The following is a 72,089-nucleotide window of genomic DNA, read 5'->3' as shown; positions in this document are numbered from 1 at the left end:
CTGGGGGTGCAGGCTCTCTGGTGGGGCTGGGGATGAGGGGTTTGGGGTGCAAGAGGATGCTCCAGGCTGGGACTGAGGGGTTCGGAGGGCTGGAAGGGGATCAGGGCTGGGGCAGGAGGATGGGGCACGGGGGAGGGGAGTAAGAGCTCCAGCTGGGGGTGCCCATCTGTTTTGTGGTCAATAAGGCAATCATCTGGTCACAAGTGTCCACATCTTTTGTTTTGTTATAAAAATGAATGATGTCTGGTTTTGCTTCAGCCCCAGATGTATTACCACTTTCCTCTTTTTGGGTACATAACTCACAAGGGTCATATTTTCCTGGAAACCAAACAAACCGGAGGGGACTGGTTTTTGCTGTTGGGGAAGGAACTGAGCAGGAATTTCAGGCTTGTTCAAGCTCACTGTGCCAACCAAAGTAAGGTTTTTTTTGTTTGTTTTTTTTTGGGCAGCAAGTCCCTTGCAAGACCAGCACTGGTGAAAAAAATTATCCATTGTGATATTTCTCCCTGTTTCTTCTAAAACTTATGCCAATTTGTTAATCACATTGCTTGCCAAATTTTTTGCTGCTGTTGCATTCCCTTCTCTGCCAGTCTATATGTCAGTATTTAAAACATAAGACATTGTAGAGTCACGGCATAGCCAGAATTTGATGCAGTGCCTGGGTGAGTTTGAAGGCATATGCTGCCTGAAAGGGCAGCGACCACGGAAAGCCACCAGCTGTTCATCAGTGGTGACACTCTCATAAGTAAACCAAACACCTGGGTAGAGTACTAACAAACAAACCCCGTGTCTCTGAAATAGGAGCAAGATTAATGGTCTCATTTTGACTTCTGTGTGCTTCTCTGTTGTCGAAACGCAGGACGCTTGTTGAAGTTTGAAATTGATGGAGTGAAATGGTGGCTTTGAATTCTGACTTTCCATGGTCACAGCTAGATCTATAAACACGTTCTAAAATAAGCAGTCCCAAATAGGCATGAAGTTCTGTGTCTAGTATTGGCCGCCAAGTACTCCCAAGCAACTCAGCCCCATACTTGTTAGAATTCTGGAGAGTGAGATTAGACCTGAAATTAAATAAAGGTTTCTAACCATCTGAGGAGTGAAATTCTGCAACAGCCGTGCAAGGGGAACAGTGGGAGCAAAAAACCTAACTGGCTCCAACCTGAGCTAGATAACTTTATGGAGGGGATGGTATGCTGAGACTGCCTACAGTGACATATTGCCAATCTGCGACTGTAAATGTCCCAAATGTCTGGAGATGGGGCACTAGATGGGGAGGGTTCTGAGTTACTACAGAGAACTGTTTCTGGTTGGAGGTTTTGCTGGTATCTGTTCTGTCTTTCCCCATTTTTCAGCTTTGCTCTTGGACAGGTAAAAGTGTGCAGGCACATCCTGACTTTTCTGCACAGCAATATCACTGGAGTAATTTTCCTCAGTGATTTCATCTTCCCCTGCTTCCGCGCCACCACCCTGTGCCACAACACCAGGCTCCCAGTCAGAGTCATCGCTGCTAACCTGCACCATGTCAGAACCATCGGGTTCCTCTGTGTCAATTCCCAGGAACTTTTCTTGTCATTTTGTCTCACTCAGAAGCAAAATACACAGCCAATGGAGCTTTCAAACACAGCCACTGCCATTGATGGTAACAGGGCAAGAGGCGTTAAACTGAAACTGCTTCTGTCAAAAGCAAGTCTTTTCCCCAGCAACAGCATCTGTCAAGTGTGGGCTTGCCAGAAAATGTATCTGACAACTGTGGCTTCCCCAGAAACTCTTCCTAGCAAGTGTAGGTTCCCAGAAATTTAATTTGACAGTGTTATTTTCAAACAAACTCAATGTGCTAGACAATTGTGTTGATACATGAGGAAAATGTCATCTGGGATCTCACAGACACTTTTGGTGACTGTATTTTTGTGAAAGACAAAAACCACTGAAATTATGATGATAAAAACAATGCTGAAAGGTTCACATAATCATGTTATAACTGCTTCCTCAAAATATAAACAAGCAGATGCTGGAATACCTGGATAATTATTTTGGGGTCTAACTGACCCCAATACATTTTGAGTGGCTTTTCTGCTCCACTAAAACCACAACAGGAATGCAGACAAAATCATGCTAACAGGTTGTCCTCCTCATAGTTTGAGAACACTTAAAGAAAAAAGAGGCAGTGTTTTGCCTCTCACATTTTATTAAAATGTTTGTACATATTTGGGATCCAAGAGACTCCCAAAGACCTTGGAAGTGTACTTTCAATTTCCCCATTGACAAACATTGAGGTTTCTAACAGACCCCATTATCTTTTTAGTGCCTTTTTTTGCTATGCAAAACCCACAAAACGTAGGATGATAAACCCAATGCAGAAAGATCGATCACATCCTAGTATGAAAATACTTAGTGTATGAAGAAGCACTGGTTTGGCATGCAAATTTTTATTTATATTTTAGTGAGCGTCGGGGTCAGACCCCAAAACATTCTGGTGTATCCTAACGTTTGAGTGCCTGCATTTGCAAACCAAAAACCATTCTTCTAACCTTGTTTTTCACAGGTAATATTATAGGTTTCTTACAAAAGAAAATAGGCAAAGAGCAAATTTTATTATGCGCAAGCCCCTCCCTTCATTATGAACCAGGAGTGGGATTTGACCCCTAACCCTTTAACACTGCAGCACAGTTCTGTACCACTTGGCCTAAAATAACCTCATTTCTGGCTAAGACTATTAGTTTCTAGAGGAGGATATGCAACACACTGAAATAGGGGGTTACCTTTGACCAGTCCTCCACAGAATTCTTGGGTTACATCCTTTCCGCAGAGGGCATCTAGAGGGACCCCCGGAACGTGGAGGCTATCTGCAGCTGGGCAATGCCCACATGCCCTGGGAGTTCCAGAACTTCCTGGGCTTTGTGAATTTTTACCGATGGTTCACTGTAGGTTTCTCAGCACAAATAGCCCCCATGACCAGTCTCTTCCACAAGGCTGCCAAATTTGTTTAGACACCGAAAGTTCACCATGCTTTCGAACAGCGCAAGGCTGCTTTCACCACCGCTCCCATTCTAGCACGCCCAGCTCCAGCCCAGGTGTTCATAGTGGAAGCCGATGCTTCCAATTTAGCCATTGGAGCCATACTTTCTCAGAGGCATGATCCAAACAAATGTTGCACTCCTGTGTCTACTACTCCTGAAAACTCGCCCTTGCTGAACAGAATTACGAGATATTAGATAAGGAATTACTCTCAATTAAATCAGCCCTCTCAGAGTGGCACCATCACCTCGAGGGAGCTCGACACCCAGTGCAAGTCTTTTCTGACCATAAGAACTTGAATATCTGTGTAAGGCGTGAGCCTTGAACCAAAGGCAGCTCAGGAGGGCATTGTTCTTCTCTCGGTTCAATTTCATCATCAGTTATCATCCAGGAACCAGGAATGGGAAAGCTGATGCCTTATCCCAAAAGGGGGAATACTACCAAGAAGGCAAGGAGCCAAACCAAGAATCACCTAAAACCTTGCAACTTCCTTAGTGACACAATACACCAAGACCTACTTGATCTAATCTGATCTGCTTTGTGGGGTGATCAGTTACCCTAAGAGGTGATAGAACAGCCTGAGAAAATGAAAGTCAGAACTAAAATGCAATGCTCCAGATAGGATGTGATGATCTACCTCGGTGAGTGCATGCACATTCTAGTGGGGAGTCCCTGGCTAGAAGTGCTCCATCTCTGCCATGACACTCCATTGGCAGGCCACTTTGGCTGCCTTAAGACTTTCTGCATGGCTTCCTGTTTCTTCTGGTGGCCCCATATGCTAGCCGAAGTCCAGGACTATGTTGACTCTTGTGACCTGTGTGCATGCACCAAGGCCCTCAGTAATGTAGTATCCCTGGAGACCCCACATAGACCCTTGGCCTTGGTCACCCTGGAATTTATAGTGGAACTCCCTGACTCTGATGGCACATAATGGGCTTGACTGTTGTAGACTAATTGACCAAAATGGTGCACTTCATGCCCTGTAACAGCTTGTCTTCTGCTGAAATAATGGCTTGACTCCCACTGGGTGCATGTGATCCATCTTCATTGGCTTTTAGACTGTATCACCTCAGGCCAAGGCCTACAATTTCTCTCACACTTCTAGCATGAAGCACTCCGGCTTTTATCTCATTCATGTATCACCCCCAGACAGATAGGCAGACAGATAGGGTGAACCAGGTATTAGAGCAACACCTAAAGTGCTTTGTCATCTACCATCAAGATAACTGGTTCTCCTTCCTTCCTTATGCTGAGTTCTCATACAACAATGCCGACCACAGCTGTATGGGGTAGAGTCCCTTCTTTGCAAATTATGTATTCCACCCTTGCTTCCACCTGGCCTTGCCAGCAGACTCCCCGAACCAAACAGCCACCAACTGGATCCAAAAATTCACCATATCCAAGAGGAGCTTAAGGATGAAGATGCGAAAAGAGACAACAAGTGGTGCACAGACTGTTTATGCCAGGAAGGTCCAGCTCTCATGGTGGGTCAAAAGATCTGGCTTGCAGCAAAACCACTCCCTAAGAACTAGGGTGACCAGATGTCCCGATTTTATAGGGACAGTCCTGATTTTTGGGTCTTTTTCTTATGTAGGCTCCTATTACCCCAGTCATAAATATAAAGGGAAGGGTAAACCCCTTTAAAATCCCTCCTGGCCAGAGGAAAAATCCTCTCACCTGTAAAGGGTTAAGAAGCTAAAGGTAATCTTGCTGGCACCTGACCAAAATGACCAATGAGGAGACAAGATACTTTCAAAAGCTGGGAGGAGGGAGAGAAACAAAGGGTCTGTGTCTGTCAGTATGCTGCTTTTGCCAGGGATAGACCAGAAATGGAGTCTTAGAACTTTTAGTAAGTAATCTAGCTAGGTATGTGTTAGATTATGATTTCTTTAAATGGCTGAGAAAAGAATTGTGCTGAATAGAATGACTATTTCTGTCTGTGTGTCTTTTTTGTAACTTAAGGTTTTGCCTAGAGGGATTCTCTATGTTTTGAATCTAATTACCCTGTAAGGTACCTACCATCCTGATTTCATAGAATCATAGAATATCAGGGTTGGAAGGGACCTCAGGAGGTCATCTAGTCCAACCCCCTGCTCAAAGCAGGACCAATCCCCAATTAAATCATCCCAGCCAGGGCTTTGTCAAGCCTGACCTTAAAAACTTCTAAGGAAGGAGATTCTACCAGCTCCCTAGGTAACGCATTCCAATGTTTCACCACCCTCCTAGTGAAAAAGTTTTTCCTAATATCCAACCTAAACCTCCCCCACTGCAACTTGAGACCATTACTCCTTGTCCTATCATCTTCTACGACTGAGAATAGTCTAGAACCATCCTCTCTGGAACCACCTCTCAGGTAGTTGAAAGCAGCTATCAAATCCCCCCTCATTCTTCTCTTCTGCAGACTAAACAATCCCAGTTCCCTCAGCCTTTTCTCATAAGTCATGTGTTCCAGACCCCTAATCATTTTTGTTGCCCTTCACTGGACTCTCTACAAGAAGGATGAGGATAAATTGGAGTGTGGGGCCCAAAACTGGACACAGTACTCCAGATGAGGCCTCACCAATGTCGAATAGAGGGGAACGATCACGTCCCTCGATCTGCTCACTATACCCCTACTTATATATCCCAAAATGCTATTGGCCTTCTTGGCAACAAGGGCACACTGCTGACTCATATCCAGCTTCTCGTCCACTGTCACCCCTAGGCCCTTTTCCGCAGAACTGCTGTCTAGCCATTCGGTCCCTAGTCTGTAGCGGTGCATTGGTTTTCTTCCGTCCTAAGTGCAGGACCCTGCACTTATCCTTATTGAACCTCATCAGATTTCTTTTGGCCCAAACCTCCAATTTGTCTAGGTCCCTCTGTATCCTAATCCTGCCCTCCAGCGTATCTACCACTCCTCCTAGTTTAGTATCATCCGCAAATTTGCTGAGAGTGCAATCCACACCATCCTCCAGATCATTTATGAAGATATTGAACAAAACCGGCCCCAGGACTGACCCCTGGGGCACTCCACTTGACACCGGCTGCCAACTAGACATGGAGCCATTGATCACTACCCGTTGAGCCCGACAATCTAGCCACCTTTCTACCCACCTTATAGTCCATTCATCCAGCCCATACTTCTTTAACTTGCTCACAAGAATACTGTGGGAGACCGTGTCAAAAGCTTTGCTAAAGTCAAGAAACAATACATCCACTGCTTTCCCTTCATTCACAGAACCAGTAATCTCATCATCATCATTTTACAGTGGTGATTCCTTTACTTCTATTTCTATTAAAAGTCTTCTTGTAAGAAAACTGAATGTTTTCCATTGTTCTCAGATCCAAGGGTTTAGGTCTGTGGTCACCTATGCAAATTGGTGAGGATTTTTACCAAACCTTTCTCAGGAAGTGGGGTGCAAGGGTTGGGAGGATTTTGGGGGGAAAGACGTGTCCAAACTACGTTTCCCAGTAAACCCAGTTAGAGTTTGGTGGTGGCAGTGGATATTCCAAGGACAAAGGATAAAATTAATTTGTACCTTGGGGAAGTTTTAACCTAAGCTGGTAAAAGTAAGCTTAGGAGGTTTTCATGCAGGTCCCCACATCTGTACTCTTGAGTTCAGAGTGGGGGAGGAACCTTGACAACCCCCAAACCCCTTCCCAATTTTTCACATTTGCTGTCAGGTTACCCTACTAAGAACAGACCATCCCACAAGCTAGAGCACCAGTTCCTCGGACCCTTCTGGATTTGTTAACAAATCAACCCTGTCATCTTCCAATTGCAGCTCTCTCAATCCCCTAAGGTACATCCTATGTCCCATGTACCTCTCCTTATACCTTACACAGAGGGCCCTTTCCTGATCGGTCCCAACAGCTGCCCCAGCCAGTCCAGATAATAGGGCATGAGGAATATATAGGCCATGCTATCTTCAGTGCTAAGCTGTACTCCTAATCAATTGGGAGAACTATGGCCCTGAAGAATTTCCCTGGGAACCTGCTGCCTGTGCCCACACCCTGGCAAAAGGTTTTCATCAAGATCTCCCACATAAACGAGGCCCAGTGCCCACTCAGAGGAAGTGCCCTAGAGGGAGGGGGGGCAGTAACGTAAGGATACAGGGACAAGAACCTGAGTTTGCAGATCTTGGGACAGCTGATGTTCCCACAGTGCCACACAGCACCACACCCAGGGAACACTGTGGAGAGTAGGTGTCACAGGAAGTACCACTCAAGGGACCCAAAATGACAGTACCTTTTGGTTCTCTGGTTAGCCAAGTGCCCTTTTTAACCCTGGAGGGTGCACCAGGAAGTTTGTATTGGCAACTATACAGACTTTGGGCCTGCTGTGACTCCAGACTTCACCTGGTCTCTGACCTTGACCTAACTTTGACTCTGACTCTTGCTTACTGAACATGGCTCTAGCAATTCCTCCAACCCCTGCTCACTGATTACTGTCCCTGATGTGTGCATCCTAGCCCCACTGTGTCTGCTAGACCAGACCGCCTATGCAATGGTCCCTTATAGTGAGGGGGCAAATATGCTGATGCCAGTTTTCTCAGCTGATGTATGTGCTGAGTAGCCCCCAATACCCAGAGAATTCACTGCCCAACCATGAGTTGCTCATATTGTTCAGATCTAACAGGAACAAAGGATCTTGCTGACCTACAGACATGACAAACCAATGCCCAGACTTAGAAACAATGCCTAGCCTGGAATGTCTAACTGTTGTGGGAGGACAGAGCATCATGTTTGTGGACCAGGGGAAGGGTGGGCAATGTCATGTTTTGGGGAGGGGTAGAGTGTGTATTATATCCCAGGAAGGGGCGCTCACTGCAATGAATTGGAGGGGGGCAGACAGGGTACAAGTAGGGGCAGGAAGTACAATGTGATTTCCCCAATAAAGGGGTGGCAGGTGAGTGTGGTATGAAAGAGGGTCTGGGGAATGGAAACTGAGAATTCTGTATGGTGCTGCCTTCTCCTAAGTGAGCAGTGCTGTGTGACAGCTGTGACTTCAGTAAAGCACCGCAGGATTTTAAGACAGTGTGGTCTCTCGTCATTCATTCTGAAACCTCTGGTGTTGTAAAGATCACTCTATCAAGCTTATGCTCAAATAAATTTGTTAAAGTCTCTAAGGTTCCACAAGTCCTCCTTTTCTTTTTGCGAATACAGACTAAAACGGCTGCTACTCTGAAATCTATCAAACTTGAAGCCCTTTTTTGAAAGGCTCTTACTTTACCTTGTACAGCAGAGCTTTTTATAAGCAAATTGCTAAATTTATCAATTTTGGAATGAAAATTGTAGAATACAAAAGCAAAGTAAGAAATACAAATACCTTTTAGTCCAGATTTCTTTATTTTACATCAGATAGAGACAGAGATAAGTTATGTTTAACTTGTTATCATGGACAATCCTTAATGGAATGTTAAGTTTAACCATGGCCAGTGGACAATGATGGATTGATTAAATCACCAGGGTGCAATTCCATAGCCAAGGAATACAAGCAACTTTGACCTAAAAAAGTTTTCCTTGGAGTGTCTCATCTAACCATTGTGCTATCCCCAAAGCTGTTTAACTTACAAGATCTCACAGGGTCACAGCATAAGGTGGCATGGCTGCAGGCAAAGCCAACAGCAGAAGAACCACACACACACTGAACTCTTTCAACCTGCCACTGATACGGGCACTAATTGTACATCAGACTCAGAACCACATTCAGCAGGAAGTTTGCAGCTTCTTACAAACAAGAACAAAATGTAAAAATGAAAACAGAGCCTGTTGCATTGAAACTGACCCTACTGCAGGGCGCGGTTGTGAGCCCTGCAGATAGCCAGCCTTCTGATGGCTGGCGGTTCCTCGGTGTCCCAAAAACTTGGAGGCCGGCATTGCAGGCATTCCCAGCCCTTGGCTCCAGAGGCTCCAGTCCCCATAAATACTTGCACATTCTGAGTAACAGAGACTGTCAGTGACTAAAATGTGCACATAAATCAAGCACAATAACTTTAAACAACAATAAAGTAACCAGGCAACAGTTCCTAGCTCAGTCCTCAGGGGCAGTGCAACTAGGGTTGCCAACTTTCTACTTGTACAAAACCGAACACCCTTGCCCCCCCACCTCCAAGGCCCTGCCCCCGGCTCACTCCATCACTCCCTCTGTCACTCACTCTCCCCACCCTCACTCACTCGCTCATTTTCACTGGGCTGGCTCAGGGGGCTGGGGTGCAGGAGGGGGTGAGGGCTCCAGCTGGGGGTGCAAGCTTCAGGGTGGCACCATAAATGAGGAGTTCAGAGAGCAGGAGGGGGCTCCAGGCTGAGGCAGTGGGTTAGGATGCGAGAGGGGGTGTGGGCTCTGGAGTGAGGACAGGGATATAGGGTTTGGGGTGCAGGAGGGGGAACCAGGCTTGGGGGTGGAGCTGAGGGATTTGGAGTATGGGAGTGGGCTGTCCCCCCTCTAGCTCCTCCATGGAGACACAGCCCTGTCCACAGGTGCCGCCCCTGCAGCTCCCATTGGCTGCGGTTCCAGGTGGCACTTAGGGTGGGGGCAGTGTGTGGAGCCCCCCTGGCTGCCCCAGGCATAGGAGCCAGGGGTGGGACATGCCGGCTGCTTCCCGGGAGCCGCACGGCGTGGTGCAGAGACTAACAGGGAGCCTGCTATCCTCGCGGTGTGGTGCTGCCAACCAGTCAACAGCCCGATCAGTGGTGGTGACCAGAGCTACCAAGATCCCTTTTCGACTGGGTGTTCTGGTCGAAAACCAGACACTTGGTCACCCTAAGTGCAGCACAGGGTTATAAAGACCAAAGTCTCCCCTATGTCCCCTCTGCAACATCCTGCTGCTGCATATGTGTAGTTGCCCCCACACCTCCTGCTTGCAGCCCACTGTGCTGTGCTGCAGTCCACGCAGGGACGGGAGGATTCCCCAGTCCCATCCATCGTTATCCAGGGTGGATGCAGCTTGAGCCCAGGACCCCTAGACATGGGTCCTGAGAGTCTGCCAACACTATCCCACAATCCATGGTACGCTGTCCTTTGTGTCCCAAGACTAGCTAATCGACTCCCAGGAAATGGAAGCAGCCGCCCAGGTGCAAGTACAGTGGTTCAATGTTTAACTTCCATTCTATTCTGACTGCTGAGCTGCAAGCAGAGTGAACCTTATCCTGTGTTTGTAATGGCCACTGATATGAAGAAGCCCTTTGCAAGGCATGTTGCTAGCTGGTCTTGGGCGCACAGCCATATTTCGGTTAATCTCTGGTGCGAGGCAAGCAAACTGTTTGTCTTTAGCATGAGTTCCAGGAATGACCATGCATACCAGGAAATAGTGAGGATGTTGGTAGTGTTGGTGATTCACCAGACTGGTGGCCAGTGCAAGAAGTAGCATAAGCAGTTCAAAAACAACTACTGGAAAACCAGGGATGAGAACTGCACCCCTGGGAACTCTCCGTCATCTTCAAACAAGGAGTTTGACCTAGGCAAGCCATTTGTCCAGGTTTAAAACGGACACTTCTGCTTTTCTAAGGCTTGTCCCCCATCCCATACTGAGACAAAAACAGGCATGGTTGTATCTGTAAGCAGAGTCAGGATGGGCTCCACCCTGACATCTAGTGGTGAGGTGTGGCAAGTTGTGGAAAAGAACTTCAGGGGCTGATCTCATTTGCATAGGCACACCCACCCCGCATAGAATGAGGCCATAACTGCCCAAATGGTCACTTTGGCTGTTGTGGGATCCCCAGTGTCTCTGTTATTGGGGTGGGAAGAATAAATTGTTATTACCCTGATTATGGGAACTGTGCTTGGAACTGTACTTGGCCTTTTGTTATGATGGAGGGACTCACCATCAACTGAGTAGCACTCGCTAGGCAAGGGACATGGGTTCCAAAACTCTGTGAATTGAGAGAGACTTGAGGTAGGTATTAGTACCTGGTAGTGTGGGTCCCTTTGTGAGGGCCTGAAGCACCAGTTGCACCTCTGTCTCTCTCCACTGTGGAATGTCAGAGCTAATTTTGGGTCTATTAAGCATCTTGCTACAGGTACTGTGCTGCATTCACTTTGGCCTTGTGGTGCACCAGCACTAAGGCTCCCACTACTATGAGCTGAAATCACTGAGAGCTGTGTCAAGTAGTGGGGAGCCGGAAGATCTAGAGTGCAGCAGTGCTGTTCGTGGATAGGCTGGCGGAGTGTTCGTGAGACGCTGAGCGGAGCCAGTCGTGGTAGAGCGGAGCTGTTTGTGAGACAGCGGTGTGTTCATGAGACGGCGAGCTGAGCAGAGCTGTTCGTGAGACGACGAGCTGTGCAGAGCAGAGCCGGTCGTGGTGGAGCAGAGCCCTGTAGGGCAGTCAGCTTCAGGACACGTAAGGTGCCCCTTACCTCTTTTCCCCACACACAGGCACATTTTAGCCAGACTGGGGAGTAACACTCTGCAGATGAACTTTTGAACTCTGGGGCGGGACTTTTTGGACTTTGGGAGATTTGTGGATTGCTGGACTCAAGAGACGTTTGGGTTCTGGGACTCAAGATCCCAAGGGAAAGGATGTGGCCCAATTTTTTGGGGTGGGTCTTTGCTCATGGTTTGGTTAATGAACACTAGTTGTGGTGTTTCCCCAATTTAATGCTGATGTTGTTTACCTCATGTTATTAAAGATTCTCTACTACACCAAGACTCTGTGCTTGCGAGAGGGGAAGTATTGCCTCTTTGAGGTGCCCAGGGGGTGTGTAAGATTTTCCCAGGTCACTGGGTGGGGGCTCGAGCCAGTTTTGCATTTGCTTTGGTGAGAGGGAACCCCTGTGTACTGAACCCGGCCCTTGCTGCTATCAACTTGGCCTGGCAGAAGGGTTACATATCCAGTGTCAGATGGGGGATGCCATGTTGAAGAGTGTGCCACTCTGCTCTCACTGGCATGATCTCAGTGAGTGTAAGGTCATGCTGGGTGGGGCGGAGTGGCACGCTCTTCAAAATAGCATCCCCTGTGCAGTGTAGTTGTTGTAAGATCATGCTAGCGGGGGCAGGCCCACCCTTTAATGGAATGCTAAACTGTCTTGTACTGTTCAGCCACTAGGTGGCGATGCATGTAAAACTCCTTGGTTAAAGCATCAGAGGGGTAAGCATGTTAATCTGGATCTGTGAAAGCGGCAAAGAGTCCTGGGGCACCTTATAGACTAACAGATGTATTGGAGCATAAGCTTTCGTGGGAGAATACCCACTTTGTCGGATGCATGTAGTGGAAATTCCCAGAAGCAGGTATAAATATGCAAGCAAGAATCAGGCTAGGGATAACGAGGTTAGTTCAATCAGGGAGGATGAGGCCCTCTTCTAGTAGATGACGTGTGAACACCAAGGGCGGAGAAACTGCTCTTGTCCTAGGGGAGCCATTCACAGTCTGTGTTTAATCCTGAGCTGATGGTGTCCAATTTGCAAATGAACTGAAACTCAGCAGCAGTTTCTCTTTGAAGTCTGGTCCTGACATTTGTTTGCTGCAGGATGGCTACCTTTACATCTGCTATTGTGTGTCCAGTGAGGTTGAAGTGTTCTCCTACAGGTTTTTGTATATTGCCATTCCTAATATCTGATTTGTGTCCATTTATCCTTTTACTTAGGGACTGTCCAGTTTGGCTGATGTACATAGCAGAGGGGCATTGCTGGCACATGATGGCGTATATTACATTGGTGGACGTGCAGGTGAATGAACCGGTGATGGTGTGGCTGATCTGGTTAGGTCCTGTGATGGTGTCGTTGGTGTAGATATGTGGGCAGAGTTGGCATCGAGGTTTGTTGCATGGATTGGGTCCTAAGTTAGAGTTACTATGGTGCGGTGTGTCATTGCTGGTGACAATATGCTTCAGGTTGGCGGGTTGTCCGTTAGCGAGGACTGGCCTGCCTCCCAAGGCCTGTGAAAGTGAGGGATTGTTGTCCAGGATGGGTTGTAGATCACTGATGATGCGTTGGAGAGGTTTTAGCTGAGGACTGTAAGTGATGGCCAGTGGAGTTCTGTTGGTTTCTTTCCTGGGCTTGTCTTGCAGGATACACGTCTGGCTCTGTTGATCTGTTTCCTTATTTCCTCATGTGGGTATTGTAGTTTTGAGAATGCTTGGTGAAGATCTTGTAGGTGTTGGTCTCTGTCTGAGGGGTTGGAGCAAATGTGGTTGTACCTCAGCACTTGGCTGTAGACAATGGATCATGTGGTGTGTCTGGGATGGAAGCTGGAGGCATAAAGGTAGGCATAGCAGTCGGTGGGTTTTTGGTATAGGGTGGTGTTAATGTGACCGTCACTTATTTGCACCGTGGTGTCTAGGAAGTGGACCTCCCATGTAGATTGGTCCAGGCTGAGGTTGATGGTGGGGTGGAAACTGTTGAAATCATGGTGGATCTTCCAGGGTTTCCTTCCCATGGGTCCAGATGATGAAGATGTCATCAATGTAACGTAGGTAGAGAAGGGGCGTGAGTGGACGAGAGCTGAGGAAGCGTTGTTCCAGATCAGCCATAAAAATGTTGGCATATTGTGGGGCCATGCGGGTGCCCACAGCGGTGCCACTGGTCTGGAGGTGTCTATTGTCACCAAATATGAAATAATTGTGAGTGAGGATAAAGTTACAGAGCTCAGCAACCAGTTGTGCTGTGGCATCATCAGGGATACTGTTCCTGATAGCTTGTATTCCATCTGTGTGTGGGATGTTTGTGTAGAGAGCCTCTACATCCAGGGTGGCTAGGATGGTGTTTTCTGGAAGATCACCAATGCATTGTAGTTTTCTCAGGAAATCAGTGGTGTCACGGAGATAGCTGGGAGTGCTGGTGGCATAGGGCCTGAGTAGAGAGTCCACATATCCGGACAGTCCTTCAGTGAGAGTGCCAATGCCCGAGAGGATGGGGCATCCAGGGTTTCCAGGTTTGTGGATCTTGGGTAGTAGATAGAATAACCCCGGTCGGGGCTCTAAGGGTATGTTGATTTGTTCCTGTGTTAGTGTAGGGAGTATTCTGAGTAGATGGTGCAGTTTCTTAGTGTATTCCTCAGTGGGATCTGAGGAAAGTGGCCTGTAGAATTTGGTATTGGAGAGTTGTCTGGCAGCCTCCTTTTGGTAGTCAGACATGTTCATGATGACAACAGTACCTCCTTTATCAGCCTCTTTGATTACAATGTCAGGGTTGTTTCTGAGGCTGTGGATGGCAATGCGTTCTGCACGACTTAGGTTATGAGGCAAGCAATGTTGTTTTTCCACAATTTCTGCCTGTGCATGTCGACGGAAGCATTCTATGTATAGGTCCAGACTGTCATTTCGACCCTCAGGAGGAGTCCATGTGGAGTTCTTCTTGTGCTGTTGGTGGGAGGGTATCTGTGTATCAGTGTGCTGTTCAGTGTTATCTTGAAAGTATTCTTTGAGTCGGAGATGGCGAAAGTAGGCTTCCAGATCACCGCAGAACTGTATCATGTTTGTGGGGGTGGTGGGGCAGAAAGAGAGTACCCGAGATAGGAGAGACTCTTCTGCTGGGCTGAGTGTGTAGCTGGATAGATTGACAATATTGCTGGGTGAGTTAGGGGTACCAGTGTTGTGGCCCCATGTGGCAGGTAGGATTTTAGACAGCTTACAGTCCTTTTTCCTTTGTAGAGAGGTGAAGTGTGTAATGTAGATCTCCTGTCTTATTTTAGTAAAGTCCGTTTGTATGGAAGGTTGGTTATTTATGAGAGTCTCCGGGTTGGAGAACTCTTTTTTGATGTTTTCCTGTTTGCTGTATCGGATGCTGATCAGGTGGTTCCTCAGTTTCTTTGATAGTGTATGGCATAATCTCTCACTGTGGTCTGTGTAGTATGTAGATAGCAATGGATTTTTCACCTCAGTCCATTTGGTATGATGTCCATCCGTTTGCATTTGGAAAGGAAGATGATATCTATCCGTACTTGTGCAAGTTTCTTCATGAGGTTGATGGATCTCCACTCCACACAGCTAAATGCAGTGCCTTGCATGGTGTCAAGCATCAGAGGGGTAGCCGTGTTAGTCTGGATCTGTAAAAGCGTCAAAGAGTTAGTTAAAGTAACTTTAGCCATACCTGGCAGAGCATTAAAGGACCTTACAGTGAACATATCTGGTGTGTATATTGCTTGGAAGGAGGCTTCGTAGCCAGTCCATAACTGGTACAGGAGCATGACATGTGTCATTCACAGAGGTACTGGAAAGGCTGGTATTCCAATAATGCGTGAGTGACCACTCTAGTTTGACCAAGAGCTGGCTACTGTGCTGAGGATTGAGCCACCAGTGCTTCATGACAGCCTGGGAAGCCATGACGGTGACCTTCTGACCCCCAGAATCCAGGATATCATGGGAGAGGAGCCAGCAAGAGCCAGATCAGGCTGCCGAAATGACTCTTGTGCTCACACTGGTTCCTGAGGACCAGAGCAGTTGCAGCACATCTAGGGCCCCTACTCAGTGTTTGATGACTCCCAAAGGAGCAGCCTGCAATGGAACCAGCAACAGAAACACAAGAGGCAGAAGTGGCCTCTCAGCCTGGTATGTTTCAGACTCCACGTCTGTTGTTCTTATGGCATGAATGGGATGGATTTCTGGTTTATGACCCAATGCAAAATGTATTAGAAGCCGCAGCTTGTATCTGCTAATTAGAATATCTGCTAATGGTGAACTGCACACCGGCGCCTGGTTGTCACCCCAACATAATGACCACATGGAATTCGGAATGGAGACTGGGAAGTGCAAACAACAGTGAAGCAAGCATTTATCATTAACTTTTTACTGGACACTTGCACATTCTTACAAAGACAAAACAACAGACAGGAGTATTAAAAGTAAGAACCTTATATTGCCTTCCCTTTTAGTATGTGAGACCATACAAACAGCGCATGCCACAACATAATGAGCTGCCTGTAAACAGTACACTGCCCAGGCGTGGGGGAAGGTTAAATGTAGTTTACGGATGATGGAATCAATGCCCAAAGTATGGCTGAGGTAGTATGCAGTTCAGAAATGTTCTGGGGGCAGGAAAATACCTGTGTAATCCTATATAACCATGTGTATTTGCATGTAGTCCCTGGGTAGATGCATTCAGAGCAACCTGCATCAAGAGGTGTAGGAAGGCAGTAATCCATGTGGACACTAATGTAGCATCCTATTCATAGAATCATAGAAGATTAGGGTTGGAAGAAACCTCAGGAGGTCATCTAGTCCAAACCCCGGCTCAGAGCAGGACCAACACCAACTAAATCATCCCAGCCAGGGCTTTGTCAAGCAGGGCCTTAAAAACCTCTAAGGAAGGAGATTGCACCACCTCCCTAGGTAACCCATTCCAGTGCATCACCACTCTCCTAGTGAAATAGTGTTTCCTAATATCCAACCTAGACCACCCCCACTGCAACCTGAGACCATTGCTCCTTGTTCTGTCATCTGCCACCACTGAGAACAGCTGAGCTCTATCCTCTTTGGTACCTCCCTTCAGGTAGTTGAAGGCTGCTATCACTCTTCTCACTCTTCTCTTCTGCAGACTAAACAAGCCCAGTTCCCTCAGCCTCTCCTCATAAATCATGTGCCCCAGGGCCCTGACCATTTTCGTTGCCCTCCACTGGACTCTCTCCAATTTGTCCACATGCCTTCTGTAGTGGGGGGCCCAAAACTAGACTCAGGAGTTCAGGTGTGGCGTTACTAGTGCTGAATAGAGGGGAATAATCACTTCCCTTGATCTGCTGGTAATGCTCCTACTAATGACAGGTTTCAGAGTAACAGCCGTGTTAGTCTGTATTCGCAAAAAGAAAAGGAGTACTTGTGGCACCTTAGAGACTAACCAATTTATTTGAGCATAAGCTCCGATGAAGTGAGCTGTAGCTCACGAAAGCTTATGCTCAAATAAATTGGTTAGTCTCTAAGGTGCCACAAGTACTCCTTTTCTTTTTGCTCCTACTAATGCAACTCAAAATGCTTTTAGCCTTCTTGGCAACAAGGACACACTATTGATTCATATCCAGTTTCTCATCCACTGTAATCCCCAGGTCCTTTTCTGCAGAACCTCTGCTTAGTCAGTCGGTCCCCAGACTGTAGCGGTATGACGCAGCAGAGAATGAGTGGGGTGGATTGACCTAGGAATGTTGCAGGGGAGTTTACTGGGACTGTCTGCATCAGTGATGAGATAGCAGGGGGTGACTTCACTGTCTGGGACCATACCTGAGCCTGTAACCTGAGCTGGGAGGGGGGTTGGGTCCAAGTGATATCTTCTGCCTGGGAAACTGGACAAAGGCTGGAGGAGGAGCTGGAGGGAGGCTGGGTGAGTCGGCTGGAGGGGGTTTCATTTTTGGAGTGGGCTAGGGAAGAGGAGGGAGCCCCTAGAGCTGAGGACTAATCTCCCTGCCCCCCAGAAGGACCTGACTAAGGGGTCTTGTTTATGCCTACAAGCTCTGGTCTGGATTGTGTTCCTGTCATCTCTAATAAACCTTCTGTTCTACTGGCTGGCTGAGAGTCACTGTGAATCACAGGAAGTGGGGGTGCAGGGCCCTGACTCCCCCAATCTCTGTGACAACTGGTGGCAGTGGTGAGATCTACTGCACCCCGTGGATGGAGCTTCCTGCAGTAAGTGACTGGGGAGCAGTAAAATGAAGGGGGATTGACGGGGACCAGGCGTGCTGAAGATTCAGAGAGGAGTCGTTTCAGGGGGTGGAGGAGCTACGCTTAACCCCTGGGAGTGTGTGACAAGCGAGAAGGACTGTTGCAATAACAGGGTCCCCTTGGGCACTGCGGTGAGCAGTCTCAGGGGTGGAGGAGTCTGCGGCTTGACCCTGGGAGAGAGGTAGAAAGAGGTAGAAAGAGGTAGAAAGCTGGCACAGTAGGGGTTCCTCCTGGAAATCGTGGGGAGCTGTGTTAAGGAAAAGTTAGCACATGTGACTCCATTTTGGTTTGGGGCCCACCATTGTTTAAATGTCAGCACATCATACACCAGGAGGAGTGATCCTTAGATACTGAATCCCTGTGAAAATCCTCCTCCTTGTCTCCAGAGTGCCTTGATTCCTAGTATCTGGTTTTTGTCAGTCTCTAACTCCCTGTCTTTTGGCCTTGATGTGAGGCCTCCCATCCTGATAATAAAAGTTACTGATGCATGGCTTTAGGACCATGCTGTGTAATTAACATACTGGTATAGCACGAGGAATGCACCAAGCAGGGACAGGTGGTAGATAAGACAAGGGTTTGTTTATTGGCTAAGGTTTCCGATGCACGAGGGCAACATGCTTTGCTAAAAGGTATATAACCTTTGTATAATCTGTATTCAGGGTCTCCTCCTGGCTAGCAGGGGGGCACCACGCTCGAGCGTAATAAACTTAGTGTCTTTTGGGAACTCTGCAGTTGTGGACTTTGTTTCTGTGCCTCAGCCTAGATTCGAACTGTGCGTGTCCTACCAGGTGTAATTCATAGCATTTGTGTGCGTGTCCTACAAGGTATAATTCGCAGCAGTTGTGTGCGTGTCCTCTCAGGTGTAATTCGTAACAGTTTGGCGACCACGAAGGGACTCTAGGCTCGCCCCTACAAGCGAGACTACACTCCTCCTCTCGGACAGCTCCAGCCGGCACAGGGTGAGTTCACCTTTGAGAACTCTGAGGAGGAGGGGCTGTGAGCCATCGCTTAGGTGATAAGATGGCACATTTTGTGTCCTTTTGGTAGCCCATTATGGGTTCTGGGCAGAGTGTAAGTAAGGGGACCTCTTTGGCTGAAATTCTCGAGAATTGGGGGAATATTTCTGGCACCCATGGGTTAGGTAGGAAGAAAGCTGTTATTTTATATAAGGTTGAGTGGTCAGCACTAACAACTCAAACATCTATTGAATGGACACTGGACGGGTCCTTTGCTGGGGATGCATTAACAGCGCTTAGGAGGAGGCTGGAGGACAAAGCTCCAGCCCAGATGGATTATTGGTATGTATGGGACAACTGGGCTTATGCCTGTGCGAAAGGACGTCCTCTTTCCTCCTCCTTTTCCTATCTATCTCAGGGGTCTTCAGCCCCGCTCTGTGCTATGCCTGTTTCTTCTCCTCCCTGGCCTGCTTCTGCCCCTCCCCTGGCTTACCCTCGGCTTTCTGACTTATGCCTATCATCTCCTTGCTTGCCACCCCCCTGCCCGTACGGGCCCACCATTGACCCACCGGTTACTCTGCAAGCTCCCCTCATTCAGCAACCCCTTGTTACTCATAGTATGGATGGGAGTGAACGGCTACCCTTCTCTTATGTTCACTGCCCCTTTGGCCCAGGCGATTTAGTAACATGGCAACAGCAGATGCCTCGCCTGCGTGACGATCCAGAGAAGGTTCTGCAAACCATTCGGTCTGTATTTACTGCATTTAATCCTACATGGGCAGATGTCCAGGTAATCCTGGACACACTTTTTACCCCTGACGAGAAATATTCCATTCTGGATGCTAATAGGCGCTGGGCAGGGGAGGATAGTACCCGGGCTTCTTGGCCCCTGACTGATCCCAATTGGAATCCTAATGTGCCTATTCAAATGGGCCTTTTAAAGGCAGGTAGAAACGGCCTTTTAGAAGCTGTACGTAAAGCTGGTAGTAAAATGGCTAACTGGTCTAAAATCCGCGAATGTCGGCAAGAGCTTACTGAGCACCCCCCGCCTTTTTGGCCCGGTTGTCCAAGCAAGTTCGTGTATATGGGGGCGGTATAAACCCTGAGGCAGAGGAAAACCGTCCTATGATGGTCTCCTTTTATGTTGATCAGGCAGCATCAGATATAAAAAAATATTTTTCTAAGCATGTGCCCGATTGGCCAGGAAAACCCCTCCAGGAGGTTGTCCGCCTGGCCACCTTTGTGTTTAACGGCAGGGACGAGGAGAAAGCACGGGAAAAACGTAAACAGAAGAAGGAGAAGGTAAGTATGTTAGCTGCTGCCTTGCAGGCTCCTTCAGGAAACCAGCATTGGCAAGGGCGCGGAGAGATGAGGGGAAGGGGGCATGGACGGGGGACAGGAGGAGGGGGAGGTTGGGGTAAAATGAGGGACAGAAATTGTAATTATTGTAAGCAACCAGGGCACTGGAGGAGGGAGTGTCCCCTGCTTCCCCGAGGGGCTCCTTGGAAGAGCCAGGTAGAGGCTAATCCTTCTTTTCCCCCTAATGCCCCCAGAACCTTGTTAACCCCCAGTGACTAGAGGCGGAGGTTTTGGGGACTTTGGGAGAGTTGGAATGGGACTTGGGGTTACAGTCACAAATGTATTTGAAAGTTGGGGAGCACCTTGTGCCTTTTCTAGTAGATACTGGGGCCACCCTCTCCACTTTAACTTTTGTTCCGGGCTCTCTGTCCGATACCAAGGTTTGGGTGCAGGGTATAGAAGGCAATCCCTGCCCGGCTCCTTTATCCTACCCTGTCCCTATCAAGCTTGGTTCTTTAAAGCTATCACATAGGTTTGTTGTAATGCCGGAGTGCCCCGCAAACCTCCTCGGGCGGGATGTGCTGGGCAAATTGGGGGCACACATATATTGCACCCCCGAGGGGCTCCGCATGTCCGTTCCGGACTCGGCGGTTGCTTCTCTTATGGCATCAGTTACCCCTATTCCTGGTGTGCCCTCTGAATTGTCCAGTGTTCCCCACACTTGGTGAAGCACAAATCCTACTGATGTGGGTCTTCTTAAATCAGCAATTCCAGTGAGTCTGAAAACAAGGGGTGGACCGCCTCCGTCCGTAAAACAATACCCCTTGCCGAGGGAGGCGGAAGAAGGCATCTCACTTCTTATTGACAGCTATTTGACTCAGGGGGTTTTAGTCCCCTGCAGTTCGCCCTGTAATACTCCCATTCTTCCAGTAAGGAAGCCTAAACCGGGACCAGACGGGCGTCCAGTCTATCGATTTGTTCAGGATCTACGGGCTATAAATGGTTATGTTATAGCCCCCCATCCAGTTGTCCCTGATCCGAGCACTATTCTAACACTGATTCCTCAGTCAGCCACTTGCTTTACTGTCATAGATTTGTGTGCAGCATTTTTCAGTATCCCTTTGCACCCTGATTCTCAATATTTATTCGCATTTACCTGGAAGGGTCAGCAGCTAACATGGACGCGTCTTCCCCAGGGGTTCTCAGGATCCCCCACTATTTTTTCCCGGATTCTCACAGAGGATTTAAAAGACATTGTCTTGCCTAGTTCGTCTGTTCTGGTTCAGTATGTGGATGATGTTAGAGGGCTTATTCCTTCACCCACTTACTTCCCTGGTCCTTCTCACATGAACAGAGAGCAACAATATCCGAAGTCCAAAGGTGCAAACAATTCGATGTTTATTGGGGTGAACTTCCAGCAGGCCTGATTCCAGTTTCCTTCCTTAGTATCCTCCTTCCCAGCTCTGACACCACAGAGCCTTACACCTGTGTCCCTGTTCCCATTCCTACCCTTAGCAAAACATGATTCCAACTTTCTTACCCCCATTCCCTGTTCCCATCTCCCCCTTTCCCACATGCCCATGCCCACCCCCACCCCCACCCTTCCTCATTGACTACAGACTATATAGTAAAACTTGAGTTCTGCTTAGCTATACCTTAACCAATCATTTTCCTGAAATTTAACTAACCAATCCTAACATATTGTAACATGATTATGTAACCAATTATATCCCACCACCTTAATTAGTTTACACCCAGCAAAATTAATTATACAGCAGACAGGAACAATCACAGAACCAGACAGAGATTATACAGACAAACAATAGCAAAGTGGGAACTACAATGACAAGACAACACAGAAGTGAGGATTTCACATCCCAGCTATTGATAAGTGAGTTCTTGCCAGACAGGATGCTATCAAACTAAGTTTCCTTTTACATTTTCTAGGCACTTCCCTTTCTCTGGAGGTGATAGGAACTATCAGGACAGGATTGTATTCCTAACAGCCGAATAGCACCTTATTTCAGTGTGACTAGTTTGGAATGTGAGGATGTGACCGTTCACTTCCCAGCTTATGGCTGCCTCTGCTGCTTAGCCAAAGGCCTTAGCCTAAGAACAGAGCCACAAACTGTCACAGTAAGAGAAGGCCCTTACACCGGCAGACAGTGATTTCTTTCTTTTATACCTCTAGAACTAGCCAAGCGATAAGAATACACCTAAATTCTTAGAGTATAGGCCTTTACAGACAGGCCTGAATATCTATATCCTAACAGATGATTTGTTAATTGCTGCCTCAGATCATAACGCATGTTTAATTGACTCTGTTGTTTTGCTTACTGCATTAGCTAATAAGGGTCATTGTGCATCTCCATCCAAGTTGCAGCTGTGCCTAGATCAGGTAATTTATTTGGGCTTTGTAATTAGGCCTGGGGAGTGCTTACTCTCCCCTGATAGGGTGTGGGCAATCCAGGATTACCCGCATCCGACTACCAAAAAGCAGTTACGGGCTTTTCTGGGGGCTGCGGGGTCTGCCAACCCTGGGTCGTGGCTTTCGGGAAATTGGTGAAACCGTTAGTTCAAGCTACTACAACACTGACCCTCGATCCTGTCTCCTGGACCCCGGAAATGGAAGACGCTTTTAAATCCATCAAAAAGGCTCTGATCTCTGCGCCCGCCTTGGGATTCCCGGATTACGGTAAACCATTTTCTCTTTTCACTCACGAACGGCAGGGGGTGGCTAGCGGTGTCCTTTGGCAATACCTGGGGGATCGCCCACGCCCCGTAGCCTATTACTCAGTACAACTGGACCCCGTTATTCAGGGCTCTGTCTCCTGTGTACAGTCTGTTGCTGCTGCTGCTGCTGTCATGGTTGAACGGTCACGACCTATTGTTCTGGGGCACCCTCTGACTGTCTGGGTCCCTCATGAGGTTGAAATTCTCTTAAAACAGCATTCTACACAGGCATTGTCTCCACAGCGGGCTCATAAATATGAGCTAATCCTGTTGGCCGCTGACAACGTTACTTTACGCCACTGTAACATCCTCAATCCAGCCACAATGCTACACCTCCCAGAGGACGGTACCCCTCACCATGTATGCATGGATGTCGTCGCGCAGAATGGTAAGCCCCGCCCGGATTTAGCGGACTCCCCTTTAGTTGAGCCCGATTTACTTCTTTTCACAGATGGGTCCTCGTACTATTTAGATGGCCACCGGGTCTCGGGCTATTCGGTTACCTCTCAGGCAGACGTTATTGAGGCTGGCCCCCTACCACCTTCCTTCAGCGCCCAGGGCGAGGAGTTACATGTGCTTACCAGGGCTTGTTTATTGTCTTCAGGGAAAACTGTTACCATCTATACGGACTCTAAGTGTGCTTTTGGGGTTTGTCATGCTACAGGCCAGCTCTGGAAGCAACAAGTATTTTTAAGCTCCTCAGGCACAAAAATCGCTAATGGCCCTCTAATCTCTGCCCTTTTGGAAGCTATTCAGGCCCCTCATCAGGTGGCGGTGGTTCATTGTTATGCGCACAGGCAGTCTAACAGTTTTGTATCTCAGGGCAATGCGTTAGCTGATTCAGCCGCAAAGGCTGCAGCTCTACAGCCCCTTCTGGTTTCGGCTTCCCTCCCCCGGATGTGTCCTTCCCACCTGCTGACTGGACGCTGCTGTATGCTGACGTATCCTTGGAGGAGCTGCACAACTGGAAATGCTGGGAGGGATCTGAGGGCTCCGATAAGTGGACCAACTTTCCGGAGGGCCTGAAGCAATACCAACCAGAAAGGCAGATGCAAGATCTGTGGTCAAGTTCTTAATGAAAGACATTGTACCCAGGTTTGGTGTCCCTGAAGTCATTGATTCAGATCGGGACTCACACTTTACTGTAAAAATTTTGGAGGAACTCTACCGGTGCTTGGGGATTATCTGACAATTACACACCCCGTACCACCCCCAGTCTGCAGGTAAAGGTTCCTGGATTCACCATAGCTACGTCAAGTTGGTGACGGGACCCCCACCTGACCCTGGCGAGCCAGCAGATGAGCCACTTCATGAATGAACACTACAACCAACCCATGGACTGAGCTTTCCAGCTACTGGGACCTTCACAGCTCACCAGGACTTTTTGTGTTCGTGTTTATTGGACTTACATTGGGGGTAGTGTTTTTTGTATGGTACAGGGGAGGATGTCGACATTGGTATGGTTTGACTGGGGGGTCCTCTTCCTATTCCCAAGTCCAGTACAAGGATGGGAGGGCAATAGCTTCTTGAATTTAATCCGTGCTATCAAACAGGGTGTAAATCGAACGCAGTGTTGGATTTGTATTCATACCCCCACATATTTAGGTCAGGGGGTCCCGTTGGTAGGGGTACCTATCCCCCTTAATCGAACACTCCAAGCTAAGCTATGAGCAAACATTACATTTAACTGGAATGTTACAATCCAAATATGGTCTATTGATATGGTGGCCCAGGGTAATTATGCTTTATGTGTGTCACGACGTAAGGGCATAGAAAATACAGTTTTTGTAGGGAATTTTGTGGGGTGCAAGGACACCACCCAAATCAGCTCTGGTGCGGGAGGCCCCTCTACCTACTCCAGAACCCTGTGGCCAGTCCCCGAGGGGTCTGGCTGGTATTGGTTATGCAATCACACAGTCTATAAGGTTCTCCCAGCAGGATGGTGTGGTATATGTACCTTAGGGGCTATAGTACCCACCGTGACAGTACACCAGAACCTGACTCGGGGAGAGATCCGCAATCTAGTATGGAGGGACCGACGAAGTATTCCTTTAAACCCCCTTTCTCATCGACCCAAAGGTTTTCACTCCTTTGTGCGTTGGTTTCTGCCATGGTTGGGAGTAAGCGAGCTGGAAAAACATTTCAGTTTAACATTTCAGCTGCTTTGGAACTAATGGCAAATGCTACTGCAGATGCTCTATCTGCCCTTCAAATTGAAGTCACCCAGCTATCCCAAACTACATTGCAAAACTGCCTAGCCCTGGATTATCTCCTTGCAAATCAGGGCGGGGTTTGTGCTCTGGTCAACTCAAGCTGTTGTGTATTTGTAAATCAGCACCATAGGGTGGAAACTGACATCCACATCCTCAAGCAACAGGCAGCCCTATTCCACCACATCAGCCTCGACATTACCAGCGCCGGATTACAGAAGGTCTGGGACTGGCTCACCTCATGGCTACCGGATGTGGGGACTTGGGGACGGCGTATTTTGTATTTACTTTTTTTGTCTGTTATTGTTTTTGCGTTATTTTTTGTATGCCTACAATGCTGCAGTATGTGCTGTCGGCAGTTGCTAACCCTGCAGCGCGGTTACTCAGCCCCAATATAGCTTACTGACGTACAAAAAGAAAGGGAGGACTGTTAAGGAAAAGCTAGCACATGTGACTCCATTTTGGTTTGGGGCCCACCATTGTTTAAATGCCAGCACATCATACACCAGGAGGAGTGATCCTTAGATACTGAATCCCTGTGAAAATCCTCCTCCTTGTCTCCAGCCTGCCTTGATTCCTAGTATCTGGTTTTTGTCAGTCTCTAACTCCCTGTCTTTTGGCCTTGATGTGAGGCCTCCCATCCTGATAATAAAAGTTACTGATGCATGGCTTTAGGACCATGCTGTGTAATTAACATACTGGTATAGCACGAGGAATGCACCAAGCAGGGACAGGTGGTAGATAAGACAAGGGTTTGTTTATTGGCTAAGGTTTCCGATGCACGAGGGCAACATGCTTTGCTAAAAAGTATATAACCTTTGTATAATCTGTATTCAGGGTCTCCTCCTGGCTAGCAGGGGGGCATCACGCTCGAGCGTAATAAACTTAGTGTCTTTTGGGAACTCTGCAGTTGTGGACTTTGTTTCTGTGCCTAAGCCTAGATTCGAACTGTGCGTGACCTATCAGGTATAATTCGCAGCATTGGTGTGCGTGTCCTACCAGGTGTAATTCGTAGCATTTGTGTGCGTGTCCTACAAGGTATAATTCGCAGCAGTTGTGTGCGTGTCCTCTCAGGTGTAATTCGTAACAGCTGCGAGCACACAGTCCTGCAAGTAGCCAGCAGGAAGATGTATGCTAAGTGCCTTAAGAGTGACCTGGTGGAGCTGTGCAGGCAGAGGGGGCTGCGCATTGGGAGGCTCACCAAAGAACAGCTGATTGCCCAGCTGGAGGAAAAGGATTGCTCGGATACACTGATACCTTCCTCTGAGGGAAGCAGCCCAGCAGACGCAGCGTGGGCCCTGGAGCCTGACTGGGCGGGGAGGGGTCAGATTGCTGCCGAGGGCATCCCGAGACCCCTCCTACTTATGCCTAGGGGAGGGGCTGGGAGGAGCCCAGCGAATACTGAGGGCACCCTGACCCCAGCAGCCAGCAGGGGATCCTCCTGGAGGAGCTCCCCATCCCTGAAACTGAGGCGGCTGGAATGAGAGAGGGAGATAAAATTGAGTTGGAAGATCGTGAAAAAGAGCGAGAGGATCACGAAAGGCAGCATCGGCATGAACTGGAATTGGCAAGGCTGAGGAGCACCGAAGCCCCGGCTGTGATGAGTGAGCAGGGACCCAGGACTGCATGGAGCTTTGATAAGTGCCTCCTGGCCCAGCATAAGGAAGGGGAGGACATAGATGACTTCCTGAATGCCTTTGAGAATGCCTGCAAGATGCACAGGGTTGACCCTGCAGACAGGCTCCAGTTTCTCACCTTCTTACTGGACCCCAAAGCCTTGGCGGTGTACAGCCGAATGGAAGGGGTGGAGGCAGGGGACTACAAACTATTCAAAAAGGCCCTGCTCCCTGAGTTTGGGCTGACTCCCGAGATGCACAGGACAAGGTTCGGAGTCAGCGTAAAGCCCCTGAGGGCTCATATCTACAACTGGCCCTCCAGATGCAGGGATATGCCCACAAGTGGGCAGATGGGGCCCAAACTAAGGAGGACCTGCTCGACCCAGGACTGGCTCTAGGCACCGGCAAAGCAAGCACGTGCCTGGGGCGGCACAATTCCAGGGGCGGCATTCCGGCCATCCTTTTTTTTTTTTTTTTTGGCTTGGGCAGTTGCGCTCTCAGAGCTTGGGGCAGCAAAAAACCTAGAGCCGGCCCTGGCTTGACCTAATCGTACTGGAGCAACTGTATGGGTGGTGCCCATCTGACCTGAGGCTCTGGTTGGTGGACAAAAAGCCAGAGAACCCGCAGCATGCAGGGCAGCTGGCCGACGAGTTTGTGAACAGTTGGTCAGGGGATAGCAGGGAGGAGTCCCAAAGGAACAGGCCAGCCATGATGCAGAGAGAGGAGGAGTTATGAAGAGCATTCCTGATCTGTTCCTGTCAAAAGCATCACAGAAAGACAGACCCTTTGTTTCCCTACCCCTCCAGCTTTGAAAGTATCTTGTCTCCTCATTGGTCATTTTGGTCAGGTGCCAGCGAGGTTATCTTAGCTTCTTAACCCTTTACAGGTGAAAGGGTTCTGCCTCTGGCCAGGAGGGATTTTATAGTTCTGTATACAGAAAGGTGGTTACCCTTTCCTTTATATTTATGACAGTCTCTAATAAACCTTCTGTTCTACTGGCTAGCTGAGAGTCATGATGAATCATAATGTGGGGGTACAGGGCCCTGACTCCCCAATCTCCGTGACAAGCGGTGCATGGGATTCTTCCTTCCTAAATGCAGGTCTCTGCACTTGTCCTTGTTGGACCTCATCAGATTTCTTTTGGCCCAATCCTCCAATTTGTCTAGGTCACTCTGGACCCTATCCCTACCCTCCAGTGTATCATAGAATCATAGAATATCAGGGTTGGAAGGGACTTCAGGAGGTCATCTAGTCCAAACCCTGCTCAAAGCAGGACAAATCCCCCATTTTTTTTTGCCCCAGATCCCTAAATGGCCCCCTCAAGGATTCAACTCACAACCTTGGGTTTAACAGGCTAATGCTCAAACCACTGAGCTATCCCTCCCCCCAGTTTAGTGTCATCTTTGAACTTGCTGAGGGTGCAATCCATCCGATCATCCAGATCATTATCATTAACAAAGATGTTGAACAAAGCTGGCCCCAGGACCGACCCCTGGGGCACTTCACTTGATACCAGCTGCCAACTAGACATTGAGTTGTTGAGCACTACCCGTTGAGCCCAACAATCTAGACAGCTTTCTATCCACCTTATAGTCCATTCATTCAATCCATACTTCTTCAACTTGCTGGCAAGAATACTTTGGGAGACCGTATCAAAAGCTTTGCTAAAGTCAAGATGTATCATGTCCACTGCTTTCCCCATATCCACAGAGCCAGTTATCTCATCATAGAAGGCAATCAGGTTGGTCAGGCATGAGTTTCCCTTGGTGAATCCATGCTGATGGTTCCTGATCACCTTCCTCTCCTCCAAGTGCTTCAAAATGGTTGCCTTGATGACCTGCTCCATGATTTTTCCAGGGACTGAGGTGAGGCTGACCGGTCTGTAGTTCCCTGGGTTCTCCTTCTTCTCTTTTTAAAATATGGGCACTATATTTGTCTTTTTCCAGTCGTCCCGGACCTCCCCCGATCACCATGAGTTTTCAAAGATAATGGCCAATGGCTCTGCAATCACATCAGCCAACTCCCTCAGCACCCTTGGATGCATTAGATCTGGACCCATGGACTTGTGCATGTCCAGCTTTTCTAAATAGTCCTTAACCTGTTCTTTCACTACTGAGGGCTGCTCAGCTCCTCCCCATACTGTGTTGCCTAGGACAGCAGTGTGGGAGCTGACCTTGTCTGTGAAGACCGAGGCAAAAAAAGCATTGAGTACTTCAGCTTTTTCCACATCATCTGTTACTAGGTTGCCTCCCCCATTCATTGAGGGTCCCACCCTTTCCCTGACCTTTTTCCTGTTGCTAACATACCTGTAGAAACCCTTCTTGTTACCCTTCACATGTTGATTCCCCCATGAATTTTGGCCCAATCCTGGATGCTGATAATTGCTAATTTTTCCTGTAGTGGGAACTCCAGATGGTCAAATAAAATGTCCATTTGCCATTCTGGAACTTCTAAAATTGTGATGTCCTCCAGAATGTGGAATACCCAAAAGGATAGAAAAGGATTAGCTAGTAAGCCACACCCCCTACCACACCCCCAAAGGCCAAGCTGGTCTGCCCAATGAGCCATTGGCTTGGGGGAACTTTGACATTGCTGATCAAGTCTATCAGTCATGTAACTCTTTAAGATGCCTCTGACGGGTTACCCGCACTCTACGGTGCACCTGATATACTGGGGTACCACTGAGCTCACCTATTCCACCAGCCTGGGCTACCTTACACTGCCCTGCAGAGCCAGGCCCTAAAGCCTCCTCCAGCACACACACAGGTAGGGACATACCCAGCTGCAGAAAGACAGAGACACTGAAATCAGCTCTGTATGGAAAACTCAGCTAGGGAATTGCTCAGCACTCAAGTGCACACCCACTCTGGAGTGTAAACCCAAAATTGTATTATATTGTCTTGCGCTGCACAGAGAACTGTACAGTGTAAGCTCGTAAAATTCATCCCCTCCCTCAATGTGGAGGAAGATATGCACAGCTTTTTGCCCCCCAGTTATGAATTCCACATTTCAGAGAAAACAAGAACAAGTTTATTACTAAAAAAGGTAGATTTTAAATGATTATAAGGGATAGCAAACAGATCAAAGCAGATTTGTGAGCAAATAAAACAAACGCAAACTAAGCTTAATACGCTAAAGAAACTGGTTACAAGTAGTACTTTCTCACCCTTTAGGCATTTCTTTCACAGGCCAGACACCTTTTCCAGCCTGAGCTCAGCTCTTCACCCCACCCCTCTTGTCTCTTAGATGTTTCCAGCGGTCACTCTGGGTGGGGATTCAATGAAGAATGAACACTGATTAAGTCACTCCCCAGCTTTAAATAGGTTTTACATATGGTGGGAACCCTTTGTTTTCCAGTGTGGTTCCATCCCCCCAGCGGAAAAATACTGGTATTCTATTATGGAATCCAGTAGCAGATGACATGATCACATGTCCCTACAGTGTCAAAGTAGCCATGAGTCAAAGGCCATTTGTAGTATTCCAGGAAGCTTCTCAGGAGGTGGGAGATTATCATCTTCAAAGACCTATTGTTCTCCCTAATGTCCTCTCCAGACTGAAGTGTAATAAGTTCATAGAATCACAGAATTCTAGAATATCAGGGTTGGAAGGGACCTCAGGAGGTCGTCTAGTCCAACCCCCTGCTCAAAGCAGGACCAATCCCCAACTAAATCAAATGTTGTTAGGGTTGATGCAAGTTGTTAGGGTTGATGCAAAATTGCACTAGATAAATCCCTCAAACTGCTGGGAAGCAACTCCAACCTAAAATTTGCAATGGCCCATTAGTGTAGCCCCCGGGACTATGCTCACTGACATTTCTATACTAGAGAGACAAGGTGGCTGAGGTAATATCTTTTATTGGACCAACTTCTGTTGGTGAATGAGACAAGCTTTTGAGCTACACAGAGATCTTCTTCAGCTCAGGAAAATGCATTTTAAAGTCTCTACTGGGAGCCTGTGGTAAGAATTTCACCTTGAACCAAGTCTAGTTTGTTAAGTTCAGAAAACACTTTATCCTTATTTCTCTTGTAACCATTTCTGCATTTAATGCCTTATACTTGTACTCACCTAAAATCTGTCTCTTTATAGTTAAATAAATTTGATGTATTCTTTAATTAAAACTAAGCCAGTGTTTTTAATTGTTTGGGTAACTCCATTAAGGTAGCAGACTGTTGTATACTGATTCCCTTAGAGAGTCAAGAGACCTAATATATATGGACCATCCAAGACAGGGCTGGACATTGCAGTACATATGTCTTTTTGGAGAAAATCTGGGACTCGGAGTGTGTTGGGATCATCCTGCTATATGCCTTGCTGGGGCCCTAGGCATAACAAGCAATGTGAACCAAAGACTATTGTCATAAATATAAAGGGAAGGGTAAACCCCTTTGAAATCCCTCCTGGCCAGAGGAAAGCTCCTCTCACCTGTAAAGGGTTAAGAAGCTAAAGGTAACCTCGCTGGCACCTGACCAAAATGACCAATGAGGAGACAAGATACTTTCAAAAGCTGGGAGGAGGGAGAGAAACAAAGGGTCTGTGTCTGTCTGTAGTCGTCTTGGCCAGGGACAGAACAGGAATGGAGTCTTAGAACTTTTAGTAAGTAATCTAGCTAGGTATGTGTTAGATTATGATTTCTTTAAATGGCTGAGAAAAGAATTGTGCTGAATAGAATAACTATTTCTGTCTGTGTATCTTTTTTGTAACTGAAAGTTTTGCCTAGAGGGGTTCTCTATGTTTTTGAATCTAATTACCCTGTAAGATATCTACCATCCTGATTTTACAGGGGGGATTTCTTTATTTCTATTTACTTCTATTTTTTATTAAAAGTCTTCTTGTAAAACACTGAATGGTTTTTCATTGTTCTCAGATCCAAGGGTTTGGGTCTGTGGTCACCTATGCAAATTGGTGAGGCTTTTTATCCAACATTTCCCAGGAAAGGGGGGTGCAAGTGTTGGGAGGATTGTTCATTGTTCTTAAGATCCAAGGGTCTGGGTCTGTAGTCACCTAGGCAAATTGGCGAGGCTTTTTACCAAACCTTGTCCAGGAAGTGGGGTGCAAGGTTTTGGGAAGTATTTTGGGGGGAAGGACGCGTCCAAACAGCTCTTCCCCAGTAACCAGTATTAGTTTGGTGGTGGTAGCGGCCAGTCCAAGGATAACGGGTGTAATATTTTGTACCTTGGGGAAGTTTTGACCTAAGCTGGTAAAGATAAGCTTAGGAGGTTTTTCATGCAGGTCCCCACATCTGTACCCTAGAGTTCAGAGTGGGGGAGGAACCTTGACATGGTGGCACAGTGGTGGGATTAACCTGAAATCATTTGAGATCCAGTTGAGATTTTTTGAACTAGAAATACAGATTTTAAAAAGGAATTTTTAGGAAGTCCAGAAAGCAGCTTTGAAACTGAAAGCAGCTTGGTTTCTCTCTGCTTTGTGGCCAAGCAGAGACAAAAGGGGATTATCTTGTGAATTGCAGGTTTTCTTTGCCTGGTGGCAGGGTACTTAACTCCTGCAGGGAAATTCACAGTCTTCCAACCCAGAGGTTTTTTTTTCTTTTCTTCCTAAAAGTAAATAGGGGGGGTGTGCTCTACCCATTTGCCTGGAGACAAAAGTGGCAGGGTTTTTTTTAGGATTTTGATTTTTTTTTTTGTTTTACAAGGAGCACAGGTTTGAAAAGAAATTTTTTTTTTCTTTGGGCTGGGTAAGCAGGTTTCCAAGTAGTTGGAGGTTTTTTGCTTTAATGTGGGCCCAGAGCAGAGACAAGGGAATTGTCTTTTTCTGTAGGCTGACAATCACTATCAGAGAATAGGTATTCTATTCCAGCACAGCAAAATTTTACAGCCAAGTTTTGTTTGTTTATTTCTAAACCTCGGGTGTAAAGTTCGTTAAAAACAGAGAGGTTAGAATGGCCAAATCCTCAGCTCGACTACAGCTGGAATTAGCCAAATTTCAGGCTGAGGAAAAACAAAGGGAACATGAAAGACAGATAGAACTCATGCAGCTGAAGAAGGAACAAGAAAGGGAGGCAGAACAACACCAAGAGGCTGCCCACAAGAGGGAAATGGAGGCAAGGAAGCATGTGGAGGAGGAGAGGGAAAAAGAGAGGAAGCATGTGGAGGAGGAGAAGGAAAAAGAGAGGAAGCATGTGGAGGAGATGGAGAGGATAAAGGCCCAGCAGAATATCCCAACAAACCCTAGCAATCCTTCTCCAGGTACCACTTCCCATCCCAGAAAGTTCCCCGCCTACAAGGCAGGTGATGATACTGAGGCCTTCTTAGAAAACTTCGAAAGGGCCTGCCTTGGGTACAACATCTCTACTGACCAATACATGGTAGAGCTGAGGCCGCAGCTCAGTGGACCCTTAGCTGAGGTGGCAGCTGAAATGCCTAAAGAACACATGAACAAGTATGAACTGTTTAAATCCAAGGCGAGAGTCAGAATGGGGATAACACCCGAGCAGTCTCGTCGGAGGTTCAGAGCCCTAAGGTGGAAACCAGACATGTCATTTACCCGACATGCCTACCACATTGTAAAACATTGGGATGCCTGGATATCAGGAGCAAGTGTTGAATCTCCAGTAAATTTGCCCTTCCTAATGCAAATGGAACAATTCTTAGAGGGTGTTCCTGAGGAAATAGAAAGATACATCCTAGATGGGAAACCCAAAACTGTAATTGAGGCAGGAGAGATTGGAGCCAGATGGGTGGAGGTGGCAGAGAAGAAGAAAACTGGTCGCAGTTGGAGCGGAGACCAGAAGGGACCACCCCAGACCACACCCTATTACCGGGGGCCGCCCAAAGCCCCACCTACCTCCCAAAGAACCCTCCAGACCCCTTATCGTCCCACCACCCCGTTCTCCAGCAACCCTCCTCGCCCCAGTGACCCGTCAGCTGGACGATGTTTTAAGTGTAACGAGCTGGGGCATGTAAAGGCCAACTGCCCCAAGAACCCCAACAGATTACAGTTCATTGCACCGGAATCACACCAGAGGTCCACAGGCCCAGATACCTCCCAGATACCCTTGGAGCGGAGGGAAACTGTGAGTGTGGGCGGGAAGAAGGTCACCGCGTGGAGGGACACCGGAGCACAAGTGTCAGCTATCCATGCTTCCTTAGTGGACCCCAATTTAATCAACCCAGAGATCCAAGTGACGATTCAACCCTTCAAGTCCAACTCTTTCAATTTGCCTACAGCCAAGTTGCCTGTCCAGTACAAGGGCTGGTCAGGAATGTGGACTTTTGCAGTCTATGATGATTATCCCATCCCCATGCTGTTGGGGGAAGACTTGGCCAATCATGTGAAGCAGGCCAAGAGGGTGGGAATGGTCACCCGCAGCCAGGCTAAACAAGCCATGAGGCCTAGCTCTGTTCCGGAAACTTCTATCAGGACCCAGTCAGAGGTGATGGACCTGGACCCCAGGCCAATGTCTGCAACAGCAGTAGTGGATCCAGTCCCAGAGACCCAGACGGAACCAGTCCCAGAACCGGAACCAGCCGAACAACCAACACCAGACCCCGTGTCAGCACTGAATCCAGTACTTGCAACCTCAACACCAGAGGGCCCCACCGAACCTGAACTGGCAGCAGCCGATAACCCTACACAAGAGGCTCAGCCGGAGCCTGAATCCCAACATAGTGCACCAGCGGAGAGCGGTTCACAGTCAACAGAAACAGCTCCATCCCCTATATCGCTTCCAGAGGGACCAAGCCTAGGTCCACAATCCCATGAGGAACTGATGTCTCCAGCATCAAGGGAACAGTTCCAGACCGAACAGGAAGCAGATGAAAGCCTCCAGAGAGCTTGGACGGCAGCACAGAGCAACCCACCGCCTCTCAGCTCTTCTAATCGATCCAGGTTTGTTGTAGAAAGAGGACTTTTATACAAGGAAACTCTTTCTGGGGGACACCAGGAAGACTGGCATCCTCAGAGACAGTTGGTAGTTCCAACTAAATACCGGGCCAAGCTCTTGAGCTTAGCCCATGATCACCCTAGTGGCCATGCTGGGGTGAACAGGACCAAAGACCGTTTGGGGGGATCATTCCACTGGGAGGGAATGGGCAAGGATGTTTCTACCTATGTCCAGTCTTGTGAGGTGTGCCAAAGAGTGGGAAAACCCCAAGACCAGGTCAAAGCCCCTCTCCAGCCACTCCCCATCATTGAAGTTCCATTTCAGCGAGTAGCTGTGGATATTCTGGGTCCTTTTCTGAAAAAGACACCCAGAGGAAAGCAGTACATACTGACTTTCATGGATTTTGCCACCCGATGGCCGGAAGCAGTAGCTCTAAGCAACACCAGGGCTAAAAGTGTGTGTCAGGCACTAGCAGACATTTTTGCCAGGGTAGGTTGGCCCTCCGACATCCTCACAGATGCAGGGACTAATTTCCTGGCAGGAACTATGAAAAACCTTTGGGAAGCTCATGGGGTAAATCACTTGGTTGCCACTCCTTACCACCATCAAACAAATGGCATGGTGGAGAAGTTTAATGGAACTTTGGGGGCCATGATACGTAAATTTGTAAATGAGCACTCCAATGATTGGGACCTAGTATTGCAGCAGTTGCTCTTTGCCTACAGAGCTGTACCACATCCCAGTTTAGGGTTTTCCCCATTTGAACTTGTATATGGCCGTGAGGTTAAGGGGCCATTGCAGTTGGTGAAGCAGCAATGGGAGGGATTTACACCTTCTCCAGGAACTAGCATTCTGGACTTTGTAACCAACCTACAAAACACCCTCCGAACCTCTTTAGCCCTTGCTAGAGAAAACTTACAGGATGCTCAAAAAGAGCAAAAAGCCTGGTATGATAAACATGCCAGAGAGCGTTCCTTCAAAGTAGGAGACCAGGTCATGGTCTTAAAGGCGCTCCAGGCCCATAAAATGGAAGCATCGTGGGAAGGGCCATTCACGGTCCAGGAGCGCCTGGGAGCTGTTAATTATCTCATAGCATTCCCCACCTCCAACCGAAAGCCTAAGGTGTACCATATTAATTCTCTAAAGCCCTTTTATTCCAGAGAATTAAAGGTTTGTCAGTTTACAGCCCAGGGAGGAGACGACACTGAGTGGCCTGAAGGTGTTTACTACGAAGGGAAATGTGCTGGTGGTGTGGAAGAGGTGAACCTCTCCATGACCCTTGGGCGTATGCAGCGACAGCAGATCCAGGAGCTGTGCACTAGCTACGCGCCAACGTTCTCAGCCACCCCAGGACTGACTGAACGGGCATACCACTCCATTGACACAGGTAATGCTCACCCAATTAGGGTCCAACCTTACCGGGTGTCTCCTCAAGCTAAAACTGCTATAGAACGGGAGATCCAGGATATGTTACAGATGGGTGTAATCCGCCCCTCTGAAAGTGCATGGGCATCTCCAGTGGTTCTAGTTCCCAAACCAGATGGGGAAATACGTTTTTGCGTGGACTACCGTAAGCTAAATGCTGTAACTCGCCCAGACAACTATCCCATGCCACGCACAGATGAACTATTAGAGAAACTGGGACGGGCCCAGTTCATCTCTACCTTGGACTTAACCAAGGGGTACTGGCAGGTACCACTAGATGAATCTGCCAAGGAAAGGTCAGCCTTCATCACACATCTCGGGCTGTATGAATTTAATGTACTCCCTTTCGGGCTGCGAAATGCACCCGCCACTTTCCAAAGACTTGTAGATGGTCTCCTAGCGGGATTAGGAGAATATGCAGTCGCCTACCTTGACGATGTGGCCATATTTTCGGATTCCTGGGCAGACCACCTGGAACATCTACAAAAAGTCCTTGAGCGCATAAGGGAGGCAGGACTAACTGTTAAGGCTAAGAAGTGTCAAATAGGCCTAAACAGAGTGACTTACTTTGGACACCAGGTGGGTCAAGGAACTATCAGCCCCCTACAGGCCAAAGTGGATGCTATCCAAAAGTGGCCTGTCCCAAAGTCAAAGAAACAGGTTCAATCCTTCTTAGGCTTGGCCGGTTATTACAGACGATTTGTACCGCACTACAGCCAAATTGCTGCCCCACTGACAGACCTAACCAAAAAGAAACAGCCAAATGCTGTTCAGTGGACCGGAAAGTGTCAGAAGGCCTTTAACAAGCTTAAAGCGACACTCATGTCTGACCCTGTACTAAGGGCCCCAGACTTTGACAAACCGTTCCTAGTAACCACAGATGCATCCGAGCGTGGTGTGGGAGCAGTTTTAATGCAGAAAGGACCTGATCAAGAACTCCACCCTGTAGTGTTTCTCAGCAAAAAACTGTCTGAGAGGGAAAGCAACTGGTCAGTCACTGAAAAAGAATGTTATGCCATTGTCTACGCTCTGGAAAAGCTACGCCCATATGTTTGGGGACGGCGTTTCCACCTGCAAACCGACCATGCTGCACTAAAGTGGCTTCACACCGTCAAAGAAACTAACAAAAAACTTCTTCGGTGGAGTTTAGCTCTCCAAGATTTTGATTTCGACATCCAACACATCTCAGGAGCTTCTAACAAAGTGGCTGATGCACTCTCCCGTGAAAGTTTCCCAGAATCAACTGGTTAAAATCGTCCTTGAGATGTGGAAAATATTGTTAGTCTTTATGTACTTGGTAGTATATTTAGAGATGCATGTGTCTTATTAACTCTGTTTTCCTAGAGCTCCAGGAAGAAATCCCAGCCAGTGTTTCACCCTAGCTGAGATTTGGGGGGCGTGTCATAAATATAAAGGGAAGGGTAAACCCCTTTGAAATCCCTCCTGGCCAGAGGAAAGCTCCTCTCACCTGTAAAGGGTTAAGAAGCTAAAGGTAACCTCGCTGGCACCTGACCAAAATGACCAATGAGGAGACAAGATACTTTCAAAAGCTGGGAGGAGGGAGAGAAACAAAGGGTCTGTGTCTGTCTGTAGTCGTCTTGGCCAGGGACAGAACAGGAATGGAGTCTTAGAACTTTCAGTAAGTAATCTAGCTAGGTATGTGTTAGATTATGATTTCTTTAAATGGCTGAGAAAAGAATTGTGCTGAATAGAATAACTATTTCTGTCTGTGTATCTTTTTTGTAACTGAAAGTTTTGCCTAGAGGGGTTCTCTATGTTTTTGGATCTAATTACCCTGTAAGATATCTACCATCCTGATTTTACAGGGGGGATTTCTTTATTTCTATTTACTTCTATTTTTTATTAAAAGTCTTCTTGTAAAACACTGAATGGTTTTTCATTGTTCTCAGATCCAAGGGTTTGGGTCTGTGGTCACCTATGCAAATTGGTGAGGCTTTTTATCCAACATTTCCCAGGAAAGGGGGGGTGCAAGTGTTGGGAGGATTGTTCATTGTTCTTAAGATCCAAGGGTCTGGGTCTGTAGTCACCTAGGCAAATTGGTGAGGCTTTTTACCAAACCTTGTCCAGGAAGTGGGGTGCAAGGTTTTGGGAAGTATTTTTGGGGGAAGGACGCGTCCAAACAGCTCTTCCCCAGTAACCAGTATTAGTTTGGTGGTGGTAGCGGCCAGTCCAAGGATAACGGGTGTAATATTTTGTACCTTGGGGAAGTTTTGACCTAAGCTGGTAAAGATAAGCTTAGGAGGTTTTTCATGCAGGTCCCCACATCTGTGCCCTAGAGTTCAGAGTGGGGGAGGAACCTTGACAACTATGAACCAGAGTAGGCCTGGCCATGGCAGAATAGTAATGCACCAGGTGTTGGCTAACCAAGTAAGCATATTCCTGACTGGAGAGGATGGTACAAGAACACCCAAAGTTCTCAAGAAACTACAAAAACAGATTCTGAAGAGGTTGTACAGGAACACACCGAAAGCTTGTAAGATAAGAATGGGATCACAGGACAATGGATGATTATGTTTTCTTAGAACTAGCAGGTACAAGTTGTAAGGGTGATGTGATGGAGTTTATCAGGCCCTGCTGGAGGCCTCACAGGCCTACACACCCTGCTCTAGAAAAGGAGCAGTAAAGGTGGGTCCTCCAGCCTGCTTAGAAAGGCTGCAGGGAAGTAGCCAATCAAAGCCCAGCAGGCTCAGTTAAAAGGAGCGGCTGGGTTTAAGCAGGTCAGTTGCTGGCTGGGACCAGAAGGGTGAGGAAGGAGAGGCGATGAGAGCTTTAGCCCTGAGGTCAGTGTGGTGTTTAGATGTTGTTTGTAACAATTAGAATTGGGAGCACTGGGTGTTGGTAGTCTGAAAGGACAGGAAGGAGGGGGAGGAGTTGAGAGGCTGGAAGAAAGCTACAGAGGGTGCAGCAGCAGCTTGGTAAAGAGGTTTCCACTTTGAAAATAAAGTCCTGTTGATGCTTGTTAGTACCTTGCCTGGTTGATACAATAATCAGGGTGAAGAGGAAGGGGCTGTGTGGGAAGTGGCCCAGGGAATAGCAGGAGCAACTATTACAGGAAGCAGCACATGGCTGCTATCTATAGGGTCCCTGTGTCAGGACCCAGAGTAGCAGGCATGCTTGGGTCTCCCCACTGGCAGGGTGGCCTGAGCCCCAAGAAGGGGATAAGGCTTGTTTAGAGGCACAAGTGAAGGGCAGGACTTAGAGTCTCCAGGGAGAAAGCCCTGAGGGTACTGCTCTATACCAGGGCTGACAGACTTAAAGTTAGCCCAGAAGGGGCTGAGGACTGAGCCCACAGACAGGGCTAAAGACCGTATCAAGGACACAGGGACAGGCTGTCTTGGAACTTTAACCCCGGGAGGGGTTTATTTGTGCATAGAGACTGTGTGTGACTTGCAGGGGTGAAAGTAACTTAAAGGACTAATTGGTACACCAGAGTGACGATCAGGGGAGGCAGGGCCTCAACCAGAAGGGGCGGGCCCTTTAAATCTCCCCTAGAGCCACACTGCCAGATCCCCAGGGTATCGGCAGCAGCCGGGAGCCCCTGGGGCTCCGGCGGTGATTTAAAGGGCCTGGGGCTCCGGCCACCACTACTGCAGAGGAACCCTGTGCCCTTTAAATCTCAGCCGGAGCCCTGGGGTAGCAGCAGCAGCCAGGAGCCCCTGGGGCTCTGGCGGTGATTTAAAGGGTGTGGGGCTCCAGCCGCCACTACAATAGTGGAGCCCCGGGCCCTTTAAATTGCCAACAGAGTCCCGGGCCACTGCCGCTACCCCAGGGCTCTAGCAGTGGGGCTTGGGTGGCGATTTAAAGGGCACAGGACTCTGGCTGCTGCTACCTTAGCAGAGCCCCGGGCCCTTTAAATTGCCGATGGAGCCCCGGGGGCTTCTGGCTGCCTCCACTAACCTGGGGGCTCCTTCAGCGGGGCTCTGGTGGCAATTTAAAGGGTCAGGGGCTTCGGATGCTGCCGGGAGCCCCAGGCCCTTTAAATCACTGGCCTGGGGAAGCTGGTACTGTCAGTGTACTGGCTCTTGCCAGTACGCCTTACCGGACTGTACCGGCTTACTTTCACCTCTGGTGACTTGTCCAGATGGCTGAGCCACTGAAGACTCATCAGACAAGGGCAAAAGCCAACAGAGGGCGCCAGGAGATGAGACAGAGAGTGCAGTTTCACACCCAACCAACAGGAGGCGCTCACAGGAGGTAAGTGTGCTCTGTCACAAGTGGTAACTAACAACGTCTGGATTGTAATATGTAACTTGTTTGTATCAAGGTATAAAAGGAGACATTATAGGCAAGGCAACTTTTCATCTGCCGAGGGGACAGGTTCCTGGTGTCCTGACTGAGCCTTTACCCTGTCACAGACATACATGTGGTAGCATCCCTGCACCTGTTGGTCAGAGCGCTAGTACCATGCTTTGCTGACAATGAACCTGGCCAGGCGTCTTTGTGAATAACATTGGTGTCTGCTGAATTAACATGCTGAGCTGTTTGCTGGTGCAGCTGGCATCAGAGCTACAAGAGCAGCAGCACTAAGAACTGTAACAACTTAGCAGCCCTAACCGCATTGCGCAGCACTAACCATGCTGGTGACCCCACCCGCTGACTTGGTAAGTGGCGAGCTGCCTGATCTTTGGGTTGCAACCTTAGATGGTAAAAAACTCAGATCTAGGAAATCCCTTTCTGCCTCCTCCACCCCCCCAAAATCCCCACAGAGTTTGATAAAGAATGGATGGGCTGGGTAATGAATAAAGGTGGTCCCTATGAATTTAAAAAAGAAAGTGGGGAAACATACACTGGAATCTGTAAAGCTAGGGCACAGGCTGTAGCCTTGAAGAAGAAATGTAGAATGTTGTGTATTGTGGTGATGGCTGTTAGATGGGTAAGACAACATGCCACACAATTGGGGGGACAAGTAACAGAAACAGACAGACTTAGAAGCAACAGAGCCCTGGAAAATGCAAACTTTGCTGGGAGGGCAGCAAGCAGTCCAGAGGCATGATATGTTACAGCAAGCCCAGGAACAGAATAGAAAATTGGAAACAGCTGTAGAGAATCTGCAAAAAAGAGACATACCATCCCCGTTATAAATCTTGGTGTGCAGTAACAGGCTTCAGGTATTTATACAGTGCCTGAAGGATGGGGACTGAAATGGAAAAAGGTGGCCCTAGCAAAAGTAAAAGATGGAACATGGGATGACTGGAATGGGGACATTGGGAATGACCCAAACCAAGAACCACCAAGAAGATGATGGGCAGGGGCCACCACACTGCAGCCACCACATTATGATCGGAGCCAGGTTCTGGTAAAACCTAAACTGAGACCTAGATGGGTGCCTGTTAGGAAAGGAGAAGTAAATGCACAGAAGGAAGAAGTAGCAAACAGTACTTTCACAAGATTGGTAGATGGAGGAGGAAACGTTATGTTTAAGAGAGAGGCTGTGACTTGTTCATGGGGGGGCTTGGATGAAAGAATATAGACATAATAAACCAACAGTGAGCGGGTTCACTTCCAGAATGGATGCATTAATGCATCTTGTTGCCTGGAAACAATTAACTGCAGCAGGCGAGAGCACTCCTGTAATCCATTTGGCATGCAGACAAAAGCAACAGACACTGGGGGAACAAATTCAGGTTTTCCAGGAGCAGGTAGCAACCATCACTCTCCTTCCAGAGTCAGGATAAAAAACAGAGTTCTGGGTTTCCAGCCCTCTGCTTTAACCCACGGAGCCCCACTCCTCACTCAGAGCTAATAATATAACTATCTCAAATATTTTTACGTACCATTAAGCTTTCCGTTCTATCGCCTTAGTTTGCTCAACTCAACTGCTGCTGCCTGATCTCTCTTGGCTCAGGTCTCCCTTGCTTCCTAGGTCACTTTACCTCCCACCCCTGTCCTCACTTCTGCCCTTTCTTTGTTCTAAAAATTAAAAGTTATAGTTATTAGAGAAACCTCCATCACAGAAAGAAATGGAGCAATTGGAAAAAAAACAAAAAATCATCAAAAGGCTAAAGGTGGTAACATTACTTTAAATAAGTCCAGTAAATAGATTATTTTAATGATTATTTTACAGGAATGAACAGCTGGAATACTCCTAACTTTCTTGAAGATGTGGTTGCCAAGCAACAGAAATGCAGACTCTACTTCTAATCCTAGCTACTAACTAATATATGAAACATATCTTATTCTTAAAATAAAAGTAATATGAAGTTATGGAAACTACCTTAAGTTAGCTAAATTAATACAACAAACTGGACAAATAACTTCACAGGAATTTTTATCAATTCTTACTAAGTTTTCAATAAAAAGGTGATAACTTGCTTATTTCAATGTTTAACTTTTATCTGTCTGTTTTCTAAAATGCACTGCCTTAATAACTTTAAACTCTTAATGCCTTATCTTGTATAGTTATAAATAGAATTTTGGCACCATTCCTCTTTAATTGTAAATTTGTTCTGTATGTCATGTGACTAATTTTTTGTTTTTTTAATTTTGTTTCAACAAAAGCCAAATTTATACTTTTTTATATATAAGTGGTACCACTCTATTTTAATATGATGGTTGGGTTAGAACCATCATAATACCTTTTTTGTGCAAAGGTCAGAAAGGCTTCAGTTATAAATATATGTACTAGGGCTGTCAATTAATCGCAGTTAACTTATGCAATTAACTCAAATTAATCGCACCGTTAAACAATAGAATGTATTAAATATTTTAGATGTTTTTTTCTACATATATATTCTATGTTGTAATTGAAATCAAAGTCTATTACAAATTTGCACTGTAAAATGAGAAACAAAAGAGATGGTATTTTTCAATTCACCTCATACAAGTACTGTAGTGCAATCTTTTTGTCATGAAAGTGCAATTTACAAATGTAGAATTTTTTGTTATATAACTGCACTCAAAACCAAAACCATGTAAAGCTTCAGAGCCTACAAGTTCACTCAGTCCTCCTTCTTGTTCAGCCAATCGCTAAGACAAACAAGTTTGTTTACATTTACAGAAGATAATGCTGCCCTCTTATTTACAATGCCACCAGAAAGTGAGAACAGGCATTTGCATGGCACTTGTGTAGCTGGCGTTACAAGGTATTTATGTGCCAGATACGCCAAATATTTGTATGCCCCTTCAAGTTTTGGCCACCATTCCAGAGGACATGCTTCCATGCTGGTGATGCTCATTTAAAAAAAAAAAGTGTTAATTAAATTTGTGACTGAACTCCTTAGGGGAGAATTGTATGTCCCCTGTTCTGTTTTACCTGCATCTGCCATATATTTCATGTTATAGCAGTCTCAGATGATGACCCAGCACATGTTCTTCATTTTAAGAACACTCACTGCAGATTTGACAAAACTCAAAGAAGATACCAATATGAGATTTCTAAAGATAGCTAGAGCACACAACCCAAGGTTTAAGAATCTGAAGTGCCTTCTAAAATCTGGGAGGGACAAGGTGTGGGGCATGCTTTCAGAAGTCTTAAAAGAGCAACACTCCAATGCGGAAACTACAGAACCCGAACCACCAAAAAAGAAAATCAACCTTCTGCTCGTGGCATCTGACTCAGATAATGAAAATGAACATGCGTCGGTGCGCACTGCTTTGCATTGTTATCGAGCAGAACCCATCATCAGCATGGACGCATATCTCCTGGAATGGTGGTTGAAGCATGAAGGGACATATGAATCTTTTGCACATCTGGCACATAAATATCTTGCGACGTCGGCTACAACAGTACCATGCAAACACCTGGTCTCACTTTCAGGTGACATTGTAAACAAGAAGCAGGCAGCATTATCTCCCACAAGTGTGTGTGTGGTTAAAAAAAAAAAACAAAAAACAAAAAAAAAACCTTGTTTGTCTGGGCGATTGGCTGAACAAGAAGTAGGACTGAGTGGCCTTTTTATTTTATATTTGAATGAAGGTTTCTGTACATAATTCTACTTTTTTTAAAGTTCAACTTCCATGATAAAGCAATTGCACTACAGTACTTAAGATGTATTAAGTGAATTGAAAAATATTTTGTTTTTTTACATTGCAAATAGTTGTAATAAAAATATAAACTGTGGTGTAATTGAAATCAATATATTTGAAAATGTAGAAAATATCCAAAATATTTAAATAAATGGTATTCTATTGTTTAACAGCATGATTAATCGCAATTAATTTTTTTAATTGCTTGACAGCCCTAATATGTACATATATTTCTGGTTCAACAAATAATGCAACTGCAACAAAAATATTCTTTTATTAATCACAGGTTTTTTTATTCAAAGGAAAAATGTAATGGGACCTCTCAACATTAATGCAAGGGTAATATTAACAAAGTGTCAGTTTCTTTTTTGGCTTGTATAAACTTGTTTTTGCCTTTATTAAATATTAAAATGTTATAAGAATATTATAACTAAAATGTCAAAAATATCACAATACATAGTATGTCTGGTTATGCTGCAAAACATTAAAACTAACCAAACAATTTCAACTGGCTTTTACCTTTTGTCTTTAAGAACAACCAAGTGTCCTAAAAGTTTAATACTCAAAGTGTTTGCATAGACCTGCATTTAAACTTCATTTTTGGTTTAATTTTAGCTTAATAGCTTAAAAATTACCTTTTTATGTTGTGTTTAAAAAGGAGTGGTTGTTAAAGTTTGTGCTTCCAAACAGTTGTTAAAAACGGGATTGGTATCACAATCAAATTAACTCTAAAAAGCTTAGTAACAGAATTTTTACCCAACTGTTTTGCTAAAACAGTGCTCAGCAGGGAAAAGCAATACACCTTCTCACAGAAGATTGTGAGCATATATCTTACTTTTTCCCCCCCACAGTAAATATAGTAAAGTGAAAAGGAATGTCTATGCAACAACTGCAAAAGTATCTAAAACAATCTATTTGTGCTAAAGAATAGGGAAAATCAGAACAAAAGCATAGCTCATGTTACAGAAGACATATTACACTGTAAACAAAGTTAATCTGTGTATTAAATTTGGGTTACTGAAAACAAGAAAAATGTAAAACAAACAATTTTATTATTGTAACCAGCTTAAGCTGTTTGAGACCATACCATAGACCTAAGACACCAGGAGATATCGGTGTGTGGCAAAGAAACCCCTAGGCGTCAGGAAAAGAAAAATGAAGTGCTTTATAAATAAGACTGGCCAAGCGACCTCACCCTACAATATATGGACAATTAAGTATGCAATCAGCTAGGAACCACCAGCTGGGCCAGATCTAACTGGTATTTAAAGTGTATATTATTAAACAATGTGAGTTCATTTGCCTGTGGTTTTAAATCTTTCTCAGTGAAATATGACTGAATTTGGTTACTGTGTAAAAATAAAGGTATATGCCTTTGTTAATTAATATACTAACATCTTATCAAGAATGTGCACAAGACTCAAACGCTGGGCAAAGATTATTCTGCAGTCTGGTATCTACAAATAGGAGACCCCAAAATCTAGATGGAATTATGGGTTACATTTCATGATTATTTGAATCTGGAATATCCATTTGGAACTGGGGCAATATAAAAATATTATACATATATATATTATACATATATTTGGCCAAACTTTCTTCAGAAGTGTGGGAGCTGGGGCTTAGGGCTTCAACCCTGTGGGGAGGGGCTCTCAGGGCTTCAGCCCTACTCCTGCTGAGTCCAGGAATGGTCACACATACCAGTCACTATTTTGACCACCAGGCAGCAGAAACTGTCTCTGAACCTAGAATTCGTGGTGTTAAGGCTCCTGAAGAAACAGTACATCGTTTACAAAGTGCATGACATTGTGTTTGGTTAAACAGTTTAACAAGTAAAAATTAACAAAATAATTGCAGGAAAACAATGTGAAAGCAAGAAAAAAAAAGATTGGTAAAGAAATTATATGTACTGCTTATGGAAGTTATACAGTAATGATCATAATCAATTCATCAGGGAACATTAAAAAAGGAAAAGGGCCTGACCTTATTAGTAATAAACAGCTAACTGGCATTGCTCTCAATGTACAAAAACAGTGGTAAATTGGCAATGTGTCAAATTGTGTAGACAAATTTTCTGTTAGTACCAGTCATAATTTGGGGTCAGTGATACAGGACATTTATTCAAAACGACCTTGTACAGTGTCTGGGTACCGATATTGAATCCTGACACAGCAATATTTGGTAAATTGGTTGCTGTCCATTCAGTAGGTTATCTGGAAGACAGCATCTACAAAAAACAACAGGAGCTACATCAACTACTGGTGTGTCACAGAGCGATGCAAACCTGAAGAGCACTGCACAGGGCTGGTCATTTCCAGGAATATGTTGACATCACGATTCCAGTGAGAGGCTACAATGGTTCAGGCCAATCCAATGAAACAGAGAAGCTCCTGTCTGGCAAATCTTATCAGCTGGCGACAGCCAGCAGTAAGGGTAACCTATAACATGGATGGACAGTACTATGTAATAACTAATTACAAGAAATTTATATATGAAGCCTCATCTGCGATGTCATTCCTCCAAATTTCTGTTTTACACCTCATGTACGTAGCACCATGGGGCACACTGAAATAATGACTATCCCAGTTTTTCAGATTGAATCTAAGACTACACCTCTCAATTAACATCCTTGTCCTAACATTCCCAGACTCATTATATGGGACGAAAACCAGTTAACAGAAGGAAACTGTCCACAATTCATATGAAGGAGTGTGCAGACCATTGGACACATGGGGCATGAAAGTATGGGTGGGCAAAGCAAAATGGCCAAGAAACAGCGTTTAGCCCACTGGGGCATTTTCAGTCTATGCATTATGCTTTTTTGGGATGGTGGACAAATCCCCTCTGCATAAAAAGATACAAAGGAGGGGAATGTAGGCCTTTCTGAAGCCCTAGGCATAACTAGCAATGTGAACCAAAGGCTGTGAACCAAAGTAGACCTGGCCTTGGCAGAAGAGTAACACACCAGGGAGGCCTGGCCAAGCATTGGGAGCAGGGGTGGGTAGGAGGGGACTGCAGAGGGGAGAACTATCAGCAAAGGGGTGAGTGGCTGGGAGGGGACTGCAGTAGAAAGAGCGCTCGGTGCAGAGGGTGGGTGGGAGGGAGCTGCAGAGGGGAGAGTACTCAGTGTAGGGGAGGGCGGGATAGAGAGAACTGCGTAGAGGAGATTACTCCATGTAGGGGGTGGGTGGGAGGAGGCTATGATGGGAAGAGTGCTCAGTGTAGAGGTAGGTGAGAGGGGGATATGGTGGGAAGGACACTCAGTGTAGGGGTGGGAGGGAAAGAACTGCAGAGGGGAGAGTGCTCTGCGTAGGACATGGCTGGGAGGGAGTTGCAGAGGGGAGAGCACTCTGTGTAGGGGTAGGCAGGAGGGGGCTGCGGAAGGGAGAGCGCTCTGCGTAGGTGTGGACGGGAGCGGGCTGCGGAGAGGTGAGCACTCTATGCACGGGTGGGTTGAAGGGGGCTGGGGAGAGGAGAGCACTCTGCATGGGGGGGCGGAAGGCGGTTGCAGAGGGGAGAGCGCTTTGCGTAGGGGTGGGCGGGAGGGGGCTGGAATCTCCTTCCTTCGAGATTGGTAACACTGGAATGCATTACCTAGGGAGGTGGTGGAATCTCCTTCCTTTGATATTTTTAAGATCAGGCTTGACAAAGCCCTGGCTGGGATGCTTTAGTTGGGGATTGGTCCTGCTTTGAGCAGGGGGTTGGACTAGATGACCTCCTGAGGTGCCTTCCAACCTTGATATTCTATGATTCTATGAACTATAGACCAGTCAGGTGACTTCAACACCTGGGAAGCTACTAGAGCAATGTAAAAACATTTAATTTGCAAATACTTGGAGGACAAAGGGGTGATCACTAGCAGCCAGCATGGATTTACTGAGAAAAAATCACACCAAACCAGCTTTATTTCCTTCTTTGATAGGGTAACTGGTTTGGTGGATAGGGGAAAATGTGATGGACATAATATACTTGGACTTTAGCAAGGCTTTTGACACAGTCCCACATGACATTCTCAGAAGTAAGCTGGAGAAATGTGGGCTCAGGAGAACTACCATTAAGTGGATAGATAACTGGTTAAACACAGCAAACAAAGAGTAAGTATTAATGGAATGATGTTGGATTGGAGGTAGATCTGTTCTGGGTCTGGTGTTATTTAACATCTTTAGTAATGACCAGGATGTAGGAATAGAAAGCACACTGATCAAATCTGCAGATGACACAAAGCTGGGCAGGGGGTTGCTAAAACTTTGGTGGATAGAACTAAAATTCAAAGGGATCTTGATAATTTGGAGAACTGGGCCATAGACAACAAAATGAAATTCCACAAAGACAAATGTAAGGTGCTACACTTAAGGAAGAAAAAACAAATATACACGTACAGAATGCAGTGTGACATTCTATACCTTGGGGGAGCATCCTGTAACCCCCATATTCCTCGTTTATATATAATTGTGATATTGCAGGCTGTGTGAGGTATCAGGGGAAAGGTTATGATCTGCTCACTGTCATTTTTCTATCTAAATATGTATATCATGAATGCATATGAAGTTATGAGAATGTGTTGTATGGTTGTCATTAAAATATGCCGTGGGTTTGGGAGGCACTCAGATACTAGCTTTCCAAAGACAATGACAAGGGAGGTAACCAACACCTGGGTGAGTGCTGAACAGACATAACCAGCCATTGTCCAGCAAGGGAGCTACAATGCAATGACTCACCTACATAAAGCCACACAAAGGGAGTTGCTCAGCCTTGCCTGGGGACTCAGCAATGCCCACCAGACATGCCTGGACTTGTGTTCTCCAAGCACATGGACTAAGGGTATAAAACAGAACATAGGGGCCCCATGCTGGGCCTTTCTCCTGCCCCCCAGCTATGCTGCAAGCAACAAAGACACTCAGAAAAAGACTGAAGACTCCAGCAGAGGAGACTGGCCCAGGTTTAAGGGACAAATTAGTATATTAAGGGCTGCAATACCCAGTGCGGTAAGAAAAACTGCTTAATCTAGAAGTTGCCCAGTCTAAAAGGGTTGAGAGTTTACACTGCGTACTTATATTTTCTTTTCTTTTGGAAACTACTCTGACTTTTTGCCTGTCAATTATAATCACTTAAAATCTATCTTTTGTAGTCAATAAACTTCTTTTACTGTTTATCTTTACCAATGAGTTTGCCTGAAGTGTGTGGTATATCTGCTTAGGTTTGCAAAGGCTGCTGTACATCCACTTTCCATTGATGAAGTGGTGAACCAATTAATAAATTTGCATTGCTCGGCTAGAGCATAGCAAGAGAGTACATTCCTGAGGTACAAGGCTGGGAGCTGGGGGGATTTGGCTCGTGCCTTACTGTGTGTGATTCATGAGTGGCTCTGGGAGCATTCATGTAATCTAGCTGGGTGGGGGGCTCCATGTGCTGTTGTGCTGAGTGATCACAGCACCTGGAGGCGTTTGCTGCTTGTCAGTAGCAAAGCATTGTGAGAGACAGCCCAGGCTGGAGATCTTAGGGGGCACCGCAGTCCCACAGTCCCAGGCTGCACCCCGGGGATCCCGTCACATGGAGGATAACTGGCTTGGCAGCAGCACTGCTGAGAAAGATCTAGGAGTTGTAGTGGATCACAACCTCAACGTGCGTCAACAATGCAATGCTGTTGCAAAAAAAGCAAATGCAATTTTAGGTTGCATTAACAGAAGCAAAGCATGCAAGTCACGGGAAGTGACAGTACTGCTCTACTCAGCACTGGTTACGCCTCAGCTAGAGTACTGTGTCAAATTTTGGTCACTGCTGTATAGAAAGGATGTAGAGAAACTAGGAAGGATCCAGAGGCAAGTAATAAAAATGATCAAAGGAATGGAATGCAAACCATATGAGCAAAGTCTGATGGAACAAGGTATGTTTGGTTTGGAAAAGAGGAGATTAAGGGAGGACATGATAGTGGTCTTCAAATACTTTAAAAGCTTCCATAAGAAATATAGAGAAAAGTTGTTCGCTCTTGCCACAGAGGGCAGGACGGGAGCAATGGAGTCAAACTACAGCATAGCAGATTTAGATTAAATCTCTCAGCCCTGGTCTATGCTTCAGGGTTATGTCGAATTTAGCCACGTTAGGTCGATTTTATAATGAATGCGTCTACACAAGCAACCCCGTTCCATCAACCTAAAGGACCCTTAAAATCGACTTCTGTACTCCTCCCCAGCGAGGGGAGTAGCGCTAAAATCGACCTTGCTGGGTTGAATTTGGGGTAGGGAGATGCAAATTGACCACATGGGCCTCTGGGAGCTATCCCAGAGTGCTCCAATGTGACCACTCTGGATGGCACTTTAAACTCTGATGCACTAGCCAGGTACACAGGAAAAGCCCCAGGAACTTTTGAATTTCATTTCCAGTTTGGTCAGCGTGGCGAGCTCAGCAGCACAGGTGACCATGCAGTCCCCCCAGAAACACAAATGAGCTCCAGCATGAAGCGAATGGGAGACACTGGATCTGATTGCTATATGGGGAGAAGAATCTGTGCAGGCAGAACTTTGATAAAAAAATGCTAATATATATGCCAAAATTGCACAGGGCATGATGGACAGAGGCTACAACAGGGACACACAGCAGTGCCGCATGAAAGTCAAGGAGCTCAGGCAAGCCTACCAAAAGACAAAGGAGGCAAATGGTCACTCTGGGTCAGAGCCCCATACATGCCGCTTCTGTGATCAGCTGCATGGCATTCTAGGGTGGGACCCTACCACTACCCCACCACTGTCCGTGGACACCTGCAGGGAGGGAGTCTCATGCAACACGGAGGAGGAGTTTGTGGATGAGGAAGCAGAAGAGGAGGAGGAGGAGCAGAATGCGCAGCAGGCAAGCGGTGAATCCGTTCTCCCCAGCAGCCCGGACCTTTTCATGACCCTGGAGCTAATACTCTCCCAAGGTGGGATCCCTGACCCTGAAGGCAGAGAAGGCACCTCTGATGAGTACACATTTGTAACAACAGTACAGGGTGTAAAAGCAATAGTGTTTAATGTTTGATTTGCCCTGAAGACTTGGGATGCATTCACGGCCAGTACAGCTACTGGAAAAGTCTGTTAACATGTCTGGGGATGGAGCGGGAATCCTCCAGGGACATCTCCATGAAGCTCTCCTGGAGGTACTGTGAAAGACTTTGCAGAAGGTTTCTGGGGAGGGCTGCCTTATTTCGTCCTCTACGGTAGGACATTTTACCATGCCAAGCCAGTAGCAAAGTAGTCTGGAATCATTGCAGCACAAAGAATGGCAGAGAATGGTCCTGGGTTTTGGTCGCATTCAAGCAACTTTCGGTCTTTATCTTTCTGTGTTAGCCTCAGAAGAGTGATATCGTTCACAGTAACCTGGTTGAAATAGGGGAATATTTGTAAGGAAACAGTAAAAGGACCCTGTTCATGCTGGGCTGTTTGCGCTTGGCTAAAAGGGATCATCCCATAGCCATGTGGCGGGGGGGAGGGGTGAAGGGATCATCCCAAATAGTGACGTGGAGGGGTCGGGGGAGGTGTGTGCTGCACATCATCCGAAAACTGCAGCCCCTCCTTTTAAATGGCAAACCCAACCGGCATTGCTTGCTATGGGAAAGGAGGATGCTGCAGTTTGAAAACATTCCCACATGTTATGAAGGTGTAAGAAGCCAAACCCGCATACCTTTTGGCTTACCATGGCTGCCTGGAAACCAAGTTCTGTTGCCCAGCCACGTGTGATGTGTCACCATACCAGCAGGTGCTCAATATAAAAGGCAAAATGTGACCTTGTACCTAAAGCACATGTGCTGTCTGCTGTGAATTACTTGTTTCACTGTGAAAGAGTCTCCCTTTTGTTCTCAGAAATGTATCATCTCAAATTTCTCTCTCTGTTTTTATCCCCCTCCAGGTGCAAATGTTTCTGTGCTTCCGCTATCATCTCCGTCCCTGAGGTTATCGCAAATTAGAAGGCGAAAAACACGTACTCGCGATGACATGTTTTCCGAGCTCATGCAGTCCTCCAGCACTGATAGGGCACAGCTGAATGCATGGAGGCATTCAGTGGCAGAGTGCAGGAAACCATTAAGTGAACTTGATGAGAAGAGGCAGGATGCAATGCTGAGACTAATGGGGGAGAAAACGGACATTCTCAGGCATCTGGTGGAGCTGCAGGAAAGCCAACAAGAGCACTCACCGCTGCTGCATCCACTGTACAACCGCCTGCCCTCCTGCCCAAGTTCCATATCCTCCTCACCCAGATGCCCAAGAACGTGGGGGCGAGGCTCCAGGCACCCAACCACTCCACTCCAGAGGATGGCCCAAGCAACAGAAGGCTGTCATTCAAACAGTTTTGATTTGTAGTGTGGCTACAATAAGCAATGTGCCCTTGTCCTTCCCTCCTCTGCCACCCTAACCTACCCCACCCGGGCTACCTTATCAGTTATCTCCCTTTTTTTAATTAATAAAGAAAGAATGCATGGTTTCAAAAGAATAGTGACTTTATTCCCTTTGCCAGCTGTGATCAAAGGGGGGAGGGTGGTTGGCTTACAGGGAATTAAAATCAACAAAGGGGGTGGATTTGCATCAAGTAGAAACACACACAACTGTCACACTGTAGCCTGGCCAGTAATGAAACTGGTTTTCAAAGCCTCTCTGATGCGCAGCACGCCTACCGGTACTCTTCTAATCACCCTGGTGTCTGGCTGTTCAAAATTGGCAGCCAGACAATTTGCCTCAACCTCCCACCCCGCCATAAACGTCTCCCCCTTACTCTCACAGATATTATGGAGCACACAGCAAGAAGTAATTACAATGGGAATATTGGTTGCACTGAAGTCTAACCTAGTCAGTAACCAGTGCCAGCGAGCTTTTAAACGTCCAAAGGCACATTCTACCACCATTCTGCACTTGCTCAGCCTATAGCTGAACTGCTCCTTACTACTGTCCAGTCTGCCTGTGTATGGCTTCATGAGCCATGGGAGCAAGGGGTAGGCTGGGTCTTCAAGGATAACTATTGGCATTTCAACAACCCCAACAGTAATTTTCTGGTCTGGGAAGTAAGTCCCTTCTTGCAGCTGCTCAAACAGCCCGGAGTTCCTAAAGATGCGAGCATCATGCACCTTTCCTGGACATCCCATGGTGATGTCGGTGAAACGTCCCCTGTGATCCACCAATGCTTGCAGCACCACTGAGAAGTACCCCTTGCGATTTATGTACTGGTTGGCAAGATGATCCGGTGCCAAGATAGGGATATGCGTTCCGTCTATCGCCCCACCACAGTTAGGGAAACCCATTGCAGCAAAGCCATCGACTGTGACCTGCACATTTCCCAGAGTCACTACCCTTGATAGCAGAACATCAGTGATTGTGTTGGCTACTAGAATCACAGCAGTCCCTACAGTAGATTTGCCCACTCCAATTGATTCCTGACTGACTGGCAGCAGTCAGGCGCTGAAAGTTTCCATAGGGCTATTGCCACTCACTTCTCAACTGTCAGGGCAGCTCTCATCTTGGTATTCCTGGGCTTCAGGGCAGGGGAAAGCAACTTACAGAGTTCCAGGAAAGTGGCCTTACGCATGTAAAAGTTTTTCAGCCACTGGGAATCATCCCATACCTGCAAGACTATGTTGCCCCACCAGTCTGTGCTTGTTTGCTGGGCCCAGAATCGGCGTTCCACTGTATCAACCAGCCCCACTGCCGCCATGATGTCCCAATTGCCACAATCCGTGCCTTCAGGGACGGCTGTGTCCATGTCCTCCTCACAATCATTCTCGTGCTGCCGTCTCTTAGCCAGGTTCTGCACATACTGCAGTATAACGCGCAAGGTGGTTACAATGCTCGCAACAGCAACGGTGAGCTGAGTGGGCTCCATGCTTGCCATGCTTTGGCATCTTCACGGGTAACCCAGGAAAAAAGGCACAAAATGATTGTCTGCCATTGGTTTCACGGAAAGAGGGAGGGGAGACGGACGACATGTACCCAAAACCACCCACGACAATGTTTTTGCCCCATCAGGCATTGGGAGCTTAACCCAGAATTCCAATGGGCAGCGGACACTGTGGGAACTGTGGGATAGCTTCCCACAGTGCACCGTTCCTTGAGTTGATGCTAACTATGGTAGTGAAGACGCACTCCACTGACTTAATGCGCTTAGTGGGGACATACACAATCAACTGTATAAAATCTATTTCTAAAAATCGACTTCTATAAAATCAACCTAATTTCGTAGTGTAGACATACCTGATGTTCTGACATCTTGTGGCAAGTCAGTCACTTAAGGGACCCTGGTGAGGTTTAAAATTTTAATGTGTACTCTTACTTTGTTACTAGCTCTGTGGAGAGACTCTGTCAGGACTCTTGTATTCTACCTCAGCTCTGGGAGGGGAGTGTGATCTAGTGGGTTACAGAAGGGGGCAGATACACCTTGGTTATATATAAGATCGTCAGAATGGCAATACTGGGTAAGACCAATGGTCCATCTAGCCCAGTATCCTGTCTTCCAACAGTAGCCAATACCAGGTGCTTCAGAGGGAATGAACAGAACAGGTAATCATCAAGTGGTCCATCCCCAATCGCTCATTCCAAGCTTGTGGCAGAGGTTTAGGGGCACCCAGAGGATGCTTGGCTAATAGCCATTGATGGCCCTATGCTCCATGAGCTTATCTCATTCTTTTTTGAACCCAGTTACACTTTTGATCTTCACAACATCCTTTGGCAAGGAGTTCCACAGGTTGCTTGTGCAGTGTGTGAAGAAATACTTCCTTTTGTTTGTTTTGAACCTGCTGCCTATTAATTTCATCAGGTGACTCCAAGTTCTTGTGTTATGTGAAGGAGTAAATAACATTTCCTTATTCAATTTTTCGACATCATACATGATTTTATAGACCTCTATCATATCCTCCCTTAGTTGTCACTTTTCCAACCTGAAAAGTCCTAGTCTTTTTAATCTCTCCTCATAGGGAAGCTGTTCCATATCCCTAATAATTTCTGTTGCCCTTCTCTGTACCTTTTCCAAATCCAATATACCTTTTTTGAGATAGAGCAACCACATCTGCACATAGTATTCAAGATGTGGGTGTACCATGATTTTATATAGAGGCAATATGATATTTTCTGTCTTATTATCTATCCCAGCGGTGGGCAAACTACAGCCCAAGGTCTGCATCCGGCCCATCAGGGCTTTGGATCAGGCCTATGGGATTGCCCCCCGTGGTGCTGCAGTCCCCACACCACTCTCAGAAGCAGCCGGCACCACGTCCCTGGGGCCCTGGGGGGGAGGGTGTTGGTGGGGAGCAGAGGACTCCGTGCGTTGCCCTTGCCTCCAGGCACTGCCCCCCGCAGCTCCCATTGGCCGGGAATGGAAGCGTTGTGGAGGTACCAATGGGAGCTTTGGGAGAGGTATCTGGAGGCGTGATAGGGCAGCTCACGGAGCCCTGTGCCCCCACTTCCCCCAGGGGCCACGCAGAGACGTGGTGCCAGCTGCTTCCCAGAGCAGCGTGGCATGGGCCAGGGCAGGCAGGCAGGGAGCTGCCATCCTGGATATGCTTTTGGTTAGTGGTGCTAGGCTGGATCCTGAACCCCTCTTGCACCCTGCCTCCCAAGTCCCTGCCTGCACCTCACACCCCTCCTTCATCCCAACTCCCTGCCCTGAGCCCCCTGCCTGCACCTCGCACCCCTCCTGCACCCCGACCCACTGCCCTGAGCCCCCTGCTGCACTCTGCATCCATCTTGCACCCCAACCCCCTGCCCTGAGCCCCCTGCCCCACCCATCACCCCAAGTCCCTGCCCTGAGCCCCCTGCCACACCCCCCACCCCTCCTGCATCCCAACTCCCTGCCCTGAGCTCTCTCCCACAGTCTGCATCCCTCCTGCATCCCTGCCCTGAGCCCCATCCTGCACTCTGAACCCCTCCTGCACCCCAACCCCCTTCCGAGCCCCTCATACACACCGCACCCCTCCTCTGCCCCAATCCCTTGCTCTGAGCCCGTTCCTGCACACTGCACCCCCTCCCACATCCCACACTCCCTCCCACACCCCAACCCCCTGCCCTGGCCCTGCATACAATTTCCCCACCCAGATGTGGCCCTTGGCCCAAAAAGTTTGCCCACCCCTCATCTATCCCTTTCCTAATGATTACCAATATTCTGTTAGCATTTTTGACACATTGAGTGGGTGTTTTCAGAGAACTCTCCACAATGACTCCAAAATCTCTTTCTTGACGGGGAACAGGTAATTTAGACCCATCATTTTGTATGTATAGTTGGGATTGTGTTTCCAATGTGCATTGCTTTGCATTTATCAACATTGAATTTCAGCTGCCATCTTGTTGTCCAGTTTTGTGAGATCCCTTTGTAGCTCTTCGCAGTCAGCTTTGGACTTAATTATCTTTAGTAATTTTGTATCATCTACAAATTTTGCCACCTCACTGTTTACCCCTTTGTCCAGATCATTTTTTAATATGTTGAACAGCACTTGTCCTGGTTCAGACCCCTGGGGAACACCACTATTTACCTTTCTCCATTCTGAAAACTGACCTTTTATTCCTACCCTTTATTTCCTATCTTTTAACAGGAGTGTCTGACAATGCTTTCAGGATCATCTAATTTAATTTAATAACAAATCTTTTGTTATCGTCATCACCCTGCCTTTGCTTCTAAATGAACTCCTTTCCCCAAGGGTGGACGTGGGAAACAGCACAGAACTCATTAGATTCCACACTCAAGCTGTGTTGCAGTTAAGAGCTCCTACGGCATGTGCTGTGAGCGGACCTCCAGTACAAAACTCAGGAGGGAGGAGCTCCCCTGCCCCCTCTAAATGGCGTCCCTAGAAAGCAAATTTTTTCTGTGCATCCTCATCCAAAGAGACCTGTCAATAGCCTGGAGTTAAATCAAAAGAACTGAGATACTTAGCTTTGCTTATAATGTCCATCACATCATCAGTTCTAGGCCTGGGATATACATCTGGTACTGTGACAGAGTTGTACTTTCTATAGTCAACACTAGACAACTTGCAATGTTGTCTTTCTAAGGGTCGAAGACCATAGGTGATGCCAAAGAGCTGTCAGAATCTTTAATTGCTCCTAGATCTAACCTGCTTTGCATTTCTGTACGGATTTATTGTTACATCTTTCCAAAGACCCTGTAAGATCTACTGGGAGGTGGCCATGGTCCTTTTATAACGATCTTATGAGTTAGCAAGTGTGTCTACCCTGGCTTATTAGAAAACCCTTCTTTGTGTTCTTGCAGCACAGATGACACCTCTACCCTTTCAACTGGTGTTAACTCACTGCAAATAGTGAGTCATTTTGGCATTCAGCAAAGGAAAGGCTGAGGCTGGCTTCACAGCTTGAGGACAGGGTTTCAACATGGAAGCTGGCACTTGCTTCACAGTTCCGGGAACAGGAATGGCAGCTGAGGGAGAAGGACAGAGCTCAGCAGAAAGAACTGTTTGAGTGACTGGTATCAATAATGGCTCCAAGAGAACTGGCTCTTGTTGCATCATCCACATCCTGGCCTTTGTCCCCTGCACGGTGCCCTGGCATGCAATCCAGAAACAGCTTGGAAAACTCCATGGCTGGGTGGCCCATGCAATCGGGCCCCATGAGCAGCTGGGCAGGGCAACTTAGGCCCATGCAGTCCACAGTCTTGACTCCCTCCCTTGTGGATGCCTCCACCTCCAGTGCCACATGTGCAGCAAATGGGGAAAGGGATGGTGCAGAGTATATGGGGTCTCCGTCTTGTACATGGTTTCACTGTTTGCAGTTGTTTATGCACTTTTTCTTTATTTGTTTTGTTTTTTGTGTAAGGTTCTGTTGTTACCAGCGTGTTGCTGTGCTAACAGCAGCTGGCCTGCCTGGCAATGGGTGGATGTGGTACTTTTCTAATAGGTGTTGTGACAGGGTCAGGCCAGATGGCTACAGGAGAGTAATAGAAGGCAGATATATTAGCCCCAGGTTAAGTAGGTCCCTTTTCCCTGAGTAAGGTAACAGGGAAGGTTCCAGAACAATCAGGAACCTTCTGGAGACAATTAAGACAGACAGGCTGATTAGAACACCTGCAGCCAATCAAGAAGCTGTTAGAATCAATTAAGGCAGGCTAATCAGGGCACCTGGGTTTAAAAAAGGAGTTCACTTCAGTTTGTGGTGCATGTGAGGAGCTGGGAGCAAGAGGCACTAGAAGTTGAGAGTGAGAACGTAGACTGTTGGAGGACTGAGGTGTACAAGCATTATCAGACACCAGGAGGAAGGTCCTATGGTGAGGACAAAGAAGGTGTTGGGAGGAGGCCATGGGGAAGTAGCCCAGGGAGTTGTAGCTGTCACACAGCTGTTCCAGGAGGCACTCTAGACAGCTTCATTCCACAGGGCCCTGGGCTGGAACCCGGAATAGAAGGCGGGCCCAGGTTCCCCCCAAATCCTCCCAACTCCTGGTCAGACACAGGAGGAGTCAACCTGGACTTTGGGTTCAGAAAAACGGCCAAGCTGAGGGCTGCCGTGAAGCTCCAAGATGAGCAAATCCGCCAATAAGCACAAGACCCACCAAGGTAGAGGAGGAACTTTGTCACAGTGTTTATAAATAAAGCTTTTTATGTCATCAGGAAAGTTTATTGCTATCACTGCATCACATCATACAGAGTGTATTTAAAATAATAAAGCTAAACATGATCAGGGACAATCAGGAATTTGTAGGCAAACACTGTCCCTCTCTACAGCTAGGTACATCAATCCACACTTCAATCATAGAATCATAGAAGATGGGTTGGAAGAGACCTCAGGAGGTCATCTAGTCCAACCCCCTGCTCAAAGCAGAACCAACACCAACTAAATCATCCCATCCAGGACTTTGTCAAGCCGGGCCTTAAAAACCTCTAAGGATGGAGATTCCACCACCTCCCTAGGTAACCCATTCCAGTGCTTCACCACCCTCCTAGTGAAATAGTTTTTCCTAATATCCAACCTAGACCTCTCCCATTGCAATTTGAGACCATTGCTCCTTGTTCTGTGATCTGCCATCACTGAGAACAGCCGAGCTCCATCCTCTTTGGAGCCCCGCTTCAGGTAGTTGAAGGCTGCTATCAAATCCCCCCTCACTCTTCACTTCTGCAGACTAAATAAGCTCAGTTCCCTCAGCCTCTCCTCATAAATCATATGCCCCAGTCTCCTAATCATTTTCATTGCCCTCCGCTGAACTCTCTCCAATTTGTCCACATCCTTTCTGTAGTGTGGGACCCAATACTGGATGCAATACTCCAGGTGTGGCCTCACCAATGCCGAATAGAGGGGAATAATCACTTCCCTCAATCTGCTGGCAATGCTCCTACTAATACAGCCCCAATATGCCATTATCCTTCTTGGCAACAAGGGCACACTGTTGATTCATATCCAGTTTCTCGTCCACTGTAATCCCCAGGTCTTTTTCTGCAGAACTGCCATTTAGCCAGTCGGTCCCCAGCTTGTAGCGGTATATGGGATTCTTCCTTCCTAAGTGCAGCACTCTATACTTGTCCTTGTTGAACCTCACCAGATCTCTTTTGGCCCAATCCTCCAATTTGTCTAGGTCACTCTGGACTCTATCCCTACCCTGCAGCGTGTCTATGTCTCCCCCAGCTTAGTGTCATCCGCAAACTTGCTGAGGGTGCAATTAATCCCATTATCCAGATCATTCCATACTGTGAATCACTGCTCAGTCCCCAACCAGCCATTTCATAAGTAGTCATGTCATTCCATAATGACATTGCATGGAAATCAAGCCCCCACCCTTCCCCGAGCACTGACCCCCTCCCCACAAAAATGAACCCCATCCCTACCCGCAACAAGCACATTCATAGAGGTACTATTCACCCCTTCCATTGGGCCATGCAAGTCCATAATATGGAAGCCCAAAGCATGCCTGACTTCTGTTTCCTGGGTGCATCCAGCTCCAGCAGTGGGAGATGCACTCTCTGGCGGAGTGTTCATCGGCCCCTCGCTGTCATAGGCGGAAATGACTCAACTCTGACTTCACAGAGATTGTGAAGAGCACAGCAAGCCACAGTGATGCAGACAGCATGGCACCCAAACGGATCTGTAAACATCCCTGACAGGATTTAAATCTGCCAAAACACATTCAACAACCATTCTACACCTGTTGAAAGTATAATTAAACTACCTTTTGCTAGGGTCTCTTAAATAAGGGTACAGTTTCATAAGCCAATGCAAAAGGGGGTACATGGGTCCTCCAGAATATGGCGGGGCCAGTAACTCCATTGATGGCAATGTCATTTGGTGGGAAGAGTGTCCCAGCCTGTCCATGAATGTAGATTCCTGATTGGCAAAAAGCCCTTTGCTGCTGCTGCACTGACACAGTCAAATGGGGCTGGGTCAGACTAGGTCTGCAGTCGCCTCCCAGATGGTCAGATTGCTCCTTAGACAGGGAGTAGTGCCCCAGGGCACAAGGGAGTCAGGCGTGGAAATAACACTGGCACTGGGACCACCAGGCACCTCAAACCACTGGAGTAGGACTCTCAAATCAGAGTCCAGCCACCACTCCACTATTGAGCTCACGCCTTCCAAGGAAAAATGCTGGAAGCACCAGCCTGATAACTTATTACTCCTGTGGGCAGACAGAACACGTAAAGTGTGAGTGCCCTTTTATGGAATATGAATATGCCCAGGGTTGGACTGTAGAAACCCGGGCGAGGAAAAAGACTCCCCCTAAGTTGATGGTACCAGTGATGGTCCAAGACAAGAAGACTCAAGGACTTTTGGATTCCAGCTGCAGCTAGACGATGGTTCAGGCATCCATTGTGGGAGATTATGTCACCCCTAAGAAAACATGGTGATGTCTAAACATATCCAAGCCAGCTTTTATAGCTGACAGTGGAGGCACACACCACAGTGATAACAGTAGTCCTAGCCAAAAAATTGGCCTACTCTAAAATCATAGGCCAGGACTGGCCTTTTTTCTGGCAAGTCATTAACAAACAGGCCTGTGTAATGAACAAGAATTCAGGCCAATCATTGCAGATGGTTCCCCAGAGCTTGGTAAGCCTCAGGGAAGCCAAAGACTTTGAGTAGGAAATGTCCCAAGCAACACAGTCGTCGACCTCCATAGAGGTAGGGATTCAGGACCTGGAAGCTCTCTTGCAGGGTAGGAATTTCATGCAAGACCAGAGAAGCGACCTACACTGAGCCGTGCTTATGATCAACTGATCTCCATAAATGGGGAGGTAACAGGGGGCTGAACAGTATTCGCACTTTGCACTCAAGAAAGAACTCCTGTATCAAATCAAAAGGAATAAACAAACTGCGATGGTGAGGGCCCAGTGGCTGGTGCCATAACAGCTACTGCTAAACTGTGGTGCAGTTTGCACATGACATCCTATGCACTGATCACCTGGGAAGAGAGAAAATTTTGTCCTAGGTATTAGCCCGATTCTACCAGCCAGGCATGCACCAGAAGATGAAAGAATACTGTTCCTCCTGCCCACAATGCCAGCTAGCCATCAACACAGGGATTACTAAGGCACCCTTGGTCCCCCTGCCCTGGATTGAGACACCCTTTGAGAGAACCAACCAGTGTGGACATGGTTGGGCCCTTAGAAAACTGCATCAGGGCATCAGTATATATTAGGGATCATTGGGTATGTGACTAGGTACTGTGACAAAGCTCTGACCTTGTCTCAGTGGGTCCCACTCTTCCAGGAAGATTATGCTAGCCTCAGAGGCTCACTGTGACCCTCCATGTAGCCGTTCTCGCTCTAGAGTCAAGCGTCACAGCCTACTGAGACATTTTCATCATAAGCCAGCAAGGGAAGTCGGAAGAAGCAATCCTCCCTCGCACAGTGTCTGGGGAGGGGGAGCCCGGGCTCACCCTCTACTCCGGGCTGCAGCCCAGGGACCCTCATAGTAGCGGCTATTGGTAGCTGACTTTTTGAAACAGGACAAGTACAATTCCCTGGGCCATTTCCCGACAGCAGCCCCCACTTCCTCAACATTTCCTTCACAATTCCCTCAGGGCCTCTTTCCTTGCATCTGATAGGGTTTGTACTGCCCAGTTTCTCCTGCACAGCTTCCTGCTTCAGCTCCTGACATGCACCTCTTACTGGCTAACTGGGAGGCTTTTAACTAGTTCCAGCCAGCTCTTGATTGGCTTCAGGTGTCCCAATCAACCTAGGTGTCTCCACTGCTTTCTAGAAGGATCTTAATTGGCCCCAGGTGTCTTGATTAACCTGGAGCAACTGCCATTTGGTTACCATGGTAACAGGGATTTGTTTAGCCTGGGGCTAACATACCTCTTCTCACTACTTTCCTATAGTCATCTGGCCTTGCCCCGTCACATATCCTCCCCTCTGCTCAACACCATGGAGTTGGGCAATTTGGGATGCCAGCAGTGTGCTTGTGACAGGCCATCAGCATTGCCGTGGTGGCTTCCAGCCCTGTGCCATTTGCAGGACTGGAATGGTTGGAGGGATAAGAACCACGTGGTGACCACTATGTTCTTTTCCTTATTCCACTGCATCCACTGGAGGGGTGCATGGTCTGTCACAAGAGTAAATCACTGGCCTAAGAGGTAATAACGCAAGGCCAATACTATAACGGGGTTCAAAATTGAGCTAAATAGATTCATGGAAGATAGGTCCATCAATGGCTATTAGCCAGGATGGGCAGGAATGGTGTCCCTAGCCTCTATTTGCCAGAAGCTGGGACTGGGTGACAGGGCATGGATCACTTGATGATAACCTGTCTGTTCATTCCCTTTGGGGCACCTGCCATTGGCCACTGTCAGGGGACAGGATACTGGGCTTGATGGACCTTTGGGGTATGTCTACACTATGAAATTAGGTCGAATTTATGGAAGTCGGTTTTGTAGAAAGTGTTTTTATACAGTAGATTGTGTGTGTCCCCACACAAATGCTCTAAGGGCATGTAGTCAGTGGAGTGTGTCCACAATACTGAGGCAACCGTCGACTTCCGGAGCGTTGCACTGTGGGTAGCTATCCCACAGTTCCCGCAGTCTCCGCCGCCCATTTAAATTCTGGGTAGAAATCCCAGTGCCTGATGGGGCTAAAACATTTTTGCAGGTGGTTCTGGGTACGTATCGTCAGGCCCCAGTTCCCTCCTTCCCTCCGTGAAAGCAAGGGCAGACAATCATTAGGCACCTTTTTTTCTTGAGTTACCTGTGCAGACGCCATACCACGGCAAGCATGGAGCCTGCTCAGCTAACCATCACCGTATATCTCCTGGGTGCTGGCAGACGTGATACTGCACTGCTACACAGCAGCAGTTTATTGCCTTTTGGCAGCAGACAATGCCATATGACTGGTAGCCGTCATCGACGTAGTCCTGGGTGCTTTTTTAAACTACCTTGATGAGGTCAGGGACACCTGGACAAACATGGGAGTGACTCAGCCAGGTCATTTCCCTTTTTAGTTTCGTCTCATGGCGATTCAGTCTTACCGGCAGTGCACTGTCTTTTAATCAGCAGCCAGCAGAAGATGATGGCCAGCAGTCATACTGCACTGTCTTCTGCCGAGCACCCAGGAGATGACGATGGCTAGCGGTTGTACTGCACAGTCTGCTGCCAGCAAGATGTATAAAGATAGATGAAGTGGCTCAAAACAAGAAATAGACCAGATTTGTTTTATATTCATTTTCTCCTCCCTCCCTCCCTCTGTGAAATCAACGGCCTGCTAAACCCAGTTTTGAGTTCTATCCTTGAGGTTTTGAGTTCTATCCTTGAGGGGGCCATTCAGTTTCTCACAAAGCCACCCCCTTTGTTGATTTTAATTCCCTGTAAGCCAACCCTGTAAGCCATGTCGTCAATCGTCCCTCCCTCCGTCCGGGCAATGGCAGACAATCGTTCCGCGCCTTTTTTCTGTGCAGACACCATACCACGCAAGCATGGAGCCCGCTCAGATCACTTTGGCAATTCGGAGCACATTAAACACCACACACATTATCCAGCAGTATATGCAGCACCAGAAACTGGCAAAGGGAAACGGGGTGAGTAGGTGACATCAGCGCAGTGACAAGAGTGATGAGGACATGGACACAGACTTCTCTCAAAGCACAGGCCCCTGCAATGTGCACATCATGGTGCTAATGGGGCAGGTTCACGCTGTGGAATGCCGATTCTGGGCTCAGGAAACAAGCACAGACTGATGGGACCGCATAGTATTGCAGGTCTGGGACGATTCCCAGTGACTGAGAAACTTTTGCATGCGTAAGGGCACTTTCATGGAACTTTGTGACTTGCTTTCCCCTGCCCTGAGGCGCAATAATACCAAGATGAGAGCAGCCCTCACAGTTGAGAAGCGAGTGGCAATAGCCCTGTGGAAGCTTGCAATGCCAGACAGCTACCGGTCAGTCGGGAATCAATTTGGAGTGGGCAAATCTACTGTGGGGGCTGCTGTGATGCAAGTAGCCAAAGCAATCAAAGATCTGCTGATATCAAGGGTAGTGACCCTGGGAAATGTGCAGGTCATAGTGGATGGCTTTGCTGCAATGGGATTCCCTAACTGTGGTGGGGCCATAGACGGAACCCATATCCCTATCTTGGCACCGGAGCACCAAGCCAGTGAGTACATAAACCGCAAGGGGTACTTTTCAATAGTGCTGCAAGCACTGGTGGATCACAAGGGACATTTCACCAACATCAATGTGGGATGGCTGGGAAAGGTACATGATACTCGCACCTTCAGGAACTCTGGTCTGTTTCAAAAGCTGCAGGAAGGTACTTTATTCCCAGACCAGAAAATAACCGTTGGGGATGTTGAAATGCCTATAGTTATCCTTGGGGACCCAGCCTACCCCTTAATGCCATGGCTCATGAAGCCGTACACAGGCAGCCTGGACAGTAGTCAGGAGCTGTTCAACTACAGGTTGAGCAAGTGCAGAATGGTGGTAGAATGTGCCTTTGGATGTTTAAAAGCACGCTGGTGCAGTTTAATGACTCGGTTACATCTCAGCGAAACCAATATTCCCACTGTTATTACTGCTTGCTGTGTGCTCCACAATATCTATGAGAGCAAGGGGGAAGTTTATGGTGGGGTGGAAGGTTGAGGCAAATCGCCTGGCTGCTGGTTACGCACAGCCAGACACCAGGGCGGTTAGAAGAGCAGAGGAGGGCGCGGTGCGCATCAGAGAAGCTTTGAAAACCAGTTTCATGACTGGCCAGGCTACGGTGTGAAAGTTCTGTTTGTTTCTCCTTGATGAAACACCCCGCCCTTTGGTTCACTCTACTTCCCTGTAAGCTAACCACCCTCCCCTCCTCCTTTCGATCACCGCTTGCAGAGGCAATAAAGTCATTGTTGCTTCACATTCATGCATTCTTTATTAATTCATCACACAAATAGGGGGATAACTACCAAGGTAGCCCAGGAGGGGTGGTGGAAGAGAGAAGCACCAGAAGGGGTGGTGGAGGAGGAAAGGACAAGGCCACACAGCATTTTAAAAGTTTACAACTTTAAAACTTATTGAATGCCAGCCTTCTGTTGCTTGGGCAATCTTCTGAGGTGGAGTGGCTGGGTGGCCAGAGGCCGCCCCACCGCATTCTTGGGCGTCTGGGTGAGGATGCTATGGAACCTGGGGAGGAGAGCGGTTGGTTACACAGGGGCTGTAGCAGCAATCTGTGCTCCTGCTGCCTTTCCTGCAACTCAACCATATGCTGGAGTATATGAGTTTGATCCTCCAGCAGCCTCAGCATTGAATCCTGCCTCCTCTCATCATGCTGCCACCATCTTTCAGCTTCAGCCCTCTCTTCAGCCCACCACTTACTCTCTTCAGCCCGCCACCTCTCCTCCCAGTCATTTTGTACTTTTCTGCAGTCTCACATTGTCTGCCTCCACGCATTCGTCTGTGCTCTGTCAGTGTGGGAGGACAGCATGAGCTCAGAGAATGTTTCATTGTGAGTGCGTTTTTTTCGCCTTCTAATCTTCGCTAGCCTCTGGGAAGGAGAAGATCCTGTGATCCTTGAAACACATGCAGCTGGTGGAGAAAAAAAAAAGGGACAGTGGTATTTAAAAAGAACATTTTATAGAACAATGGGTACACTCTTTCACGGTAAACTTTGCTGTTAACATTACATGCATAGCACATGTGCTTTCATTCCAAGATAGCATTTTGCCTCCCCTCAGCGCATGGCTAGCACCTCCCCCCTTCCCCCTCACTGTAGCTAACAGCAGGGAACATTTCTGTTCAGGCAAACAGCCCAGCAGGAACGGGCACCTCTAAATGTCCCCTTAAGAAAAGCACCCTATTTCAACGAGGTGACCATGAATGATATCACTCTCCTGAGGATAACACAGAGAGATAAAGAACGGATGATGTTTGAACGCCAGCAAACATACACTGCAATGCTTTGCTCTACAATGATTCCTGAGTACCTGCTACTGGCCTGGAGTGGTAAAGTGTCCTACCATGGTGGATGGAATAAGGCTGCCCTTCCCAGAAACCTTTTGCAAAGGCTTTGGGAATACATCCAGGAGAGCCGCGAATGCCAGGGCAAATTAGTCATTAAACATGCTTGCTCTTAAACCATGTATAGTATTTTAAAAGGTACACTCACCAGAGGTCCCTTCTCCACCTGGCGGGTCCGGGAGGCAGCCTTGGGTGGGTTCGGGGGGCGGTACTGCCTCCAGGTCCAGGGTGAGAAACAGTTCCTGGCTGTCAGGAAAACCAGTTTCTCCGCTTGCTTGCTGTGAGCTATCTACAACCTCAAAACCCCAAAACCTGCTTCCGTGTTGCCTCCATCTCCATTGAAGGAGTCAAACAACACGGCTGGAGTAGTGGTGGCTGAACCCCCTAAAAAGGCATGCAGCTCATCATAGAAGCGGCATGTTTTGGGCTCTGACCCAGAGTGGCTGTTTGTCTCTCTGGTTTTCTGGTAGGCTTGCCTCGGCTCCTTAAGTTTCACGTGGCACTGCTTCGGGTCCTTGTTATGGCCTCTGTCCTTCATGCCCTGGGAGATTTTGACAGATGTTTTGGCATTTCGAAAACTGGAACAGAGTTCTGATAGCACGGATTCCTCTCCCCATACAGCGATCAGATACCGTACCTCCCGTTCGGTCCATGCTGGAGCTCTTTTGCGATTCTGGGACTCCATCATGGTCACCTCTGCTGATGAGCTCTGCATGGTCACCTGCAGCTTGCCACACTGGCCAAACAAGAAATTGAAATTCAAAAGTTTGTGGGCCTTTTCCTGTCTACCTGGCCAGTTCATCTGAGTTGAGAGTGCAGTCCAGAGCGGTCACAATGGAGCACTCTGGGATAGCTCCCGGAGGCCAATACCATCTAATTGTGTCCACAGTACCCCAAATTCAACCCGGCAAGGCCGATTTCAGTGCTAATCCCCTTGTCGGGGGTGGAGTTAGGAAATCGATTTTAGGAGCCCTTTAAGTTGAAAAAAAGAGCTTCGTTGTGTGGACAGGTGCAGGGTTAAATCAATTTAATGCTGCTAATTTGACCTCAACTCCTCGTGTAGACCTGGGCTTGGTCTCACCCAGTATGCCAGTTCTTATGTTCTTATGTCTCCATGGCCCATTTGACAGCAAGGCATTCTCTCTCATAGAATCATAGAATATCAGGGTTGGAAGGGACCTCAGGAAGTCATCTAGTCCAACCCTCTGCTCAAAGCAGGACCAATCCCCAATTAAATCATCCCAACCAGGGCTTTGTCAAGCCTGACCTTAAAAATTTCTAAGGAAGGAGATTCTACCACCTCCCTACGTAACGCATTCCAGTGTTTCACCACCCTCTTAGTGAAACAGTTTTTCCTAATATCCAACCTAAACCTCCCCCACTGCAACTTGAGACCATTACTCCTTGTCCTGTCCTCTTCTACCACTGAGAATAGTCTAGAACCATCCTCTCTGGAACCACCTCTCAGGTAGTTGAAAGCAGCTATCAAATCCCCCCTCATTCTTCTCTTCTGCAGACTAAATAATCCCAGTTCCCTCAGCCTCTCCTCATAAGTCATGTGTTCCAGACCCTTAATCGTTTTTGTTTCCCTTCGCTGGACTCTCTCCAATTTATCCACATCCTTCTTGTAGTGTGGGGCCCAAAACTGGACACAGTACTCCAGATGAGGCTCACCAATGTTGAATAGAGGGGAACGATCACATCACTCAACTACTGTGTATTTCTGTTCTCTGGGGAGAAGCTTTCTGCTTAGGTAGAGGATCAGGTGTTTCTCTTCTCCCACCATTTGTGACAGAACAGCCCCCAACACCACCTCAAAAGTGTCTGTTTGTAAAATAAAGTCTGGGGTTATGAGTACGGGGTCATTACAGAGGGCTGTCCGAAGGTCTGTGAGTGCCCCCTCTGCTGCGTCGGTCCACTTCAACATGTCTGGACCTCGGGCCTTTACCAGGTCCATTAGGGGACTAGCCCTAGTGGCGAAGTGGGGAATAAAATGTCGGTAATACCCCAGTATGCCTAGGAACGCGCGGACCTGCTTCTTCCAGCCAGTTTTGAATCGCCTTTACCTTATTCATTTGGGGCTTCACTATGCCCCTTCCTACAATATACTCCAGGTACTTAGCCTCTGCTAGCCTATGGGCATTTAGAGGGATTAGCGGTGAGGCCAGCCCACCTTAAGGTGCGCAATACTGCCTCAACTTTCTACAAGTGGGTTCCCCAGTCTGGTGTATGGGTGATTACATCATCTAGATATTCGGCTGCATAATTAGTATGGGGGCACAGCAGCTTATCCAGGAGGCACTGGAAAGTGGCCAGGGCTCCTGTAGCCTGAAAGGGAGGACGGTGTACTGGAATAGCTCCTCCAGGGTGGAGAATGCTGTCTTCTCTTTAGCTTCTTTAGTCAGGAGAATCTGCCAATACCTTTTTGTCAAATCCAGGGTGGTCAGGAACCAGTACCCAGTTGGTCAACCAGTTCGTTGATGCGTGATATGCAGTATCCATCGAATTGGGATACTTCATTCAGTCAGTGAAAGTCATTACAGAATCTTGTGGTACCATCAGGTTAGGACACTGGTACGATTGGACTGGACCACTGAATGTGAGATTCTTCAATGACTGCTAATTCTAATATCTTCTTCATTTTGGCCTTGATCTCCTCTCTTTTGGCTGCTGGGATTCGGTAGGGTCTCAATGTTACCTTGGCTCCGGGGATCGTGTGGATATGGTGATAGGTCTTGGTTGTCCACCCTGGTTTCATAGACCAGTGATCTCCAAAGTAGAGTGTGCGCACACCAGGGGGTGCGCAAGACCATCCCTAGGGGTGTGCGGCAGGAGGAGCGCCGCTGAACGAGCGCTGCTGGCATGGCAGCAACAGCGCTCCCTGACCTTTGATTCTTCGGCGGCACACTGGCAGCAGCTCAGCTCTCCCCGCTCTGTCTTTGGCGGCTCGCTGGCTGCAGCTTTTTTTTTTTTTTTGGTGCTTCCCTAGAGCTGGCCCTGGGGCTTTGCGATCCAAAAAGTTTGGAGACCACTGTCATAGAGAACACATCTTGGTTGCAGTTTATCATGTTGGCCTGCCTCAACCTTTTGGTTAGGCATCAAGTCAGGTGATATCCTTCCCTGCTCATGTAATTTATCCTCTTGGGGAAGGGCCTTCTGGGTGACTAAGCATGCCTCTTGGTCGTGCCAAGGTTTTAGAAGATTGATGTGACAAATTTGCTCCAGTTTCTGGTGGCCTGGCTGCCACACCTTATTGTTCACCTCCCCCATGGCTTCAAGAACTTCGTAGGGTCCCTGCCACTGGGCCTAAAGTTTATTCTCTGATGTGGGTACCAGTACCATTACCCGATCCCCCGGTTGGAACCTTCGAACCTTTGCTTGATGATTGTAATGGGTTTGTTGGGTTTCCTCTGCTTTCTCCAAGTGTTCCCATACAATGGGCATAACTCGGGCTGTACGATCTCTCATCTGCAGTACATTCTTGACTATGTTCCTTCTGGGATTTGGCTCCTCTTCCCAGGCTTCTCTGGCTATATCCAATATGCCCCCGGGGGTGGCACCCGTATAGTAGTTCGAATGGAGAGAAGCCCGTGGAGGCTTGCAGGACCTCCTGGATGGCAAACATGAGGTAAGGTAGTAGGGTATCCCAATCTTTCCCATCCTGGCTTACCACTTTCCTGATTATGACCTTGAGGGTCCTATTGAACCTTTCCACAAGGTTTGCGGGTGGTATACAGAAGTCCATAGGACTTGTATGTGGAGCAACGAACAGAGATCTTTCATTAGCTTGGACACAAAAGGTGTCCCTTAATCAGTCAATATCTCCTTGGGTAGCCCAACCCTGGCAAAGATCTGTACTAGCTCCTTAGCTTTTGTCTTGGAAGGGGGATGGCTTCTGGGTACCGGGTTGCATAGTCCAGGACAACAAATACATGTTGGTGGCCCAGAGCTGTCTTCTCTAAGGGCCCTACCAGATCCATGGCTATTTGTTCAAAAGGTACCTCTACTATTGGAAGAGGTATCAAAGGGGCACTCAAGTGTGGATGGGGTTTATGCAGCTGACATTCCAGACAGGAGGTGCAGTTCCGCTGGACATCTTCATGTACTCCTGGCCAGAAGAACCTCCACAGGATCCGTGCCTGGGTTTTCTCTACCCTTAGGTGTCCTCCAAAAAGGTGACTGTGAGCGAGGCTCAATATGGCTTTTTGATGCCTTCAGTGCACCAGAAGTTGCTGTATCTCTTGCTCCTGCATTTGCACAACCTGGTACAGGAGATGTTTCTTCACTATAAAGTAAGGTCCTGGGCAGTAGAGATGAAAAGGGGCTGTTGGCTTCTATAGGCTTCATCTCCACAGATGAAGCCCTGGCTGGGATGATTTAGTTGGGGTTGGTGCTGCTCTGAGCAGGGGATTGGACTAGATGACCTCCTGAAGTCTCTTCCAACCCTAATCTTCTATGATTCTATTCTGGTGAGAGGAAAAAGGAGGAGAGAGGAATAAAGGACGGACTGTAATTTATGGCAGTCTCCCTCCAGGCATTGCTGATAGGATTTTCCGCAACATGCCCAGAAACATCCTGCTCTGGGCCTAGACCAAACTTGGGAAATTTCAGCCCCAGAGGAGAATTTTTCAGAAAACAGGGATCTGTTATGAAAGCCCAGACACGACATGAACTATCTTGGCCCCAAGTCATGCCCGTGGGCTGTGCTGGTACGGCCGTGCCCCAGTTGGAGGCCTCTGGTACCAAGGCCTCACACACAGGGAAGCATTCTTCACCTGGAGGAATCTGTTTCTTGATCAGCTTCAGGGCTCCCACACCTCCCATTTGCTGCTCTCCCTGCCAGGGAAGGGGACTCTGGGGTTCCCCCTCCTCCTGCTGCCACTTGGGCTAGCTCCCCCTCTCTCGCTACCTCCCACCAAGAGTGATCCCCAGTGCTACTTCCTGTCCTTGCTGGAGGAGAGGGCTCTGGGGCTTCCCCTTCTGCTGCTACTGTGGCCACCGTCTCCCACTCATGCAGTAGGGAGAGGATGTGGCTGTTCAGAGGAAGAAGGGGAGGGTATAAGAAAGGGAACGCATGAAAGGTGCAGTGAATGAGAGAGGGGTGAAGGAGAGGGAGGGAGGAAGTAAAGAGTGGATGATATCAGTGTGCCAACCCCAAGTGCTCAAAAATCATGATTCAGGCCCCCAAAATCATAAGACTGTCTTAAAAATTGTGAGACATAAAATATAATAAATTTGGGGATTTTTTTCTTTTGGTTTCTGATTCTTTAGGCTGCATTAGGGTCACATTTTCTAGATTCTCTCCACAGCCAGTAGGGCTATAAACATATTGTTTATTTACTGAATGTTGAGAGTCTCCTGTAATCCCAGGACTCCAGCAGCTGGGGATTTGAGGAAAACTCCAAATGCTGTGAGATTCATGATAAAATCTCAGGAGCATGCAACTATCATGGCTCAGGGCTAGTTGCCCCTCTGTCCCCTTTCTGATATCTCCCAACTCATAGGGGAATGCTGTAACCACCTGGTTATTGGGTAGTCTGGGCTGGGGCTCTCTCAGTCTCTCGTGTTGAAGATGCTCCACCTTGTGTAAACAGTTAAATAATAATTGGGCCTGAAGGAGAGAGAGAAGAAGTGAGAAGGTGACTCAATAACTTACTGATTTGGGTGCTCCCTGCAATGTAGAAAATTCAGGTTCAAGTCCCTGCTCCAAGAAATAAATTACTTCCACAAAGTGGAACAGCTTCAACAGACTGAGTTACACACACACCAGAATACGCAAGAACTTGGTGGGTAGGGCACTTATGCAGGAGGTGGAAGACATGGGTGCAAGCCCTTGCACTGAATCCGCCCGAGTCGGGATTTGAAATCAGATCTGCTACATCCCCTGTGAGTGTCCAAACTACTAGCCTACGGCATATTCTTGGGAACATGCATGCGCAGCCAGGCAGCCATGAAAATTTCCAGTCTGCTCACCCCCCAGCAGTCTTCTGTGTGGGTTAGGTGTGCTCTGAGTACACCTACCAGATCGGGTCCTGCTAAGGAGATAGGCAGGGGAACACCAGGGCTGAGGCATGAGCTGGGGGGCCGT

Source organism: Lepidochelys kempii, chromosome 24, assembly GCF_965140265.1.
Source record: "Lepidochelys kempii isolate rLepKem1 chromosome 24, rLepKem1.hap2, whole genome shotgun sequence".
In the NCBI taxonomy this organism is placed as follows: Eukaryota; Metazoa; Chordata; order Testudines; family Cheloniidae; genus Lepidochelys; species Lepidochelys kempii.
The sequence above is the reverse complement of the archived record's forward strand: the minus strand, read 5'-3'. Positions refer to the sequence as shown.